General features: G+C 40.7%; 1 protein-coding gene, 1 long non-coding RNA gene and 3 other non-coding genes across 6 annotated transcripts; 3 read left to right on the forward strand and 2 right to left on the reverse strand.

Annotated features, from left to right (window-relative positions):
- Window positions 1-2311: 2311 nt before the first annotated feature.
- SLC28A2 (solute carrier family 28 member 2) lies at window positions 2312-37753 on the reverse strand. Of its 2 annotated transcripts, none has more exons than XM_033107165.1 (18): window positions 37624-37753; window positions 36687-36783; window positions 36466-36554; window positions 25028-25119; window positions 23748-23931; window positions 22218-22359; window positions 21502-21615; window positions 21095-21172; window positions 19934-20014; window positions 19412-19492; window positions 18126-18251; window positions 17914-18044; window positions 17278-17446; window positions 16874-17071; window positions 16184-16265; window positions 14719-14817; window positions 14394-14505; window positions 2312-3849 (listed from the first exon to the last, which is right to left on the reverse strand). In XM_033107165.1, the coding sequence occupies exons 2-18, from the start codon at window positions 36765-36767 to the stop codon at window positions 3729-3731; spliced, it is 1980 nt and encodes a 659-aa protein (XP_032963056.1). In that variant the 5' UTR covers window positions 36768-36783; window positions 37624-37753; the 3' UTR covers window positions 2312-3728. The 2 variants fall into 2 exon arrangements, with proteins under 2 accessions (XP_032963056.1, XP_032963057.1); XM_033107166.1 differs by having other exon boundaries at window positions 37701-37751.
- Window positions 8819-48970, forward strand: LOC117022929 (uncharacterized). The gene is made up of 6 exons (XR_004423146.1): window positions 8819-8969; window positions 9490-9606; window positions 19885-20007; window positions 25004-25122; window positions 25519-25615; window positions 48827-48970. It is a non-coding gene; the product is annotated as an uncharacterized LOC117022929 (long non-coding RNA).
- A 5851-nt stretch (window positions 48971-54821) lies between these two features.
- On the reverse strand, window positions 54822-54893 carry TRNAH-GUG (transfer RNA histidin (anticodon GUG)). The gene has a single exon. It is a non-coding gene; the product is annotated as a tRNA-His (tRNA).
- Window positions 54894-55554: 661 nt separating this feature from the next.
- On the forward strand, window positions 55555-55626 carry TRNAH-GUG (transfer RNA histidin (anticodon GUG)). Its single transcript has one exon. It is a non-coding gene; the product is annotated as a tRNA-His (tRNA).
- A 1510-nt stretch (window positions 55627-57136) lies between these two features.
- On the forward strand, window positions 57137-57208 carry TRNAH-GUG (transfer RNA histidin (anticodon GUG)). The gene has a single exon. It is a non-coding gene; the product is annotated as a tRNA-His (tRNA).
- The last annotated feature ends 4160 nt before the right edge of the window (window positions 57209-61368 follow it).

A 61368-nucleotide genomic window follows, 5' to 3' on the forward strand; every position in this document is an offset into this window, starting at 1 on the left:
AAGTTCCTTACACTTTAACTACTTGTGAAATGAATATCTTTGGAGCATCTTACCATTTACATAATGTGGTTTTTTTTCATACACATTATTAATTCATATTTTCTAGCAACTTTAAGGTAGATATGGTTATCATCACCATTATGCAGAAGTGGAAATTGAGCTTAAGAGAGATTGAGAATTTTCACATGGCTTGAAAGGAGGCCAGGACTCTGAATACAGAGCTTCTGGCTCTGAATCTTTTTATTTCCGTCTTAAAAGTCAATTACTGACTCTGGGTGGTGAACACACAATGTAATGTATAGATGATGTATTACAGAACTGTACACTTGAAACCTATGTAACTTTACTAACCACTGTCACCCCAATAAACTTTAATTAGAAAAAGAAGAAAAGGGGCGGCTGGATGGCTCAATTGGTTAGAGTGCGAGCTCTTAACAACAGGGTTGCTGGTTCAATACCCACATGGGATGGTGGGCTGCGCCCCTGGCAAGAAAGATTGAAAACAGTGACTAGACTTGGAGTTGAGCTGCACCCTCCACAACTAGATTGAAGGACAACCACTTGGAGCTGATCGGCCCTGGAGAAACACAGTGTTCCCCAATTAAAATAATAATAATAATACGTTTTTTTAAAAGAAAGAAAAAAAATCGCAAAAAAAAAGAAAAAAAACACGTCAATTACTCCCACAGAGGTGATACCCTTTCAAATGCTTGACAGCCAACAGCTTAGCCAAGGACTTTCACCAGGAGTAAATCAGGCATCAAACAATCAGAAGTGGGTATGACTTCTGATTGTGTATGACTACACAAACTTCAGCCTATCTCAGTTAGGCTTCTGCAAAGTACTGGCTAAATATAAGTCAATGTAAATGTCCATTAATAGGGAAACGGATAACTTAGGTACCTTCTTACATGGAACACCATATAGCCACTAAAACGAATGAGATAAACTGATGTGTACTGTTCTAGAAAGCCGTCCACACACCTTAAGCAAAAACGGCAGGCTGTGGAACGATATGCACAAAAGAGACTTTATGGTTAGTGTTTAGGAGAACAGACTTTCCCCCTCAGTGTCTCAGTCGGCCACTCTCCTCATCCCATGGTCCCCTTTCCACACTACTACTCACACAGGCCCCTTTCGAAACTCTCATTTATCTTTGTCCTCCCTGTCTTTTTCCTTACCCACTCTCTTCCTCAGTTTCCTCTTTTCTCTCTACCTGTGATTCCTACACCACAGACCCTGGGAGCACTTGTGCCATAGCCAAGCGCATGCGCCCTGGCGCCTCCTAGACAGCTGAATACACATGTTTGCCCCGCCCCTAGGACGGAGCCGGAGAGTGATTGATACCTGCTGCGCGCCTCCGAGGATTGACTCGCGCTTGGCACCCAAACAGGGCCTGGGCAGACCACTTCAGCCCAGGTCATCTCGGTGCTTGGTGCTCGCCTGGGAGCGCCTCTTGGTCCCAGGAGTCGGCGTTGAGTTTGCTGATGTTGCATTCAGTCCCGGCTTTTCCTGTTCGCTCCTTCCGTTTGTGAGATTCTTCTGCAGGTGATGGTGTTAAACATTGTCATGCTTCCTTCTTTTACAGCGCGGCCCTCTAAGTGCAGGAGTTTAGACCAGATTTGCTTTAAATAGGAAACAGAATTAGAAAGCCAGTCCTTCCCTCTGAAAGGAGATAAGGAGCTCCCTCCGTGCTGCATGCTTTCTTGTGTGAACTGAATTGCATATGTAACTCAATAAATTGATAGTCGTGAACTCAGATCCTTAAATTAAATAGTAATAATAGTAGCTAACCCTTACATTGAGCTTACAATGAGCAGTCAACCTCACAACCTTTACCTATAAGGTAGGTCCCTTCATCCCCAATTTATAGATGAGGAGGCCAAAGCAGAGAGAAGTTAAGAAACTTTTTCAAGGTTACCCAGGGACAAGTGACAGAGCCCGAATCAGAACCCAAGTAACCAGGCCTAGTGTCCAGTACCACCAACCACTGCATTCTGGGCCTCTCAGAAAGAAACCAGGCTAGGGTAAAAATCAGTGTGCATGTCAAAAAACAGTTTATTAAGGCTTTTTTTTTTTTTTTATGTCAACTTTGGAAAATATGAGAGAAGAGATAAGAATGGAGACTGGAATTCTTTGACCAAGAGGTTCTGAGCTCAGATAATTGTGGAGGAAGGTAGATTAGTTAAGGGAACATACAAGTATCTACATCCATTTTATATATATATATATATATATATATATATATATATATATATATATATATATATATATATATATAATTTATTCAGGTGAAATTCACAGAACATAAAATTAATATTTTCAAAGTGAACAAATCAGTGACATTTAGTACATTCACAATGTTGTGCAACCACCTCCTCTATCTAGTTCCAAAACATTCCTATCACCCCAAAGTAAAACCACATACTCATGAAGTAGTCCTCCCGGTTCCCCACTCTCCCCAGCCCTTGGCACCACCGATCTGTATTGCCTCTATGGATTTATCTCATCTGCATATTTCATATAAATGGAAGCATACAAAACAGAATCATGCAATAATTTGTATCTGGCTTTTTTGACTTAGCATAATGTTGTCTAGATTCCTCTTTGTACATAGCATATATCAGTACTTCATGCTTTTTATGGCTGAATAAAATTCCATTATATGTACATAGCACAATTTTTTTTACCCATTCAGCCACTGATGTACAGTTGGACTGTGTCCATGTTTTGACTATTGTGAATAGTGCTGCTGCGAACATGCATGTACATGTATGTGTCTGAGTACCTGTTTTCAGTTCTTTGGGGTAGATACCTAGGAATGGAATTGTGGGGTGATGGTAATTCTGTGTAACTTTTTGAGGAATCCTGTTGAAACTCTTCTTTAAGGCTATAATATTACTGATATTATAAATAATATTAGATATAAGAAATATATTAAACATTTGCAATTAGGGTGTCTCAATCTTAGTAATGTTGACATTTGGGGCCAGAAAATTCTTTGTTGTGGGGGCTAACCTGTGCATTGTAGGATGTTTAGCAGCAATTCTGGCCTTTACCCAGTAGATGTCAGTAGCATACCCAGTTGTGATAACTAATAAGGTCTCAAGACATTGTCAGATACGCCCTGGGAGGCAAAATGCTCCCTTCCCACTGAAAACCACTGTTTTAAAGTATTTCCTGTAATCTTGAAGCAAATCTGGCACTAAAGCAGAATGCTAAAACAGTTTGTACACAGGAAATACTTTTTTGATGTTAAGGAATTTGGAGGTTTACAAATGTGTGATTACGAGAAAAAAATCTTAATAGTCATGTAACTTTGATGTGTACCTTTAGCATCATAAACCCAGCTTGTCCACAGAACTCCAGCTTTTCACTTCAGTACACATTACATACCAAATCACATTTTTAGCAGACTGCATCACATAATTTTTAAAATGGCAAGTAGAAGCAAGATTTGCAAGATATTTTTTAATATGATAATATTTGTTATTTCACATATAAGTTCAGACAAAGCCCATAAGGAATTTCCTATTGGGTTCAGCAAATAATGGAAAGACAAATGCTACTTTTCATTATTGGCATACAGTGAACCAAAATGAAATTTTTACATTTACTGTTATAGATCGTGGTGAGTTAGTTGTAGAGAGGGAACACTTGAGTACATATAAATACATTTACCATCAAAAAGCTGTCAAGATCAAGACTGTTATGGAAATGGGCCAGCCTTAGGCACACACAGCATTGGTATAGAGTTCACAGCAGTTAGCAAGGGCTAATGCAGCACTAAACTCTTTATCTTCCCACGGACCGGAAAAAGAAGGAGGGTTGGTACCATTCAGAGAAGTACTGAAATGAAGAGCCAGAAAGATACATAGTGGGTCAGATAAAAACAATGCAACAAGATGTATCAATAAATTTACTGAGCAGCTGGAAAAAAACAAAAGCATAAACCTGTAAATGGATCCAATCACAATGACCATGTTAAATAGGACAGAATTAGGTGTGTTTTCTCTTTCATATCCAAGATAACGGTAGGAAGCAACCCTGTGTAATGTGTCTGTTTCTGTTCCCTATTCGTAACCATAGTCCTTTTAGGAATTTCCTCTCCAAACATCACTGAGGAAAATGTATGCCTTGTAATGTGATTAAGAATTGAATTTATTCTAAAATGTAAGGTTGTACTCTTGAGAAAGAAGAACAGTTCAAGTGTGCTTATTTGTTTGTTTGTTTGTTTATTCTGCTCTATTGAGGTATAATTGACAAATAAAACTGTAATATATTTAAAGTATACAATGTGATGATTTGATATATGTCTATATTGTGAAAGGATCCCCAGAGTTAACACATCCATCACCTCACATATTTACCTTTTTTTTTTTTTGGTGAGAACACTTAAGTTCTACTCTGTTAGCAAATTTAAATTTTATAATACAGTATTATCAACTATAGTCACCATGTTATACATTAGAGTCTCAGACTGTATTCATCTTATATCTGAAAGTTTGTAACTTTATACCAGCCTTTCCCTATTTCCACCCCCTTCCCCAGTCCTATGCAGCCAAAATTGTACTCTATTTCTATGAATTCGACTGAAAAAAAAGTTTTTTGATTCTACTTGTGAGCAATACCATGCAGTATTTGTCTGTGTCAGGCTTATTTCATTTATCTTAATTATTCATCCATGTTGTTGCAAATACCAGGATTTCCTTCTTTTATAAGGATCAATAACATTTCATCACATATATATGACATTTTTTTAATCCATTCATCCGTCAGTGGACACAAAGGTTGTTTCCATACCGTGACTAGTGTGAAAAATGCTGCAATGAACATGGGAGTACAGTGACTTTGTTTCCTTTAAATATATACCCAGAAGTGGGATTGCTAGATCTTATAGTCGTTCTATTTTTAATTTCTTCAGGGACTTCCATACTCTTTTCCATAGTGCCTGTACCATTTCACATTCCCACCAACAGAGTATAGGGTTTCCTTGTCTTCACATCCTTGCCAGCATTTGTTATCTCTTGTCTTTTTTGTAACAGCCATCCTAACAGGTATAAGGTGATATACCATGTTTCCCCAAAAGTAAGACCTACCCCGAAAATAAGCCCCAGTTAAGATCATCAGCCAGATGGACGCATTTAGTATGTTATGATGATGTTCCAGAAGAAGATGACATGACTGTATTTGAATAAATGTAGATTGTTGTACATGAAAAAATAAGACATCCGCTGAAAATACACCCTAATGCGTCTTTGGAGCAAAAATTAATGTAAAACCCTGTCTTATTTTCGGGGAAATATGGTATCATTGTGGTTTTGATTTGCATTTGCCTGCTAATTAGTGACATTAAGCACCTTTTCATGTATCTGTTGGCATTTAAATGTCTTCTTTGTAAAATTTTTTTTATTTTATATTTTTGCTATTTAGTTGTGTAAGTTCCTATAAGTTCCTTGCATATTTTGGATATTAACCCCTTATCGCATATGTAGTTTGCAAATATTTTCTTCTCTTCTGTAGATTGACTTCTCATTTTGATGGTGGTTTCCTTTGCTCTGCGGAAGCTTTTTAGTTCGATGTTTTCCCACTTGTTTTTGCTTTTGTTGCCTTTGCTTTTGGTGTCAAATCCAAAAAACCATTGCTAAGACTGATGTCAAGGTGCTAACCCTCTATGTTTTCTTCTAGTAATTTTAAGATTTTAGATCTTACATTCACATCTTTAATCCATTGTGAGTTGATTTTTGTGTATGGTGTAAGATGGGGGTCCAGTTTCATTCTTTTGCATGTGGATATACAGTTTTCCCAGCCCCATTTATTGAAGCGACTGTATTTTCCCCATTGCATATTCTTGGCTCCTTTGTCAAAAACCAATTGACTAAATATGCATGGATGTATTTCTGGGCTCTCTTTTATTGCATTGATCTATGTGTTTATTTTTATGCCAATACCTTACTGTTTTGATTACTACAGATTTGTAATATAGTTTGAAATCAGAAGTGTGCTGTTTCTAGCTTTGTTTTTTATTTCTCAAGATTGCTTTGGCTATTCGGGTCTTTTGTGGTTCCACATGAATTTTAGGATTTTTTTTTCTATTTCTATGAAAAATGCCATTGGAATTTTGATAGAGATTGCATGAATCTGTACATCGCTTTGAGTAATTTAGACCTTTTAACAATATTAATTCTTCTAATCCAGAAACATGGAGTATCCGTCCATTTATTTGTGTCCTCTTCAATTTCTTTCATTAGTGTTTTATAGTTTTCACTGTACAGTTCTTTCATATCCTTGGTTAAATTTTTTCCTTCTTATTATTTTTTGATGCTATTATAAATGGGATTGTTTTTTAATTTCTCTTTCCAGTAGTTCATTGTTAATGTATAGAAGCATAACTGATATTTATATATTGCTTTCATATCCTGCAACTTACTGAATTCATTTATTCTAACAGTTTTTTGGTGGCGGCTTCAGGGTTTCATATACGTAAGATCATGTCATCTGCAAACAGACATAAATGTACATTTTCTTTTCTGATTTGGGTGCCTTTTATTTCTTTTTCTTACCTAGTTGTGCTGGCTATGACTTCCAGTACTACGTTGAGCAATAGTGAGAATGGGCATCCTTGTCTTATTCCTGATCTTAGAGGGAAAGTGTTCAGCTTTTCACCTTTGAATATGCTGTTAGCTGTGGGCTTGTCATATATGGCCTTTATTATGTTGAAATACATTCCTTCTATACACAATTTGTTGAGATTTTTTATCATGAAAGGATGTTGAATTTTGTCAAATGCTTTTTTTGCATCTATTGAGATGATCATATGATTTCTATCCTTCATTTTGTTAAAGTGAAATATCACATTTATTGATTTGTGTATGTTGAAACATCCTTGCATTCCCAGGAATAAATCCCACTTGATCATGGTGTAGGATCCTTTTAATGTACTGTTAAATTGGGATTACTAATATTTTGTTGAGGATTTTTGCATCTATATTCATCAGGAATATTGGCCTGTAATTTTCTTTTCTTGTAATGTCATTGTCTGACTTTGGTATCAGGGTAATGCTGGCCTCATAAAGTGAGTTTGAAAGTGTTTACTCTTCTTCTGTTTTTTGGAAAAGTTTGAGAAGATTGGCATTAATTCTTCTTTGAATGTTTGATAGAATTCACCAGTGAACTCATCTGGTCCTGGGCTTTTCTTTTAGGGAGGTGTTTGATTACTGATTCAATCTCCTTATTAGTAATCATTCTTTACGGATTTTCTACTTCATGATTCAGTCAGTATTTGTATGCTTCTAGGAATTTGTCCATTTGTTCTAGGTTATCTAATTTGTTGGGATATAATTGTTCATAGTACAGTTGACCCTTTAGCAATGAAAGAGTTAAGGGTGTCAACCCTCTGAGCAGTCAAAAGTCCACATATAACTACAGTCAGCCCTATGCATACGTGGATTCTCCACCGCAGAATTGACCCTTGAAATCAACTGCATGAGTCAGTACAACTGCAATCAACTGAAAAAAAAATCTGTATATAAGTCAACCCTCACAGTTCAAACAAACAAACCTGTTTGTTCAAGGGTCAACTGTAATTTCCTATGACCCTTAGTATATCTGTGTTCAGTTGTAATATCTTTTCTTTCATTTCTGATTTTATTTATTTGAGTCTTCTCTCTTTTTCTTATCTTAGCTAAAGGCTTGTTTTTTGTTTATCTTTTTTTTAATAAAAAAGCTCTTAGTTTCATTGATCTTTTCTATTGTCTTTTTTGGTCTCTATTTCATTTATTTCTGCTCTGATTTTTGTTATTTCCATCCTCCTACTAACTTTAGGCTTAGTTTTTTTCCTAGTTCCTTGAGGTGTTAAATTGTTTATCTGAGAGCTTTGTTTTTTCTTAATGTAGGTGTTGATTGCTATGAACTTCTTTAATAGAACTACTTTCGCTGAGTCTCACAAGTTTTTGGTATGTTGTGTTTCCATTTTCATTAGCCTCAAGAATTTTTTTGAGGTTTTTTCTAGTTGTAGTGCAATATAATTGACATATAACATTGTATAAATATATGGTGTGCAACATAATGATTTTGTACATATGTATATTGTGAAGTGATTACCACAATAAGTTTAGTTAACATCCATCACCTCACATAGTTACAATTTTTTCCCTTGTGATGAGTCAAGATCAAGATTTTTAAATATCTCTTTTGATTTCTTTTTTGACCCATTGTTCAGGAGCATGTTGTTTAATCTCCACATATTCGTGAATTTATCAGTTTTTTCTTCTAATTGATTTCTAGTTTCATACCATTGTGGTTGGAAAAGATGCTTGATATGATTTCAACCTTCTTAAATTTATTAAGACTTGTTTTGTTGCCTAACATGATATATCGGATAATTTTCATGTGTACTTGAGAAGAATGTATATTCTGGGGCATTAGGTGTGTGTACAAGCTCCTTTCAGGGAGATAGTGGTGTTTAATGGACTGTTCCGTAAATATATGTAAGTCCATCCGGTATAACATGTAGTTTAAATCCAATGTTTCCTTTTTGATTTTCTGTGTAGATAATCTATCCATTATTAAAGGGGAATATTGAAGTCTCCTACTATTATTGTATTACTGTCTATTTCTCCATTCAGATCTGTTAAATTTTGCTTTATATATTTAGTTGCTATATAAATATTTACAGTTGCTATATCCTCTTTATTATCATTTATGATGATGTTCTTTGTCTGTTGTTACTGTTTTTGGCTTACAGTCTACTTTGTCTGATATAAGTATAGCTACCGGTGCTTTCTTTTGGTTTCTATTTCCACAGCATATCTTTTCCCATCCCTTCACTTCCAGTTTAGGTATTTGCTTGCAGCTGAAGGGAGTCTCTTGTAGGGCATATAGCTGGGTTTTATTTTTATCCATTCAGCCACTCTATATCTTTTGACTGGAGAATTTCATCTATTTAAATTTAAAGTAACTATTAATAGGTATGGACTTACTATTGCAATTTAGATCATTGTTTTCTAGCTGTTTTATTGTAGTTACTTTGTTTCTTCCTCTTTCTCTCTTTTGTTGTGATCTGATGATTTTTTGTAGTAGTATGCTTTGGTTCCTTTCTTTTTATCTTTTGTGTATCTATTATAGGTATTTGTTTTGTGGTTACCATGAAGCTTACATAAAATATCTTATAGTTACAACAGTCTATTTAACGCAATAACTTAACTTTGAATGCATGTAAATATCTACATTTATATACTCCTCCCACATTTTATATTTTTTCTGTCACAATTTACATCTTTTTATATTGCAAATCTATTAACAAATTATTATAGTTGTAATTATTTTTAATATTTTTGGTTTTTAATCTTTATATTACAGTTATAAGTGATTTATCTGCGACCTTTACAATATTAGAGTAGTCTGATTTTAACTATATATTTACCTTTACCAATGAATTTTATACTTTCATATGTTTTCATGTTACTAATTAGTGTCCTTTTCTTTCAGCTGGAAGAACTAACTTCCTTTAACTTCTCTTGTAAGGCTGGTCTAGTGGTGATGAACTCCTTCAGCTTTTGCTTGTCTGGAAAACTATCTTTCCACTTCTGAAGGACAACTCTACAGGTAAAATATTCTTGGCTGGCAGTTTTTTCTTTTGACTCTATCATCCCACTCTCTTCTGATCTGCAAGGTTTCTGCTGAAAAATCTGCTAAAGATCTTATGGGCATTCCCTTGTACATAACAAGTTACTTTAGTCTTGCTGCTTTTAAGATTCTCTTTGTCTTTAACTTTTGACTGTTTAGTCATTATGTGTCTCGGTGTAAGTCTCATTAGTGTCCCAAAGGGGAGGATTGCAGTCAACACCTGGATACAGGCTGATTAGAAGCTGGACCCTCAGATACCAGCTAGGAAAATATGCAGTCAAACCCCTTTCAGGGGAAAAACTGGGAGATGGGCATTTTTGTCTCTTCTCTCTGTGCTGAGCCTGGGGGTTGGGGAGTACTCCTGTACTCATTTAAAAACTGCATCTTTGTTTGCTATAGTCCTGTTGGCCTCATGGTTGCAAGTTCAGTTTACTGTCAGAGCTAGGTTATTTGGGGGCCTGTCCTTTGTGTGGCAGCCATAAAAGTTGGGCATTAGGTGTGTGTACAAGCTTCTTTCAGGAAGATAGTGGCAGCTTGGTTTTATTGTTGGAGTGAGCTAGAGGGAAAAAGTGGGCTCCAAGCAGGATTGCAGTCATCCCCTAGATGCATGCTAATTAGAAGCTGGACCTTCAGGCAATGGCTTGTAAAGTATGCCATCAGTTCCCTTCAAGAGAAAGACTGCATTTGTGCCTACTCTTTCTGCACTAAGCCCTGGGGGGATAGCCACAGGGAGTACTCACATACACACACTCATTAACAACATTTATTTTTTATCTGCTACCATCCTGCGGCACTCATGAATGTGATCTGGGGGCTTGTCCCTTGGGCAGCAGCCACAAGAGCTTTAGCACCAGACATGTGTCTGAGCTCTTTCCAGAGAGATGCTGATTGACCTGGATTTATCCTTGGAGCAAGCCTGAGGGAGAAGGTGGGGGAAGTGCCCACCAGCTTGTTTGGAATCTTGGGAGGATTGCAGTTAGCACTTAGATGTGTCCTACCATGTTTCCCCGAAAATAAGACCTAGCCCTACAATCAGCTCTAATGCCTTTTGGAGCAAAAATTCATATAAGACCCAGTCTTATATTATAGTAAAATAAGATTGTCCGTCTAGGTCTTATTTTCAGGGAAACACGGTAATTAGAAGCAGGACCCTCAAGCAGCAATTTGGAAAGTATGTAATCAAACCCCTTCTAGGAAAAGACTGGGAGATGGGCATTTTTGCCTGTTTCCTCTGCACTGAGCCTTGAGGGACAGCTGCAGTGAGTGCTCACTGCCTGTTAAGAACTGCTTCTTTGTTTGCTTGTAGTTCTGTGGGACTTGGGAACCAAAGCCCAATATGCTGTCAGAGCTAAGTGTTTAGGGAGCCTGTTCCTCGGAGGGGGGTGCTTAAAAATTGGGACACTAAATGTGCAGTCCAAACCCTTCACTCCTCTGAGAGAATGTGCGAGAGAGTTGGGAGTTCCCTTCAATTGTATGGTGCTGTGCCAGGGGTGGGGTTTATGGTGAGACTGTGTCTTAGTCTTTCCTACCCAATTCAGTGTGGATATTTTCTCAGTTTCTTAACGTGTAGGAGTCATTCAGCTAGTTTCTGGTTCTCTCAGAGGGAATTACTCCAGGCATAGCTAGCTGTACCTTCAGTGCAGCTGGGGGGAGGGAAATTCAGGAATCTCCTACGTATGTTGCCATCTTGGTCTGGAGTCACTTTAGACTTGTTTAGTATAAATAAATTTGACAGTAACGCATCTTTCAGATTCTAGATGCTAATGACACTCAGTAAATGACTATTGACAAAAGGTCTGTTGCAGCTTTGGAGGCAGAAATGAGCAGGAAAGAGTATTCTATTAATTTTTTAGTGAAGTTCAGTGATGAAAAGACATCTCATCACTAAACAAAACTTAACAATTTTCACTTTTATTCATTTACTTTAGATTATGCTTACAGTGACATCCACTGAACTGCCATGAGAACATAGGAATCAAAACTATGCCAATCTATCCAGTTTATAATTCATGTTTAATAGTACACTACAAGGATTATTTTTTTCAGAGGATATTGATTACCGACTCTGATGATAACCACCAAACACAAGAGGGTACCATCTGTTAACTTGGCATAGTAACCTATTAATCAGCTAGCACCCAAACATCTGCCTATATAGTGAACAGATCACTTACTTAATGATAACTTCCAAATATATCTCCAGCTCTGATTTCTCTCCTGAACTACAGACCCCAGGTGGCTTGTGAGTACCTTCCATGGTGGTCCCATATGTACCTCCACGTCAACATAGCCACCTGAATTAAGCTAAGCCATAATCTCTCCCCTTTGTTCCCATTCCTGGAACCAATTGCTTTCTCAGTAACTTAATGGCATCCTTGGACCCACTTGCCCAACCCAGACAAGAGACCGATATTTGAAACTCCTTTCCCTTCCTCGCTCCACCCTTGCCTCCTATCTAGCAGTGACCAATCCTATTAATTCTCCGTGGTCTATGCATCGCCATCCTCACCATCACCTGTCACCATTTCTCGCTTGGACTATTACAGCAGTGTGTTTATTGGTCTCACTGACATCCAAAGGGCTATGAGAATGGTCTTTTAGAAAAACATCTTTTCGTGCCCTGTGTTCAGAATTCTGTAAGTCAAAATCTAAGTTCCTTAGCATTTCATATAAGACCCATTGCAGCCCCATCTCCCATATCTCTCTTCATTGTCTTTAGAACTCTCTTCATTCACCCATATATCGCAACGACACGTACCTTTTGCTTTGGGAGAACCAATCATTCCAGTTTCTCAAATCTTTCCTTTTGTGTGTCCTATAACTAGTTCTTTCAGCTTAATAATATATACTTTATTTTTGTCTACTGGCTTCTTTCAATATTTTTTTCTTTATCTCTGATTGTCTATCATTTGAAAATTATATGCCTGGCACTTATCCTGCTTGGCATTCTCTGAGGTTCCTGGATCTGTGGTTTGGTGTCGCCCATTAATTTGGGGAAATTCTCAGTATTAATGTTTCAAATATTTTTTCTATTCCTTTCTTCTCCTTCTGGTATTCCCATTATGCATATGTTACACCTTTTGTAGTTATCCCACAGTCCTTGGATGTTCTGTTCTGTTTTTTTGTGTGTGTTTGTTTTTTCCACTCTGTTCTCTTTGCTTTTCAGTTTTGATGGTTTCTATTGATAAATCTTCCAGCTCAAAGATTCTTTCCTCAGCTGTGGCCAGTGTACTAATAAGCCCATCAAAGGCATGCTTCATTTCTGTTGCATTGTTTTTTGATCTATAGAATTTCTTTTTGGTAATTTGGATTCTTATACTCTGCTTACATTGTCCATCTGTTCATACATGTTGTCTACTTTATTCATTACAGCCCTTAGCATATTAATCACAGTTGTTGAAAACTCCCAATCTGATTAATTTCAACACCCTTTTCATGCGTGGTTCTGATGCTTGCTCTGTCTCTATTGTGTTTTTTGCCTTTTAATGTGTCTTGTAATTTCTTCTTATTAGCCAGACATGATGTACACATAAAAGAATCTGCTGTAAATAGGCTTTTAGTAATGTGATGGTGGTAAGATGGGGTGGAGGGGGAAGTATGCTACAGTACTCTGACTAGGTCTCATTCTTTTAGTAAACCTGTGCCCTGGACTATGAACTTCACAAGTATTTCTCAGTATTTTTTTTCCCTCCTTAGGTGGGACAGGATTGGCTAGAGTGGGCTGAAGTTGGGTGTTTCCCTTCTCTCAGGTCAGTTAGGCTCTGATGATACCCCAGCAGATTAGGCTGTGGTTAACTAGTTTCCCTTGAGGGCAGTTCTTGATAAAAAACAAAAAACCAAGAGTCTCTGGTGTATTTCAAAAGGGTTCATTTTCTCCCTTCCCCTACTGGAAGCATGAGGGCATTTTTGCCAGTTATTTACTGTGAGAACTGGGTCTAGCTCCTGGAGATAAAACTCACAAAATTGTGTGGGTGCCCCCTATGACTGCCCCACTCCAGAGTTTTTAATATTCAGACTTGTCCTCACTACGCCTTTAGCAGTTAAAGTTTCAGACTGTGCTGCCCCTGCCTAGGTTTCTGCAGCAGTTTCTACTCATGTGTCTCTGCTCCAGTAACGGTGACTTCCTATATTCACCTGTCTCTCCAATCATGGGGGCAGTGGTTTGCCCTGTGTCCTCACCTCCCTTATAAATCCAAGAGGAATTATTGATTTTTCAGATTTAGTTTTTTTACTTGTTTTTAGAATGGAGTGGTGATTTCCAAGCTCCATACTTAAGGAACCAGAAAACTACTATAATACCCCAGAAATTGGTTCATTTTCACACTATCTGAATGCATCATGATTTTATCATATCAACTTTATCCTTTCTCAGTTGTCATTTCGGTCTGAAGAAGCCCATAATTTTTTAGCTACTTAAGCTCATTGCCAAGTCTTCACCTATAACCCATCTATATTCCAGTCATGGTAAATACAGTAACTTCTTATCAGGGAAACCACACTTCCGTACTTCTTCCCCAGCTCCTCTACTTCTCAGTTCCTCACCAATACAGGTAAAATCTGTCACTTGTCCATACTAAACATAATACTGAGGATGCATCTACTAAGAGAAAAGAACACAGATCTAGACCACCGCAAATACCCACCTTCCTTCTTAAACACTATTCAGCATCCACACGATCACTCTCAAGACTTTATTTCTCTCCACTCCCAGATGACTCCTGAGTGGAGGGTAGCATATAAGAAGCAGGGATCTTGGGCTCACTTACCTCTGAAAGAGACTTCCACAGCACACATAGGTCTCATAGGTTCTATTGGTGAAACTTGTATTTAGGAAGGAGACACAGTCAGTTTCGGCTCCCCTGGGGACATAGAGGATTCCTGGATAACGGAGACAGAGATACTAAGGGGAATATTTTGCACATGTTCCTGAAGGCTTTTAATGTTAATCATTTGGGTGTGAATTCAGAATGTTGCAGATTAGGTGCTTTTCTATGCATCTGTGAGATGGATGGTTTAATCCATATTCTGAAAGAGACCTTGTCAGGATCTAGGTAAGTGATTTCTGCCAAGAGACTAAGCTGAGGTACATACCTGCCATGCAGGCACTGATGAAGGATACACAGGCCCCTGTGAAGAGGGCACTGATCACAATCTTGGATAAATCACTCTTCCGGTGGGGAACCATTGAGGCTGCCGACAACAAAACAAAATAACTTGATCTCTTTCCCACCAGGCAACGAGTATATCCCATGAACCCCCATTTAGAAGAATGCAGAGGAACAAAGCACAGCAGAAGAATAGCATTTTTACCACTGACCACCAGAGGCCGGCCAGCGGTACCCTAAGAAGTGTGTATATACGTTAGTCCTGGGGGGTCATTAACTCAGACATTCCCAGGTCAAGGACTGTGTCTGACTCTAACTTCAGTGTTTCAGTGGTTTTGATACAACATTCCCAAGTTGGATCTAGATCAAACAGAGCTCTGGGTTGCTCCAGATAGGCTCAAATGCCTGGGTGTACACTTGTTGATCCCTGCGCTCTTAAGCTGGGACCAAAATTAGATGGACTGTTTTGAGCCAGAGGGATAAGGAAGCCAACATTCACCTAAGCCTTAGTCACATGACGCCTTAGTCACATGATGCACGTCCCATTGCTCAACGGCAATCTCACAATCAGACAGTAAATCAGGTATCAGAATTAGAACAGCACAGACAAATGTTTAACAGATGGCGGGGAATAAACCGAAAGGAAATTGTTTCACCTTTAAATTGTTCAAATCAGCTACCAAACAAATCAACTTAATTATTCTACCCCAGAATATGAGTGCCATAAAAATGGATACACTGAGTTGTATTTCTTCTTATACTCTGTTTCTAACTTGGATCTTCCAAACTCTTAAAGTCCGCTAGTCATTCACCGTGTCCCTGCCCTCAAGGACAACTCCACCTTCCTCAAATTATTTCCTCCAACCATCACCCACATTCAGCAATATATTCAGCAGTATAAATGTATCTGTGTCTTCTTCAAATACACACTCCTCCCACACCTGGTGATTTGTAGCTTTTAACCCAACACTTCACACCACTCGCTCTGTTTCTGTTCCTTAGGTGTCTGATACTTTTATTTGTCTTTTGATTCCGTATGCAAGTCCTACTTTTGTGAAGACAACTGGTGAGCAGTCTAATTGCAGAAAGTACCTTCGCTACTGAATTAAAAATATATATATATATTTACTTATATATGTACTATGCCCATTGAATGGCAAAATAATATTGTAATCTTCCTCAAAGGGAAAATAAAAGTAAAACTGGTCTTTTGGGCCTCCAATTGAAAGGAAAAAAAGTAACAGAAGTTGAGATTATAAACCTGGCCTGGGCCCCACGCATAGCCAGATAGCATGGTTGCCTTAACTCCAAATCAACTACCTCCTGAGAGGCCCCATTTCATATCAGCTTCTCTGTCTGGTCTCAACTTGTACTGAAACACCAAGGCTGCCTTCTACAGAAGCTGGGATCTGGCTGGCGGTTTGGGTAGTTGGGAAAATGAATGAACTCACTCAAGCCTCCCAGTGTGATTCCTATGGAACTTAAATTGGCAAATCCACAAAGTGAAAATGTTGTAATGGTTTCAGCTCTTGCCTAGGGAACACAAAAATAAATAAGTGAATAAAATCAGTCCCAGGTGTGCAGTCACATCATCATGATAGAAATTCCAGAGATCTTAGAACCCCCAATCTTGTCCGCACTACCCTGAGGAATATGGAAAATATGCTCAGAAAATAATCACTTCCTGAGTTATTACAGGAATAAAGATATGGAAGCCACCGTGGGCCTCTTTGCCCAACACTCTTCCTGTTGAAGCCTATGAATAAGGAGAAGGCCTAGGAATGAAGATAATTGAGAGGGCAGAGATAGAGAGAGAAAAGAGGATCTATTTGTAGCAATTTAAACTTATAAATGAAGAAGGGAATCTTAGACCATCAAAAATAGTGTGCACCCTAGACTGGTCCAACTGTAAAGTCTCAACAATTACCTCATAGAGAGAGAAGTTGGGTCAGAATGTGAAGGAAGAATAACACACAGACCTCAGGGCAGCTATGGCACTGCAGCTAAGAAGCATACTGTTGTGCTTTCTTTGTGGTTAGGCCTAGGACACTGCAAAGGGATCCATGGGTGTGAAATAATCTTTTGTGTTACACTTTCTGTCTGCCCACAGACGATTTATGCTTTTCTGGATTGTCACTTACAGAAATCCATTGTTTCTCACCGCCGATCCACTCTTCTACTCCAGAGAGACGTTTGTCCTTGTATTGAGACAGTTGCTGATAGGCCACAAACTCATTTATGAAGAATTTGATCCCCACCATCTCAGCCACCATCGGACAGTCTGCCCACTCTACACCCATCATGAAAACCACAGGCCTTAGGACATAGGAGCAGATCAACTAGGTGAAAAGAAAGAGATATCCCAGGAAAACAAAGAATAAATAACACAGGTCAGGACCCAAGGACTTTCCCTGGAGTTTAACTCAGTCTCCTCTCCCCTTCTATCCAGGCTCTTTGAGCTCACTGTGAGTCAAGAGGGCTTGCACAGTTCAAGGACAACTTAAACACTCCCTAGAGGGGCAGCCCAACCAATGTAATTTTTCACCTGGAAAGTGAGCCCTTGTATGTCTACCAACTCCCCTAGCCAGGAGAGGGCAGCATTGATGAAGGCTAACACAGCCAAAAAGCCAATCAGGTTGGCTGCTACATTAGCAACAAGGCCTACAGCATCTGTGGCTCCATTGCTGGCAGCTTCCAGAACATTCTTCTCCTTCCTGCAGTTATTGGGCAGAGGAGAAGAATATGGTCTCTGGATTACTTTCAGCCCCTCAAAAAACAGAAATCCCACTTTCCCTGTGGCGCAGGCATGCAGGAAGAGGGTGCAAGAGCAGCTTGAGAGGTGATAGGGGTTCCTTAGGGACTCTTTTGGTGGAAATTACTCTGAAGCAATATCATATTTAATTCCCATATAATTGCAGTGACACCAAGGACAGAGTATACTGGCATGCAGAAGATAGAGGCAGGTGGGAAGGTTAAACAATTGAAGAAAATCAACATGATTAGCTAGAAGCAGAGGTAGTAGACAAGAGGGGATATAGAATTATATTATTCCTTCTCCAGGAGAGAGACTTAAAGTCTCTGCCACCAAAAGCACCACTCTTTTTTTTTTTTTCCACAAGCACCACTCTTGACTCTGCCCTGACCTTACCATCTCCCAAATTATATACCTCATTGGACTCACCCACGGGGCAATTTTACCCCCTCCTTATTCTTGAACTTGGATTCCTCCACTTCTGGATATACCAGCTTTGACAAGGCAAGAGCAGAAGGAGCAGCCATCACAGAGGCAGAAATCAAGGATGATGGGTCAATCTGTAAGGCCAGAGTTAGAATCAGTGTCTGCAGAACCCAGACTCGGGCTTACCCGGTGGTAATTGAACAGACTATGCCTACCCCGAAAGATATGAAGGCTCCCATCACAGTGCCCGAAATGGTGGCAAATCCTCCAGTCATCACTGCATGGATTTCAGAGAGCGTCATGTCTGCGAGGTATGGACGGATGAGCAGAGGTGCCTCTGTCTATAAAGGAGGAGAAGTGAGTCAGATTCAAGAGGGTCCCCACCCCAGAGCCCACCCCAGCCCCAGGGACACATCCCTCTAGTGTGGGGACGCTTCCAGCATTGAGATCTGTTCTTAGGTCTTCCTAGCATCTGCCTCACCCTCTCTCTGGCACCTAATTATATCCTGGCTGGCCTTGTTCTCATCTGTTCTCATACATGTTTGTTTCATCTATTTAAATTTTATAATGAATAGAAGAGAAATGGTATGCCTCTTTTGTACTCAATGTCTAAAACCATACGTATGTCAACTGTATCTGGCATTGACCTAAGACAATGTTATTTATCATTTAATGAGTGATCAGTATGTGCCTAGTACTGTACTAGATGCTAGGGATATTAATGTCAGCACAGCAAAGTTCCTACTCTTAGGAGCTTATAGTCTAGCAGAGGAAACTAAGGTGATTATGGATAATTTCAGCAACTGTGGAGTGCTATGTTAGAAGTATTAGGTTGGTGCAAAAGTAATTGCGGTTTTTGCAATTATTTTTAAACTTTTAAACCGCAATTACTTTCACACCAACCTAATATGAAAAAGTACTCTGGGAACATTTCAGAAACAGTTAATCAGGCTAGGGCCTTTGAAGAGAAAGACCTCAACATTAACTTCTTGTTAATTTGATAAGCCATTGTCGCTAACGTTGAGCTAGTCAGCCAATAGCATATATTGAGCACCTACTCTATAAATATGTTAAACCAGTATTATGGGGAAGAGCCTTGGTGTTAGCCCTGAACAAGGCCAGCTGTTGCCTCCTTTGAGACCCTGGAAAACGAGGATCACAGGGAGAAACCAGAACATAGAGCAAACATCCTTCATAGCTCCTGAAAGGAGATGAGATTTAGAGCTGGATGTTTCCCTAAATTCCTGTGTAAGAAGTTGGATTGGTGGTTAAGGATGTCCCCAGTAAGTACACCCGGGTAAGTATTATTACACATGAAGGGTAAAAGCAATGAGCTGTGTTTCCTTTGAGATTCTGAGTTTTCTTTCATCAGCGATTGCCTGCCCATATCGTCTTCATTTATTTGCCTTTTCAAAAGAAAACCATAATTTTCTCCACCTGTTTTCTGCCATACTCTTTGTTCTCCAGAAAGAAGAAGATCAGAAGGCCTCAGGGTACTTACCATACCCACAAAGATGTTTCCTGCCACAGCCAGGGTCTCTGTGGCTGTGGTGCCCATGGTGGTTTGCAAAAACCAAGCAATCTAAAGGGATACAGAGACCTAAACCATTAACATTAGCAAGAATCTTGGAGAGTATCCATCCAGCAATACCCCCTGCTCCATTTTACTAGTAAGGAAACAAAGGCCTAGAGAAGTATAGTGACAAACCTAAGGCCACGAAACAAGTTACAAACAGAAGTTGGACCAGACCTTGGGACTCTTGGATTCCAGAACTAGTAGATTAAAACTCAGTATGAAATGGCAGTCCAGCAAGTTTTCTCTTCCTGCTCTGCCCCTAAGCCCAACTAGAGCCTGGGCCTGACCACCTGATATCAGGCATTCTTGAAAGAGTTTGCCTTTTTATATTAGTTCTAGCACTCTACATCCTATGTCTGAGCATTTTTCCAAAGTGTCATTTTCATGCTTCTTGACAGATCACAAGATGAAAGTCCACCTTCTGACTGGTGAAGGAGAACGGCTCACCTTCTGCACGACCCACTGCACAAGGCCCAGGTAGTAGAGAATGGACATCACACATCCAAAGTAAATGATGACTGGTAAGGCCTATAATGAGAATGATGGGCATCTAGAAAGATATTACCGTCATCCCCACCTTATCCACGGTTTCATTTTCTGTGGTTTCACTTACCCACGGTTAACCACAGTCTGAAAATATTAAATGGACAATTGCACAAGTAAACAATTCATAAGTTTTAAATTGTGTGCCATTCTGAGTAGTGTGATGGAATCTTGTGCTGTCCTGCTATGTCCTCCCTGGGACATGACTCATCGCTTTGACCAGTATGTACATGCTGGATATACTACCTGCCTGCTCGTGAGTCACTTAGTAGCTGTTCAGGTTATCAAATCATATCAACTGTTGCAGTACTTAGTGCATGTATTCAAGTAACCCTTATTTTACTTAATGGCCCCAAAGTACAAGAATAGTGATGCTGGCAATTTGGATATGCCAAGGGGAAGCCATAAAGTGCTTCCTTTAAGTGAAAAGGTAAAAGTTCTCAATAAGAAAAAAAAATCGTATGCTGAGGTTGGTAAGATCTATGGTAAGAATGCATCTTCTATTTGTGAAATTGCCTAATTTATAAATGAAACTTTATCATAGATATGTATGTGGACGAAAAAACAGTATATATAGGGTTCGGTACTATCTGCGGTTTCAGGCATCCACTAGGGGTCTTGGAACGTATCCCCCACGGGTAAGGGGGGGCTACTGTGCATTCAATGTGCACGTGTATGCCATAATGGACTGTGCTTCGGGCCTCTAAATTAAGCTCTCAGGCTTCCAAGAGCAGCTGAAACAGTGTAGATACTAGTGGCTATTTAAACACAAGCTAGGTTAGGAATAAATTTTAAATGTGTCACAAATCTATTATGCCATCAGTATGAAGCCACAAGGAGATGTTTTCTGAGCCTCCCTCCCCCACTCCTGTTTTATTCCAATTTCAGTATGATAATGATCAAAAGGTGAGAGATTAATGCTCTTTCCTCTACTAATGGGATCAAATCCTCTTCTTAGGGTCAAATAGGTATAGAGACTGGCTGATCACTTGGAGACACATTTTCATCCAGTTTTATACCTCCTCCCACACTGGCCCTCATTCCTGCCTACAAAACAGATATGACCTGAAAAGCAAAGATATTCTTGACCAACGTATCTCCAAACAGAAAACTGGAGCCAGCCACAGTGTAGTTCAGGAAAATCTGAAAGAAAAGAGAGAGAGTGAATGAGAGTGAAGCCAGGTAGGACACAGAGGAAGATGGGCTCAGCTTCATGCATGACAGGCTGGGCTCCCTGTGACAGCACGGGGGCAGGCGATGTCCCCATGAGCTGCTCATTGAATGGCAGAGGACTCAGCAGTTTAGTTCCCTTTATTCATGTGATTAGTTGTACCCCAGTATACTCTTTCTTTCCCACCAGATCTTCTACCACAGTCGTTAATAAGACACAGATCAATCTCCACATGCTTTCCCCATATCTCCTTTCTCTAGGGTTCTAAAAAAGCAGAGCCCTAGCTTTCAGTTTCTCATACCTGAATCTGGTCTCCCAGCCATTGAAATGCATTAAATCCAGGATCGGTTCTGATGACCAAGATCCCAAAGACAAACTGAAGACACAGACCCCAAAACACTGCCCTCCAGGACACCTGAAACCCAGAAAAACATTATTCCAATGTGAGTTCTACACCTACCTGTTCATTACCTGGTTGGCATTTTAAACTTGGGAACATGTACTCTGCGTGGAACCAACCTAGGATATTAACAATAAATCTGGGGTAAAATGGAGTAAGGAGCAGGAGACACAGGGCAGTAATATGTAAAGAGCCACATAGGTCGATACGGTTTTAAAACTGTGTCTACAGGTTAGATGACACACATGCATACATGTGAATAAAAGCACCAGAAACCAATACTTTAATATCGCTATGTGCAATGCAAGCTGATTCTCTCTTGTATTCTATTTCTTTCTTTCCATTTTTTTTTTTTATTTTGTTCTTTCTTTAACACTGGCCTAGATCCACAAAATTGATATCAAGGCTCACTAATAGACCACAGTCTACAGTTTAAAAATAAGTGGTATCTGAGTTAAACTTCACTTTAAAACTTCTCTTAGGAGCAAAATTGTCACAGGCAAATTCCAGAGATTGTTAAGAACTTAGGTCTCTGCCTTTGTAATCAATACTTGACACATGCACTTTGCAATTAGTAACACATGGCCCTCGGCCCACCCTGCATACCCCAAACTCACTGCTCTGTGGTGTTTGGAGCAGGCAAAGAGGATGAGGATGAACATGCAGACTCCTGCAAAGGGGATCAACTGCTCAGGCCTTTGGGCTGTGTCTAGAGCCAACCACAGGATAAGGCCAATCAAGAAGACTCCTGCGAACACCCTGAAGAGGGAATGCCAAGACCATGTCATCAGCTCAGTGAATGAATGACAAATAATTAAACTTACCTCTAAAAAGTAGAAGTTCATCCCGAGCAAAAGTGAAATAACTCAGTAGATTGGACAAGAGATATAGCTTGAGAATCATTCATATGGTGATTTCCTAAGTACCACCTCTCCCAACTCTTTGACTCACAGAATGAAGTTGAAAGAGTCGAATCTGAGAACACAAATCACATGACCTCCTTTCCTCAAGTTTCCATATCAGTAAGATGTGATATAAGACTCATTCTCTAAGACTGCTCTAATGAATAACCAAAATATTTTTTTTAAAGGAGGAAAAGTATGGAAAAGTATGCATGGTCTCCCGTGGATCACCCAATTTCCAACAACTCCAAGGGCAAGAGTAAAGGCTAAGCCACAAATCAACTACTTGTGGTCTATGGTCCCTTGATGTACCAAACATGCTTGGCAATATACAGACTGGTTACCTCATGTCTGAATGTTGGAGTCAATTCAATTCAAGGGAAAAATATTAGAAGGGAGCTCATATATCAAAACAAAACAAAAAGAGCATGCTGTCCATTGGGATCAGGAACAACAGCAACAATAAAAAGCATTACAAGTCAGGGTAGAATTTTGGAATTATTCTCACTGTGAACTCATCTCACTTAAAGTCAATAAAATGTGGTTTCCAGAATCTACCCAGCTAACGATTAGAGTCCTTTTAGCTTTGTCTCCTCAGTGTCAAATACATTAGTGATCCAAAATTTTGGTTGTAGTTTGGAATGTTTCTCCAAATTATTGCTGCTGCAGATATTCTTGACACAGATTTTCTGCACGTCCATTGGAAAATAGGCAAAAAAGAGGAACTTTATAGAGAGTCTGGAAGTTATTCTGTCATTCCACGCCTGTGAGCAAAGAACGCGTGGCTGCCATAGTCAATGAGATGAGCGGTGGCTGCTGTTGAATCCAGTCCTGAATATACTGCACAGTAAGTTTGCTCATTAAACTCTAAGGAATTGTAAAAGACACCAGTGGGTGCAGGAAGTTTGGAGGACTAGACGGAAAAAAGCATAAAAAGAATCAGGGAACTAAGGGAAACACATATGACCACCAAATCAATTTGATAGCTTAATGAAACAGACTGGTTCTTCTCTGAGACGTAACCCCTTCCGCCCCTAGCACTGTTGAGACACGAAGCTACAAGAAACTGGACGGAAGTCCAGTGCTCAGAGACCTGTTGCCATTTGCTGTCTGAGCCTTGGTTTTGAAACTATAGGTGAGGGTCTGAGAGACAGCTCAGGAACTGCCACAGGAGAAAAGGGGAAGCAGGCTGGGATTTGGGACAAGTTTTGGGACTAGGTATATTGAGATCCTTATCTCACTCACCATTTGATCCAAACCTTTAGGCAGAACTTTTGAAAGGGTTTCAGACATCTTGTTAATTTTTCACCAAAGAATCTTTTTAGAAAGTGGTGAACTGGGACCAAGAGCACCAAACAGGTGAGGACGAACAAGGCCAGTGCCCTCTGGAAATCCAAAATGCAGGCTGCCAAGAAGTAGGCAGCATAAGCTGAAAGGAGAAGATGCAGAGTAAAGATCAGCAAGTCCGAGCTACCCAGGGGCAAATGAAGCGCGAGTCATGAATGTCTGGGACTTCAAGCAAGAAAAACCCTCCAGCGACCTTGCCAACCAGCCCCAGTTGTCAGACTGAGCCTGCAGTTCTCAAGGCCAAGCTAGATGGCTGTTTTCTTCTTGAGGATTCCCAAGGAATAGTTTGAATGCGGCATATTTCCACTTGTCTTTAATGAAATATCTTCTACTTTATCTGATATCCTTTTCTGTCCTTGGGAGTAGATTTGATCAGACCCAACACTAGACTCTTCAAAAGTCATCTTTTCTTAAAACTTTATAACCCCAGTCATTTTAGCCTTTCCTCTTGAGCAAAATCCCATAAACAAGGCTACTACTAGGAAATATAACAGGTCCTCAAATAACGTCATTTCATTCAATATTGGTTATATCATCGAAGAGATTCCTAGGAACTTAACATGATGTTTACATCAGCGAGCCGATGGTAAAATTGGTTTCATTATATGTTGTTTCACTTCAAGTGTCAGAGCCTATCGAGGATGTTCAGTGAGGACTCACTGTACAGTCATATGGTCCTTACCCCATGGCTCTTTGACTCACCCCAAAATATAATTGTCTTCTCGTTATCCCAGCCGCCTCTAATATTGACGTCAAAGTCCTATACATCACTGACAATGTAATTTAAATAGTGGTTTGCTGATTTAAAAAAAAATTTATATCTTTAATCTTACTAGTAAGCCAGCAAATAAGGAAAGTATACCACAAGCTTCTCTTATAAAGACTACAAGAACCATGCCCTGCAAAGCAAGACACTAAACTAGAGACAAGCCCAGATTCCCTGAAATACGTAAGTCCGTCAAATAGTACAGTTTTGAAAAATACTTTATTCTCAGATTTTACTGATTCTGAGAAGTGCAACTCAATAAATTACAGTTCAACTACCAGTAATTACGATCTATATATCCCTTTAGATTGGTTTGTGAATAAATTTGCTTTTTGTCTAGAAGGTGTCTTGCCACAAGGTCATATTCCTAAAACAATGTGTCTCTCAGTTCCAGGACTTCCCAGGACCTCACCCAAACACAACAGGCCCAGCAGGATCTTCTTGAACAAGCCGGCATGTGTTTTGCAGAAACTTCGTGCCCTGGTGAAAGGTTGTAGGCTCCTCCTGGTAAGAACCCAAAAATTAAGATACAAAAGTTACTCCCTCCCATTTGTATCAATGCCCACAACTTAGATTACTTGGCCAGAGGGAGAACGTTCTCTTAATCAATGAGGAAAATTATTCATCAGAGGGACATTAGGTCATGTTCCAGCAATGCCAAAAAGGCCAGATCGAAACTTACCAATGGGCAGCAGGTCAGAATAACCCTACACAACTTGGACTAGCAATGTCCTCAGTAATCTCCTACTGCATAGGTGGATACTGGTCACATCAGGGAGAGGCTCCTGGGACCTACTACTTCCCTGCTCCCCAGGGACAAGGGATTAATCAGCTTCCAGATTCAGAAAAGGGCCTTTTCTTCTGAGATGCAGCTTTGACCATTCCTCCCTGAAACCCACACAGACCCATAACTCTGAACAATCAGATGTGCATTGACAGATTGTGAAGAAAACACCAAGACTCCCTGGATGGGCAGCGCTTGAGAGAAAATGCATAGCAGGTAGGACTATTCAAGTTTGATTTAACATTTATATAGTGCTTTCTAAGTGCTTGGCTCCTTCAAAGAACATTAAAATAATAACTCCTAAGAATTCTTGAGGTGGTTACTATTATAATTCCCATTTTACAGATGTGGAAACTAGAAAATAGAAGTAAGTAACTTTCCCAAGGTCATGGAAGCTGTAAGGAGAAAAGACAGAATGTAAACTCAGGCAGTCTGGCTTCAGAATCTGAGCTCTTCACCATCATCCAATGCTGTACCTCACCTACACTCCAGGCTCACTCCTCTTTGCCAGTCCCGAGGACCCTCAGCACACTGTAGTCATATGAGCAAAAAGCTCTAATTTTCAAACTCTTAAAGTTCTAAAAGTGAGCCCCACAAAAAGGTCCTAGTAGGTCATCTTGCTGAGGCAGGACAGCTTAGCCAGGGCTGGGACCAGCCACTAACTCCAAACGCCTTGGGGTCTTGACTCACAGTTTTCCTGGCTCTTTCTCCATTGCTGCGTCTCCCATCTAACATGCTCCCTCTGTTCCTTATATATAGCCTTCCTTTTCTCCTTTTCCTCTTTCTCTTCATTCTCCTCCTCCTCCTCATTTCCCTTTCTGCAGGGAGCCCAGCCCTGTGTTAGGAGAGTAGACTGTGTATTATCAGATATAGGTAATCTGAGAGAGGAGAAAACAGTCTATCACCACCCAACTGAATCAATTCAAGAGGATACCTTAGGATCCTAAGGACTCTGCTACCTTTCCATACTTAATAGAAAACATAGTGAGTAAAAAGGGTTGCTTAGAGGTGTCAGCATACCTGAAGGGCATACTTATCATTGGAACATCATTCACAAAGCATAGCCAGGAACTAATTTACTTTGAATCCTAGACTTCTTGCATACCAGATAGCTTTGATTGGCTCCTCCAGACCTACTCTCTGTGCCCAGGCAATCTAGCCCTCTGGACTCTACCAAAGGGCCTCCATGCCCTCTGGCTTATCTGGTTGGATTCTGCCAGGGGGACCCAGAAGGAGATCAGAGTGTATGAAAAGACTGAGGTTGGTATTGAGGAGGTCTTCTTTAAATGACTCTCTTTCTGGGTTCTCTCAGGTCTTGTCCCTTTGGGCCTAGACACAGTAAAGGTTCAATGCCTCTAGCCTCACGTTCTTGTACCATCCTTTCTTGTGCTTCCACCACATCTTGCCCACGTCTTTGTGATGGTCTCCTCTAATTATCCTAATTTAAGCATGCTATCTATCTCCTGTTAGGACCCAAACTGATACACTAGGTGAAGCTGATATAAAATTATACCCAGTCAAATGCCAGTTCCACAAGGCCACCACAAAATAAGAGGGGCATACACTAGACCAAGAGTAAATATAAATCACTTTTGGAAAAGGAAAAGATTTCTGCCATCACCTGTAACCAGATTTGACCACATCCTGGGAACTGAAGACCAGTGGGTACAACCAAAAATCAGTTAACACTCATTTCTGCAAAACCCATTAACAACCTGATCCTAGAAATATCAAGTTGGAACTGGACCTCTGGTTTACAGAAAGTCATTTAGGTGCATTCCAAATGAAAAGAGAAAAAAGCTTTCTCATCCTTTAAACCAATTGAGAAGCAGTGCATAGAGGCCTGTGAACAAGTGTTCATGATCCTTGTATCCTACTTGACCCAGGATCTTGCTAACACTACCAAGCTCTTTATTTTACATAATAGCACTGTTTGAGAGTTAGTATTATATCCTATCAGGAAGCTGAATTGAGAAGAAATCTATCTGATAGATGGTAAAACTCAATACTGGCCCATAACTTGTTGTGAAGTATGTACCCACTGTTAAGTTCTCCCAGTATGTACATGGGAGGCTTTCCAGATATACACTAACAATAACCCTCTCACATGCCTTACTGCCTGCAGCTGTAGGCAGTAAGCTGATAGGACAAAACAGAGAAGGGTAAGGGGTGGTAGGTCATGCTAGCTAAACATACATTAGAGGGCACTGTAGGCCAGGCCTAGCAGCAAGAGAGTACATGCATTTTCTCAGTGACCCTATCTACAAGATATGGAAATTCTCCCAACTAAAGGAGGCAGCTATGGAAAATTCCAGAGACTGGGGTGCTATCGTTGAGCATTAGAATAGAAAGCTTAGGACAGCTTTCAGAAAATCCATCTCTAGTGACTGTTGACATTGTGGCTCTGGGTGAATCTTTGCTGCTCTAGCTTGAAGTAAGAACTGAAAGAAACGAAATGAGTCAACCCAGAAATAAATGATGGTCTGAGTAAAGGGTGAGGGCCTCCAGGCAGAATTGACCAGGATCTGTTCAAGGAGTCAAAGGTTTTATGTTAATGATGGCATAAAAAGAACTGGTCAGTGGTACTGTACTGGCTACCACTTTACCAGATTCAAAGCTGTGTATACAACTGGTTTCAAACTGGAGGGACAAGGAGAGCTGGGTGGTTGTTAGGGACTCGAGAACAGTTACCAAAATTGTCCGAGAGAAATGGAGTCTGAGAAGCACAAAGGTTGTCAATAAGCCAAAGTGGGAAGCCAAATAGGAGTTGGAAAACCAGAGGACGCAAGAGAAAGGTCTATCAGATGGAACCCAGAAAACTTACATTGGAGGTACAGACTCTGAGCACCTGGGGATGACTATTCTGAGAGCCATGAGCCTAGCTAGAGTGAGAAGGGAACCTAAACCAGAACACAGCCAGGTTTGCTGACTTGTATTGGATGTACTGTCTTTGAAAGAACTCTCCCTCCACTTTGTACCCAAATCTCCGCTTGCTGTATCCATTTCAGATAACAGAAAACGTCAGATCTTTTTCACACTAACAGTGTAGACCCAATGCCAAAGGTCCACAAAGACAAGAAGGACCTATGTGATGGGATTTCTAACTAGTCCTTCAACTTACCCTCAACTTCTTCCATTGAGAACTCTGTTCTCCCATGTTAGTGATTCTGACAGACAGTGGAGTCTTCCCAGATAAGGTGCTCTCCGTCACTCATCAGGGAGAGTCATGACTCTACCTTCAACGGCCTTTTTGAGCCAAACCCTTTAGTTCTGTTAGCAAAGATTTCTCAAATATGGTTAATGCCCATCATGGACTTCCTCTGCTGATACAATTTACCCCTATTTATACATTTTTAAAAATGATTTCAGTAGGAATTTGAGGACAAATGGGATCTAGCTCATCCAGCTATTGGTATCAGGCTCAGGCCCTAATAATAAACAAAATGAAAGGGGGTGAGGAAGAGCTCCCAGCAAAGAAGGGCTGCCTAAAATTCTTCACATGGGACTTGCATTGACATGCCACAGAGGCCTGAGGTGCCCTTCCAGACCTCCTTGCTGGTAACTTGTACAGCACACACCCATCCGCCTGTCTTGCCATCTCCACCCATCCCTACCAGGCTTACCACCATCCTCCCAGAAAGTCAGAACATGCTGATAAGGCAGCCAGATGAGAGAGCAGACCTAGTTGAAGCAGTTGGGGAGCTAGGAGGAAAAGTGAGAAATAAAAATGATCTTTAAGAAGGAGAGGTCAGTGATACTCAATGATGTATAAAATTAGGCATCATGGCAAATGAGAAGAGGCTAGATTTGGCAGTGAAGAGGTGGCTGATTCTGTTTGAGAGAGCTGTTTACAGGAGAGCCTCTGAGTAAAAGCAGAATTGCAGGGGACTGTGAGCATATATGGACTACTTTTTTCTTTAAGTTTGTGAAGAAAAGAAAAATCAGATACTATTTATTATGCACCTTTTACCAGGCACTGCAAGACCTCATCAGTCATCCTCCCCCAAAACAGAAAGTTCATATTGTAAATTTATGAGCAAGGAAACTGAGCCGGCCAGCAAGTGGCAGAGTTAGGATTTAACGCCCAGATCTTTCCATTACTCCAAGTAGCTTCTAATTAGAGATGTAAGACTAGAATTCCAGAGGGATCCTTCCAGAATTCTAAACTTAGGATTGCTAAGAGAGTAGAAAAGAAGGAGCATGTAAGTATGCTTGCGAATGTCGATGGTGCTTTCACAAAGGAGAGGACAGATGAACTGATATGAAAGGTAAGGGGAAGAAATTTGTTAAGTGGAAGTTTGCAGGGAGTTAGAAGAGAAGGTTGGGATATCTCTAGAAGAGTAAACGCATACTTGAATGAGCCTAGCATTTTGAAAGAACAGTAGGACTTGCTGTCACTGGGAAACAGGGAGCATATAGAAGGATAGTGGGAGGAAAGCTTGTAAAGGAGAGAAGCCAGGTCATGCAGATTATATGCCATGGTTAGGAATTAGATATGATCTTGTAGGAAGTGGAGAGCCATTGAAGAATTTAAGCAAAGTAATAACGCAAGCAGATATGTGTTTTAGATAGACTTCTCTGGTGGCAGTGGGGTGGGAGATGGGCTGAGGGCCTTTAGGAAGTCGCTGAAGGTGCAGAAGAGGACTGATAATAGGAGTGAATGGCAAAGGTGTTTAGAAGAATCAACATTAAGTGGAGTGAAGTTGGGATGACAGTGAGGTTCTTGCCATGTGTGACTCAGTCAGGGTGAAAACATTCACCAAAATAGAGAATATAGGAGGATGTCCAGAGCTGAGGAAAAACAGACGTGAGGAGGAAATGTGAGTTTATTCATCTTTATATGCCTAGAGCCCAGCCCCAATCCAGGCATAGCAGGCAAGCCTCAAACCTATGCTGATAGGAGTTTGGTTTCAATGTTTAATTTGAAGTATATATGTGACATCTAGGTACAGATGTTTGGTGAATGGTTAGATATATAAGGCTGAAGCTTAGAACAAAGATGCAGGCTTCAGATGTAGCTTTATGAATCAAGACATTAAGTGTAGAAGTGAGAAGAGAAGACAAATGACAGACCCTGAAAAGCAACATACAACGAAGAACATACAGAGAGGTAGAAGAATTAGGAGGGTGTAGTGTTATTAAAATTTTTTAAATTAGTTTCAAGAAAGAAAGGGTCAAAAGGATCATGTTGCAGAGATTCCCAATGAAAGTGCATACAATAGACTTGATAAGTAGGTTTCCATTGCTTACCTGGGTAAGAGAATGTCAGCTGACCACTGATGGTGAAAACTAGATTGCACTGGACTGAAAAGTGAATGGGGAGGTGAGAAAATGTTGTTGCAAGTAAATCCCACTTTTCCAAGAAACTTAGCCATGAAGGAAAACTATATCACAAGATTGAGGTAAGGTTGATTTGTTTGTTTGTTTACTGTAAAAGAATGAAACTTGAGTATACTTATAGATTGGGGAAGGGTCTAATGGAGAAGGAGTAACTGAACATGTAGGGGAAGGAGAGTCCTATAGAAGGGGATAGAAAAGGATGGGATTAAGAAGATGGGTAATGATTATCAAAAACATTTTTTAAAAAGGAACTTACAAGATATTTTTAAGTGATCATGGAGTATGGTATGATTAAGCTAGAATATCTGATGTGATAAGTTATATACAACAGATTCTAGGACAGAATATTTACATACAACCTAAGTAGAAGTATGTGTAATACTCTATATCCACACAGAAAGATGTACAAAATGAGGATTTCAGGTAATATTTACTTGATTCTTTATATTTTTCCCCGTACTCTTTGAATTTCTTATGAGGAGCATGTATCATTTTGATAATGAAAATAAAATAAAGCTATCTTCATTTCAAAAAAAAAAGAAGATGGGTAATGAAGTTGGCTTCAGACTGAGGGAAAGTAGGCCTTCTGATAAAGGAGGGTAAAGATAAGGATTCATGCAGGTGCGGGTACATTTAAGTTGGAGCATATAGTAAGATAATTTACTGTTTAAACAAAAATAATGACAGTGTAATATGGGGTTTATAACATGTAGAAGTAAAATATATAAACATAAACAACAGTAGTATAAAGACTGGAAGGGGAAATATAGAAGTATACTATTGTAAGATTCTAATACTGTATGTGAAAGGGTATAATATCACTTGAAGGTAGACTTGCTACATTGAAGATGTACACTATAAACACAAAGCAAGCACTAATATAATAAAACGAAGAGTTACAGCTAATAAGCCCACAAAGGAGATAAAATAATCATTTTAAAATATTCAATTAATCTGAAGGAAGGCATAAAAAGAGGAAAGGGCATACAAAGAGAAAGTCATTAAAAAAGAATATGGAAAGACATCCCATGTTCATGGATCAGAAGAAATAATATTGTTAAAATGTCCATACTACCCAAAGCCATCTATAGATTCAACGCAATTCCCATCAAAATAGTTCACAAAAATAGAAAAAACAATCCTAAAATTTGTATGGAACCACAAAAAAACCCAAATAGCTAAAGCAATCCTGAGAACACAGAACAAAGCTGGAGGTATCACACTTTTTTTATTTCAAACTGTACCACAGAGTTATAATAATAAAAACAGTATGGTACTGGCATAAAAATACACATAGACCAATGGAACAGAACAGAGAGCTCAGAATTAAACTCCCACATATACAGTCAACTAATATTTGACAAGGGATCCAAGAACACCCAATCAGGGAAGGATTGTCTCTATGACAAATAGTGTTGGAAAAACTGGATAAACACATGCAGAACAATGAAATTGGACTCCTATCTTACACCATTCATAAAAGTTAACTTGAAATGGGTCAAAGACTTACATGTAAGACCCGATACCATAAAACTCCTAGAAGAAAACGTGGGGAAGAAGCTCCTCAGCATTGGCCTTGGCAATGATTTTTTTTGATATGACACCAAAAGCACAAACAACAAAAGCAAAAATCAACAAGTGGGACTACATCAAACTTAAAAAGTTTCTGCACAGCAAAAGAAACAATTAACAAAATGAAAAGGCAACCTACAGAATGAGAGAAAATTTTTTTCAAACCATGTATCAGATAAGTGGCTAATATCCAAAATATAGAAGTCATACAACTCAATAACAACAACAAAAACCAAACAATCCGATTCAAAAATGGGCAGAGGAACTCAACAGACATTTTTCCAAAAAAGATACCCAAATTCCAACAGGTACATAAAAAGATGCTCAACATCAGTAATCATCAGGGAAATGCAACTCAAAACCACAATAACCTATCACCTCACACCTGTTAGGATGGCTGTGATCAAGAAGACGAAAGATAGCAAGTGTTGGTGAGGATGTGGAGAAAAGGAAACCATTGTACCCTATTGGTGAGAATGTAAATTGGTTCAACCACTATGAGAAACAATATGGAGGTTCTTCAAAAAAATTTAAAATAAATCTACCACATGATTCAGCAATTCCACTTCTGGGTACATATACCCAAAGGATATGAAACAGAATATTGAAGAGATGTATGCACTCCCATATTTATTGCAGCATTATTCACAATAGCCAAGATATGGAAACAATCTAAGTGTCCATCAGTGGATGAATGGATAAAGAAAATGTGATGTGATACACACACACACACACACACACACACACACACACACACACAAAATGGAATATTATTTAGCTATGAGAAAAAATATACTGCCATTTGCAACAACATGGAAGGACTTGAGCAAATTATACTAAGTGAGATAAGTCAGATAGAGAAAGATAAGTACTATATATCACTTATATGTGGAATATAAAAAATCCAAAATCGTAAAAACAGACAGTAAAATGGTGGTTACTAGGTCATGGGAGGATAGGGCAGATGTTGTTTAAGGGTACAAATTTACAACGAGTAGTAAATAAGCCCGAGAAATTAATGTACGGTATAGTGAATATAGGTGATAATACTGTATAATAATTATCAAATTTGCTAAGAGACTAGAACTTAATGATTCCAACCACTATAAAGAAACGAACTTTATGTAATGTGATGGAGGTGCTAATTATCGCCACAATGGCAATTGTATTTATTGCAATATACAAATATATTAAATTAACATGTGTACACCTTAAATTTGCTTAATGTTATATGTCAAATATATTTCAGTTAAAAAAATATGTTTACTTGCAATGCAGAAATTAGAGGAAGGATCTGGGTAAACATTTGAGCTCATTAATTATGAACTGGGCCTTTACTTTTTATTTGTCTGGTTTCACTTTGTGGAGTCAAGAGTAATAAATAAAATAACAAATGTTCTTCAAATCCTAAATATTATTGTTAAGAAAATTTTCATAAAATCAGAGAAATGGTGTAATTATAGTTAATGGAAGGAATGTAATATTGGGTAACCACTGAAAAGACAATCTGTTCTTAATGGATAACTGGGAAAAATAAACTAAAAATGGGAGAAATAAATTTGATATATTGAAAAAAAGAACAATTAAGACAAATAGAAACAAGTAAATAGCAAGATGGTATTTTTAAATCATTAAATGCCAATGACCTAAACACCTTAATTAAAAAGCAAACTGGCAGACTGGCAAAAAAAAAAAGAGAGAGAGACTTCTCTTTTTCGCAGAGAAAGAAAAGAAGAAAGGACAAAGACAAATTGTAAGGTAATATTATAAGTGTTATTACCGTGATGCATGAGGGAATTAGTGACAAAAGTATTGAAGCTCTTGAAAAGGAATGATATTGGATTATATAGCAATTAGCAGTGGAGATGGGGATAGGCAGAATAAGTGGGGCTGAGAATTTGAGAAGAATAGGAGTTTTAGAACAACTGCTAAAGAGAAATAAGCAGGTAGTCCACATGTAATAAAGTGAAGTGCCAACCCGGGAAGAAGGCTCAGGCAGTCCAGTTAGGGGCCAAAGTTCCACTTAATTATTTTCAACTGGGCTCCACATGAAGTCTAGGCATATCAGAACAGAAATTAGAGCTGAAATTAACAAGATTTATGGCATGATCATTATCTTTTCCTAGTAATTAGCCTGAATGAAAAAACATTCATGTAAATGAAAAGTTTAATATGATCCAACTCTTCATTTCTGGAGTTAAGAACTAGAAGAAGTGGTAGTTAGAAAACAAGCTAGAAAAAAGTGACCCTTCCTCCAGGGCAGAAGAGCCCCCTCTCAGGTGTGCTGCCCGTTCCCCAGCCATACCCGAATTTAGGAAGGATGTCTCCCTGCCAAGCTAGCTCCAGGACCCTAACACCACTCAGCACTACCCCTGAGGGTCTGCAGGGCTAAGGGGAAAGGGATGCTGTCGTCTAACCTAGTCTCTTTTGCTCTCAGCATATACATCCCCTACTTTACAGAAAGTTAGGCTCTCTGGCCTTGCACCCCTTATTTTCACCTCAGTGCAGCTCTGATCCAACAGCTTCTCAGATTCCTTTTTAACATCTTAGGAAAAACTGGTCTTCCCATTTAGCAAGGCAAATTTCCAGCTCTTAATCTCAGTTCCACCTCCTGACAACTTCTAAGGGCCTTGTTCTGACAATTGCTTTTCTCACTATCAACATACCCTTCCATTGTCCATTCCTTCTCTTTCTGACTCTCCTGGCTCCTTTTTTCAACCATCAGATGTGCTCAAGTTTACTACTTCTTAAAAACAAATACCTCTCACCACCACCAAACTTTTTTGAATGTATAACAACAGAAAGAACCCTCCCTAAAATATTTATGTTTTGCTGAATTGCTTTATAGAAATGGATAAATTCAGAAAGAATAATGAAAAGAAAGACAAGCTAAAGTCAGTTTGTGTTGAAGGATAAGATGAAGGATTTCCTGAGGAACCAAGAAGAGGAGTAAGAGAGGGTAAGGACAGGGGTCTGAGTGTGTGTCCTGAGAATAGCTGGTTTTAATTAATCACGAAATCTTGCCAATTCTACTACAAAAGTGTCTCTGGGATTTAACTCCTCTAATCTATTCCCACATGTCCACATTGAGATATATATATATATATATATATATATATATATATATATATATACACACACACACACACACACACACACACACATATGTACACACACATATATATACACATATATATAAATTTGTATATATATATATATAAATTTGTATATATAAGTGAATTTCTGGAGAAGAAAGTAGAATTTAAAATTTTATTTTCTCTATGAAGTCACTAAGTTAACTCTTAAAAATAAAGAAAAGAAAACAAATTAAAAAAACCTTTTGTTTGGGAGCTGCTCTGGATCATATCCATATATTCCTTAGAAACTATTTAATATCCTCTTTTAAGCTTCACAGTGTATGAGTTGTGAACCTTTTCCAAGCTATTGAACATGGCTTCCATCTGATCTCTTTTACCCAAACAACTTTCTGGGACCAAATCCATGATCAAAATCAAGGATTTTTCTCACACTTCCTTCCTTGATTCCTGTTGCACATAACACTGTGGACTGTGCTTTCATTCTTCCTTCTCTTTTGACATCCAAGACTGTGCTTTTTTACTTCCACTATTATCCCTCATAGTGGGTCCTTTTCTCTCTCTCTTCTTTTTTTCTGATTTTTCTTTCTCCCCACCCGAAATCTGAGTATTCCAGAAGAGCTTTTTCTTTTTTTAAATGATATGGTTAAGTTAATTTCTAAGCCTCAATATTCTAATTGAAAAAAAGGGATTAAAATTAGTATCTACCTGTTCCTGTGAAAATTAAGTAAATTAATTACATAAAGCATTCTGCACAATAGTAAGTACTCAATAAATGTTAGTTGTTATTATTCTCATTGTTGTTATTTTTATTGTCAGTCCAACCAACACCAATATTGCTGAACTCCCATTATTTACAGCACAGGTTTATATAACAATTAATTACATACAAATATAGAATGCATATGATAACATAAGGTGGCTGTGAGTCTTATCTCCACAATAAGACCACAAGTTCCCTGAGAACGGGGTCATTTTGATCTCTTTGAGTCCTCTGGTCACACGTAGCCCACCCTAGTTCCTCACATCCTAACTGAACCAATTCTAGAACACCCGTACCTCTGGTGAGTGGAAGGCCTAAGCCCATCCCCAAGGCTTTGTCTTTGCTCTTCAGTCCTCCTGCTTCTCTCAGGATTTTCTCCTCCTTTCTGTAAGCACAGGTAAAGTTGAGGTCAGTCGTAGGGCCCTGCAGGGGAGGTGGGTTTGAGAATAGTCAAAGACCCTACAGGAGGCCGTGCAGCAGATCACAAGGCTGTGCAGAAATTGAAGTGGTGAATTACCGTGAGCTCCAGCCCCATGTTCTTTACACCAGTCTCCACTGTGGACAGATCAGTGGCCTCTCTTTCATTTGTTTTCTTCATCTCCTGTTCTCTTTAACTGAAAAACAAATTCAGGGCCAAGGCTGAAAGATTGACCATTCTATAATATGGGACTGGGGAGAATTTTTAGATCGTCTTGCCCCCAGGAAAAAAAAAGCAAAAATCTGTAGATGTTTAGTTGATTTCTTTAAGAACTGAGAATTGGGGAAATTGGAAGCATAATTTTAATATAATAAATAATGAAATATAGACTTCTATTTCTGTGAATAGGTAATAAAAGGGGTAATAAGATAGGGGTAAATAAAGGGGTAAAAAGAGAAATGAAGAGCAGGGTTCATTTAAATGAATCAGTGATTTGTTCACCCAAGGTCCCAGGACCTGGACTAAAAAGGACCCTGTTAGGTCCTTAGAAGGAAAAGTCAGAGGGTAACTACTCCTGTTACTCTGGGGTAAGAAGAAAGCAGAAAGGGAGGCAGAGACCTGGGAAGGCCCCAGACCCTAACATATTGCTTAGAAAACAAAGGTTTTCAAGTTCCTGATTATATTGTAGCACAAGAATGGTTTTTGGAGTATCTAAGAACATCCTCATTAGTAAAATAAATCTACACTTAGAATAATCAGCATCACTGTTAATTATCCTAAAGAAAGTTTTAAAACAAAATGAGAGAATCAAGAAACTAAAGCAAACATTTGAGCCTCACCATAAGCAACCCTCATAGACAAACATTCAAATTTATAAGTTCATTCTGAGATGTTTCTTTGCAGAAAATTTCCTTCCCCATGGAATTATATTTTTTAATGTGCTCTCTTCAAACATTTAAAATACAATTTCATTAAACACACATAAACAGACTTTTGTTGTATAAACTAGTGCCTTTCTGTATAGGCAGAGACCTACCTGAATTTGGTCTAAACGTGATCAGTTAAGAAATTTGGCAAATCAGGTTCCCGCCCTCCCCAAACACGCTTTCTTACGCCAGCTTGTAGGATTCCTTCTGTCTCCTCAGTAAAGGACTGAAAGAAAAACTCAGCTCCAAGAGATCCTGACTCTGAAGGGAGGGAGGGGGACTGGCTTTCCTGTGATTGGCTCATTTTGTCTTTGGCACTCCTTAAACTGTGCCTGTCATCCCTGTAGGGGAATTAGACATTTATACATGTTCTCAAGACTATTTTGCAGGGAATTCTGCAGAAACTTCTAACAGGCACATCAACAGAAGCACTGCCCAGCACTGAGCTAGGCACTGAAGAGCGTGTAAAAGAAAAGAGAAAGGTCTCCGCACTCAGAACATTTATCATCATTCTGTACTGGAATGACAGCTACTAGAAAACAACAGAAAGCAGGACTATACAGAAAGCAGGATTCAATGCCAAATAATCTCTAGGAAGTCTTTTATTAATCCATCCAACAAATATTTGTTGAGTGCTCACTATCACCCAGGCACTGTTTTGGATGCTGAAGACACAAAAATGAATGAGACATTTGTCTCTGACATGAATGAACTTACAAATCAGTAAGGAAAGACACATGTGTCAGAAAGGCTTCACGGAGTTGGTAACAGTTGCCCTGAGTCTGGAAAGTCTTGAACGGTAAGTGGAGGATCGATGATGGAGAAAGGGAAAGATATACCAGCAGAGAGAGAAACCTGACCAAAAGTACAGAGGTGTGGCCTTCCCTGACATGGTAAGGAGACTGCAAAAATTCGCTAAAGAATGGAGAGAAATGTTTGAGGAATTAATTAAGGAAGAACACAGAATAAAGTAAGAAATTATTTAAGGAATTGAGGGTGGAAATGTGAGTAATCTATATCAAGAAATAAGTCTGGAGATGCTGGTAAGTACCAGATAGAGGTGGGCTCTCTGTAAGCCAAGTGAAAAGTTTGGACTTATTCTGAACCAATTTGGAAGGCAAGGGGAGGATGGATTGGAGGATGAACATTGAGGACAGGGAGACAGGCCAGAAAACAAAAGTAATAGTCCAAGTCATACATGGTGAGGCTCTAACCAAAGAAGTAGAAGAGGATGGATAGAAGGTAACAAGTCTATAAGACTTGATGATTGATTGAGCATGGGTAAAAATGTATGACAGGGGAAAGGTAATTCTTCAAAATGATCTAATTTCTACCTATTCCTACCTTCCAGTAATACTTTCCTGCATATTGTTCCATAACATACAATGTTCTGAACTACAGAAGACATAGTACTCTAAATGTTACTTTTCTCCCATTAGACTGTTATCTCCTCAAGCACAGGCTTTCTATCTTGTTCACCACTGTATCCCCAGGCTCAAGGTCTGCCATATATCAGACAATCAATAAATGTAAGATGAGTGAAATAAACAAACATAGGATTCTGGTTTATATTATTGGGTATGTAGATGATGATAACAATCACCAAAATAGGAACATGTATTTCTATTTCCCTAGCTCCATGAGTGCATAAAAGCCCTAGCAGAGTAAATGAGTGTTATATTCTGCAACCTTGAGAAATTCATTTCGCCTCCCTGGGTCCCTTCGTTATTCCTTCCTGCCTAATTGCTTAATGCTATCTCGCAAGATTATTATGATAATTAAATAATTTCATATAGAAAAAGAATTTGGAAAAGAGTAGATGACCTTACAACTATAGGCTACTATTGTAAGGTCTTATAGTAATTCAGGAAAATGATGGATATTTTCAATCTGATGTTATCCCAATGTGATTGTGATGTCTCTCTTACTCATCCTGACTCATACTTTATCTCTGTTTTTCATTTTTATCTTACTGTGTTTCCCCGAAAATAAGACCTAGCCAGACAATCAGCTCTAATGCGTCTTTTGGAGCAAAAATTAATATAAGATCCTGTATTATATTATGTTATGTTATGGTACGTTACGTTACCTTACGTTATATTATAAAGACCCGGTCTTACAGTAAAATAAGACTGGGTCTTATATTAATTTTTGCTCCAAAAGACGCATCAGAGCTGATTGTCCAACTAGGTCTTATTTTCAGGGAAACATGGTAGATAATTGCCAGTTCTGGGGCCAGCCACAAGCGTAATGATTGGCACAGGTCCTAGCATTCAGTCCAGGTGAAATGATGCCAGTTATCACATCTCTCTCTTCTCTCACTCTCCCTCTTCCCACTTTCTTTTCCTGTAGAAGGTGTAAAAATCCATATTCATCTTCTACAGTACTAATCTCACTTTTCAAGGGCACCAAGATTCCTTTCAATGCAGGTATTATTGACATAACCCAACTGCCAAAAAGAAATTAATCTGATGGCTACCTCCCCTCAATTAACTACTGGCTCACGAACAAACTTGGGTTTCATTTCCCGCTCCCCCTTCTTCCACGTCCCCTCTCCTCCCGTTCAAGCCTTTGTTACTCAGTCTAGTTGTGTGGGACACAGCTCCCCGGTCCATGCTGGTGTTATGAGCCTTGCGCTTCCCACCCCCACCTCCCTACTGAGGCAGTCAGTCACCAGTCGTTGGTCGTCCGCTCACGGCAGCTCTCGCCAGCTGCCGGCCACTCGTGGCAGCACACGGTAGCCCACAGCAGCTCACGATGGCCGCCAGCCACTCATGCTGGCCACCAGCCGCTCACACTGGCCCACGGGACACGGTAGCCCACGGCAGCACTCAGCAGCTCATGGCAGCTCTCACCAGCCAGCTGCTCATGCTGGCTGCCCGCCACTCACCTGGCTACCAGCCACTCACAGCAGCACACAGCAGCCCACAGCCGCTCACGCTGGCTACCGGCCACAGACGCTGGCCACTGGCCGCTCCTGGCAGCACATGGTAGCCCATGGCAGCACAGCACCCCTTGGCGGCACACAGGAGCCCATGGCAGCTCACCAACGACCGGCTGCTCACGGCAGCCTAGCTCTAGGGAGAGCTGTTGTTCACAATCTTAGCTGTAGAGGGCGCAGCTCACTGGCCCATGTGGGAATCAAACCTGCGACCTCAGCGCGGTGCTCCAACCACCCGAGCCACCAGGCCAGTCCTGGGTTTCATTTTATAATTGTTTTCTTTTTGCCTTATTATTTATAGTTTGATAAACTCTCTCAATTTACACATCAGGAAGAAAGAATTGATTTACCCAGAGTCAGCAGCTAGATAGTGACTAAGCCAAATCCAAATCCTGGGATCCTTATTCCCAGTTTTGTGCTATTTCTAGGCTGTTGGATGAAAAGTAATAGACAACCTCTGTTTCTGCAGCCTTTCATAGTCTTTCAAAAGATTTTTCTATCCTTTCACTGTTTATCCTCATAACATTCCTGTAAGCAAGTCAGCTACTAATCCTATTTTAGGTACAAAGAAAAATGGATTCAAAAAAGATGAACAATTTGTCTGAAGTCATACAGCTAATTAGGGTGGAGCCAAGATTAGAGGCTGGCTCTGGTCATTTCCATGGAAGCTGGGCCTTAACTCTCCTAAAGCCTAGGAGTTACTCCGGAAAATTAGGTGGCCTACCACAAACCCATCTGGGAAATTAGTAGGGAATAAATAATATATGATTTTATTCTCCCTGCTTTTACGTCTCTCTTGATTACTGGAAGAAGCAGGCAGAACTAGAACTTCCTCAGGAACTTCCAATGTTGGTCTTAATGGAGTAGTTTGTCTTTAAAGAATGATAGATGTATCCTGAGGGATCACATCTGAATTGGTATTTAGAATTAATACCAGTCTTCTCAAACGCTTCCAAACCTTCCTCCTGAAGACAACAAAAAAAAGCTAGATAAAATATATAAAACAGCAGTTTCCAAGTATTGCAGAGTGACCAATGGAGACAGGACTTGAGGGTCTACGATCCTGAAGAAAAGGGAAGCATAGGAGTTGAATTCCACATTTGTGCTAGCTCTTTTTCTGAGGGCATTTTATTTTCCAAATCACAATGCAGCGAAATAATACCCAAGCAGTCTATAAGGTTGAAGAGAGCTAGAGTTTGGAGTTTGGGGCAGCCAAAATGGCTGCAATTTGAGGGGAAAATCATCAAAAGAAGGAAAAAACCTGCAACCAAGTTTTCAAGTCATGGTCAACTTATAAGTTGTATATGTTCAAAACAAGACACCAAGAAACAGCAAAAAACAGTAGCTGGCGTGCTAAAGACCTGAGAAGAGATTTCAGCAGCTGTGTGGTGCTGATGAGGTAAGTGTTAGTTTCAAGCCCCACTGGATGTGGACCTTGATAAACACATCAGTCTTTCTACTGAGACCCTAAAAGGGCCATAGCCTAATAATAAGAAACACCTTCGGAATAAAAGCTATGCCCTAGGGGAAAGGCAAAGCTGAAATAACAAGCATAAAACAAAGCCTTAACAGGATCAGGTCAATCCATTTCTACCCTATACACCTGACGAGAGAAATACTAACACTCTTCAAGTATATATAACATCATCCAGAGCCTCCATAAATTTACAATTATAATGTCCAGCATCTACTTTAAAATTATAAGAGATATTCTAAAAAAAAATAGGACCAATTGACCAAAACCAAGAGAGAAAAAAAAAAACACATATAATAGAAACAAATTCATAAGTGACTTAGATATTGGAGATATCAGACTGCAAAGCAAATTCAACAGTACATGAAAAGGATCATCTACCATGGTCAATTGTGATTTATTCCAGGGATGCAAGGATGGTTCAATATCTGAAAATCATTCAAACAATGCGAGGGAGGAATTGGGAGTATATTGACTTTAGGTGCATACAGAACATTTACCAGGATAGTCCATATTCTGAGCCCTTAGAACATTTAAAAGAATTGATATCATACAAAATATGCCCTAAGACAAAAAGGTATTAATTAGGAATCATTAACAAAAAGATATCTTGACAGTCCCTAAATATTTGGAAATTAAACGTGATACTTGTAAATAACCTGAGTCAAAGAAGTCACAAGGGAAATTAGAAAATAATTAAATGGAAATGAAAATATATCAAAATCTACGAAATACAACTGAAGCAGTACTTATATTACAAAAGAAAAAAAGGTCTAAAATCAATTATCTAAGAAGACATCATGCACTAAAGAAAGGAGCTAGCATCCTTCTGGCACCCCTGAAGTCTTCCCACGTGGGTGACCCCTTCTTGAGCTTTAAGAAGTTCTTTATACTGCTTCAGTCTGCCAGTGTTAATGTAGTACTAATGTCATTTAGCCACCTCTGGAGAAAATGTGAAAATTTGTTAAAACGAGGTATAGAGCTTATAATTTGAGTTAGAGCCTTTGTTCTCTATTACCAGAGGGGAAGTTCCTTGAGAGGAAAGGCAGAGAGCCAACAAACTGAAAATTCTAACTTTCTCATCATTGGCTTTTGAGTGGATATATTACATTATCTTGTTATCTGTTAAGCACGAGGAGAGATTTGAAAATTATACTACTTCCAAGAAGATGGTTGAATGTATCAAAGTACCAAGGAGGAGACCTTGGAGTCCCTCCTGTTCCTTCCTTGCTCAATTCCTTCTGGCCTTGGCACCAGCCAGGATCATAAAATGTTGTTATCTGGGGGGTGTGGAACAGCAAATTATAGCGTTATATAAATTTTTTTAGCAAAATTGACCTTTAACATCTTCCTGCTGCACATAACTGCAAGTCAGCAGGTATTGTAAGTCATCAAGCCATAGGCAGTGCCTGGTGGGCACGGCATAAGGACTCAGTGTTCTGCTGATTGTGCATTCAGGCCCTCAGTGAACCCAACAGCCTATCACTCACCTCCCATTCTATGGAAATGACATCCAGTTTCTCTCTCTAACCCTGACCTTGAGAAGTCTCCTTCCACAGTTCTGTCTTCCCAGAAGCCTGAAAGTCATTTGCACTTAAATGACCCACTGGTGTCTCAGTGCCAATATGTTCTAAACAAGAACTTACTATTATCTTCTCAGATACCACCTCATCCCAAATCCCTCCATTATCCCCTAAGTAAAGCATTCCTTATAACTTCTCTCTGTGTGTCACCCCACCTCCACCCTCATTGGCACTTTCCCTCACTTGGCCTTGTGTTGAAGTTATGTATGTGTTAGAACTAGGTATAGAGTTTGTGTTAGAGCTAAGGCCCTGTCACCATGGGGGATATTCCTTGAGGGAAGAGCTTGTGAAGGAGAAAAAGAGACATGGAGTAGAATGCAAAGGAAAGCATTTAAAGATACATTTCTTCCATGTCACAAATTGGATAGGGTTGACCCTGAATCCCAAAGCCATTTGAATTACTGGGGGCAGTTAAAATGGCAGGTTTTAAGTGATGGTGATAACAAGTGTTTTCCAAGGACTCCATTATTTTCATAATGTCTTATATATCTAATTATGGTTTATTACTTGAAATGTTTGCCATTTCTCATGGAATCCTGATGCTTTTTGAATTTTGCCTGCAAGAAACTTAAGGTCCTTTTCTTTCTAGCTTTGTCCCATATTTGGGTTCCTTTCAGAGTGATAAGACACTGAATGTGTGAAAGGTGTGGAAATAGAGGACGGAGATGATAAATGCCCCTTCATACTGTGACACTGGGCTTGGCCAATTCAATAACCATGTGCTGGACAACCTGTTTTTTCAGCAGAGATTTTTAAAATACCTAATTGAAAGATCAAGCAAATGTTATCTGACCACTGAAAGCAGAGGGAGAATATGGAATAAGGAGTTATAACTTGTCTGCCCTGGTATTAGGGATTTCTGTCTTCTTTCCTGTCCTCTGCTTTTACTTGCCGTTGGTAATTTATCTTACCTCTCTGACTCTATCTTCCTCCCTCTCTCTTCTCTGTCTCTCCCTCAAACCCCTTCCTTTCTGTTTCCCATCTTTCTATTTAACTTTGCAGTGTTCCACCTGAGAAAGCTGTGATAGAGAGAGCTCTGGGAAAATAGGTTCCAGAACACCTGTGGGGGCTGCCTCAGTCCTTGCAGAGCAGAACTGGTGTCCCAGGCAAACAGTGCTAAGGGCATGTGTGTCAGGGAACAGGTGGGTAAGCAGTCTCAGCTGTGTAATGGGAATGGACGAGGCTTGTGAAGAACCCAGTGAGGCCCTACAGGCACGCTCACGTCTTCTAGAGACTCAGCGTCAACAACCACCTTCCACAGTTAATCATACTGTGGATGAGAATCTTTGATCTCTATTTGTTGAACTCCTTGGGAGACTTTTGGCTTGGATTCTGATTAGAAAAGCCTGACCTCTAGTATTCCTTATTGATTTACAGTTGACTGATTTCCGTGGCTAAACTGTGAGGTGACAAAGTCTAAGAAAATTAATGTTGGTGTCCTACTCCTGACCTTTCTCCTAGATACTCTAACTGTATCCCATTTGTGGGGACAGAGTCAAGAGTGCAGTTTCCAGGCTCTCGGCCTCACGTGGAAAGGTGCTGGCTCAGGTAGTAAATGGCCATCAACTGTGATTGGATGGCCATCAGCTGTGGCTACTTGGCCATCAGCTGTAACCAGTGAGCCGTTGGCCACTAATATATCTGCTGTGGCTACGCTAGCAGAAAATGGGGGCTAGCAAGAAGATGGTGGCTGAGCCTGCAAGCGCGGATTGCAGAGAGGCGGATGCCACCAGCGAGACTATAGTAGTATGACTCCCCCATCTGTGGCTCCGTGGGTGTTTCTTTTTGGCCTCACCATGTCCTGCGTTCTTATGTGGGGAGCGGGATCAGAGACCCTGCAGGCCACCCCGCATGACACCTGGCGTGACAAATTGTGCAGGGAGCAGTGTACGGTGCCGGCCAAAGCTCTCCAAAGGGCAGTGGAGTGGTTTGTGCATATGAACACTCAATCTCAGGAAGACCAGGAGGAGCAGCTGCCGTACAGCTGGACCCCTGTGGAGGGGTGGAAGGAACTGGATGGTTTCCCAACCAGCATAAGACGGAGAAAGCCAGGGTCTATGCGGTCCTGTGGGCTGGGAAGTGCTTGCTGAGGCAACCGGGATTCAGGACTTGTAGTCCCAGGAAGGAAAGCTTGCTGAGCCCTCTGTGGGAACTGAGGGTGAGGTCAAGGTCGTCCCTCACTGCAGGACAGCCCTGGCGAATGACTATGGACTATGGATGTCACACGGGGTGGCCTGCGGGGTCTCTGGTCCCGCTCCCCACATAAGAACGCAGGACATGGTGAGGCCAAAAAGGAACATCCACGGAGCCATAGATGGGGGAGTCATACCACTATAGTCTCGCTGGTGGCATCCGCGTCTCTGCAATCCGCACTTGCTAGCTCAGCCACCATCTTCTTGCCAGCCCCCATTTTTTGTTAGCGTAGCCACAGCAGTTATATTAGTGCCCAATGGCTCACTGGTTACAGCTGATGGCCAAGTAGCCACAACTGATGGCCATCCAATCACAGTTGATGGCCATTTACTACCTGAGCCAGCACCTTTCTATGTGAGGTGGATAGCCTGGAAACTGCTCTCTGGGGCTCTGTCCCCACAATGGAGAATTGCCTTCTATCCCTAATTTAATGGACCGCTTTAACATACAACCATGTAGTGGAACTGGCGGATGTTTGCTTTTGTGTCTTGACCGGCCGCCATCGAGAATATGTAAGTACCTTGACTGTGAGCCGCTGTGTTCCAGCACGGTACCCTGAGAGGCCCAGAGAAAGTGGCAGTCCCCTGAGAGCCCTGGCTGAATCCAGGAAGTCTGGCTGAGCCCAGAGAGAGTGGCAGTGCCCTGAGAGCCCTGGCTGAGCCCAGGAAGTCTGGCTGTGCCCAGAGAGAGTGGCAGTGCCCTGAGAAATCCTGGCTGTGTCCGGGGAATCTGGGGGTACCCTAAGAAGCCCAGGAAGTCTGGCTGTGCCCAGAAGGACTGGTGGTGCCCTGAGAAACACTGGCTGTGTCCAGGATATTGCATTCACCTCCAGGCTTCTCGCACAGGGCCCCTCGCAGAAGATGCTTGTCACGTAGATAGTGAGGCGAGACTCTGTAGGAGTGGAGTGTGGGGACAGAGACAGGCGTGCAGTTTCCAGGCTCTCGGCCTCACATAGAAAAGTGCTGGCTCAGGTAGTAAATGGCCATCAACTGTGATCGGATGGCCATCAGTTGTGGCTACTTGGCCGTCAGCTGTAACCAGTGAGCCAGTGGCCACTAATATAACTGCTGTGGCTATGCTAGCAAAAAATGGGGGCTAGCAAGGAGATGGTGGCTGAGCTAGCAAGCGCGGATTGCAGAGACGCGGATGCCACCAGCAAGACTATAGTGGTATGACTCCCCCATCTATGGCTCCATGGATGTTCCTTTTTGGCCTCACCATGTCCTGCGTTCTTATGTGGGGAGCGGGACCAGAGATCCCGCATGACACCATTGGTGAAAATCTACCCTTGTTTCGAAAACAAGTGATAATAATTAATCCTATTGGTTATGAAGCATTTCGGGGTTTATCTCTCTTGGGGATTTTTACTTGCAAGACATGATTGGAACAATTTGTAGTCAGAGGCTCCATGGGTACAGTGACCTCATGACTTTGGAAAAAGTATTTAACTTCCTTGAGCCTTAATTAACATTTCTGCAAAATGAAAGTGATGATAAGCACATCTGCCTACAAAATTGGGCATGATTGAATTAGAAAAAAGTGAAAGGAAAAAACTATTTGTATAAATGGTAAGGTGCTCCGAAAAATTTAATAGCTAAAGTGTAAAGATCCCAATATAGATCCTTTACCTTTTTTTTAAAGCTATATTGTTCACTTATCATATTTCAGGCAATGTTCCATACCTGAAATGCATTTCACACATTTTCTTATCTAATCCTGACCACACACCTTTGAGAAAAATTGCTATCCCTGTTTTCCAGATGAGGAAACTGAAGCTTAGAGAGATGAAACAATTTGCCAAAGTACCAAAGTGAGCAAATAATAGAGCTAAGTTTGAGCCCAAAGTCCTTGCTCTTACACAACTCTCTACTCATCCTGCCCCAGCCTCCCATGCCTCCGTCATCTCTTCCTATTCTCATACACTCGTCCTTTAAGATCTAATTCAGATGACTCCCCTTTTCCTGAAAGCCTTTGGACTCTATTTCAGGCCCTAGTGAACTCAAAATCCTCTTTTATTGCCTGAGCTACTCATGTGTCAATAATATGACATCTTTTATAGTTTTGTCTAATATTGCTGTTTGTCATAATGTTTTATATTGTAGTCTGGAAGGGAAACTGGCAGTAGAATTCCTCATTGCAAATTGTGGGTGTTGTTTTTTTTTAAATTATCTTGATTGACTCTTTGTCTCTGAAGTTCCATTAGAGCAAAGACCCCAGAACCTAGCACACACAAGCTGTGTAAAAATTATTTGTTGAAAAACAGAAACTCCTAGAATATGTGCCTAGATTGTCTGGAGCAAAGGAAAGTGAGAATGTCTGTTATTTGAAAAGTATACAGCACTTAGCATAGTGCCTGCCTGGTACAAAGTAAGCATTCACTGGGTGATGGCTATCTTGTCCTAAATAAGTAATACAGCAGGAATTATTAGGGTATCTTAGGAGGAGCAAGGAGAAGAGGAGAGGAAGAAGTGGAACAATATGGTGGTTGCTGGGGCTCTAGGTAGAGAGAAGGGCATGCTTGTTGAATTTTGCCTGCAAGGAACTTAAGGTCTTTTTCTCTCTAGCTTTGTCCCATATGCAGGTTCCTTTTACAGTGATAAGTCACTGAATGTGTGAAGGGTGTGCTGGGCTTGCCCAATTCAATGACCATGAGCTGGACAACCTGCTTTTTCAGCAGAGTTTTTTAAAATACCTAATTGAAAGATCAAGCAAATGTTATCTGACCACAGAAAGCAGAGTGAGAGTATGGTTAAGTCCTAAGGATTTATAACCTGTCTGCCCTGTCGTTTGGGATTTCTGTCTTCTTTCCTGTCCTCTGCTTTTACTTGCTGTTGGTAATTTCTCTTATCTCTCTGACTCTACCTTCCTCCCTCTCTCTTCTCTGTCTCTCCCTCAAACCCTTACCTCTGTATTTCCCATCTCTCCTTCTATTTAACTTTGCAGTGCTCCACTCTGGTCTGGAAAGTTTACGGGTGTATTAGTCTGCTTGGGCTGCCATAACAAAATACCATAGAGGAGCTTAAACACCAGAAATTTCTTGCTCACAGTTCTGGAGGCTGGAAGTCTAAGAACAGGGTGCAGCATGCCTGGATTCTGATAAGAGCTCTCTTCCTGTTTTGCAGATGGCCTCATTCTTGCTGTGGCCACACATGACAGAGAGAGTGGGTGAGCTCTCTGGTTTTTCTTCTTCTAAGGGCATTAATCCCACCAGGGGGGCCCTACTCTCATGACCTTATCTAACTTAATTATGTCCCAAAGGCCACATTTCCACATACCGTAACAGTGGGGGTTAGGGCTTCAACACTCAAGTGGTGGTGGGTAGGGGGGATACAAACATGCAGACCATAACAATATACAACTACCACCGTACAGCTTTTGTTTTACTTTAGTCTGTATAATTTTGACCATTAAAAAGAGATCTTTCAGAAACTTGACTTTGTTTCCAACCACGTGAAATGCATACTTTTGAAAGCACAAAGTTCATTTTTTAACTGACACAAGGCTCAAAGATACTTCACTCATCAGTTTACAGATTTCCTTATGAATGTGACTACAAATATCTTCCCATATATTTGATGCAGGAATTGAAACAGAACATTAAGTCTGCTTTTTAACAAATTTAGAGCAGCAGGATCTTTGCTGAAACCATATTTCTTCCTGTCAAGCAAGAGCTATTGTTCCCTTAAGGGAAGTGGACATTATGTCTGTAACATTGACTGTCTTAAAAAGAGAAATTAGGGGGAGCTCCTTTTCCCATGTTACGAGTCCTAGGTTTGAATTCTTTGTCAAAAGATCTTTTGTGATTTAGAAAATGCACAGGATGATAATGTGCATTTCCTTAAGAAAATAGCTGTTCAGATCTATTGCATATAATAAATTATATATGAGGTCTGACAGTTAAGTTCGCGAAATGGTTGCGATGATGTTGCTAACCTTTTTTGATATCAGAGGGATTATTCATTATGAATTTGTACCAACTGGAAAAACAGTTAACTAAGTTTACTATTTGGAAGTGCTGAAAAGGCTGCATGAAAAACTTAGACGACCTGAACTTTTCACCAACAATTCATGGCTCTTGCATTACAACAACACACCAGCTCACACGGCATTATCTGGGAGGGAGGTTTTAGCCAGCATGGGAAACCCTCCCTATTCACCTGATCAGTCCCCCAATGGCTTCTTTCTTTATCCAAAGATAAAAGAAATATTGAAAAGAAGACATTTTGATGACATTCAGGACATCAAGGGTAATACGACGACAGCTCTGATGGCCATTCCAAAAAAAGAGTTCCAAAATTGCTTTGAAGGGTGGACTAGGAACTGGCGTCAATGCATAGCTTCCCAAGTGGAGTACTTCAAAGGTGACCGTAGTGATATTCAGAATGAAGTATGTAGCACTTGTTCTAGGATGAGTTCGTGAACTTAATTGTCTGACCATAATTGTGTGTGTGTGTGTGTATGTGTGTGTGTGTTTATGTGTGTGTGTTTATTACATAATGAATTATTGGGGGATTAGAAGCAAATAAATGTATTGAACATAAACAGTCAAATAATCTTTTTTAAAATTTTTATTAAAAAACATAGCTAACATACAACATTATATCAGTTTTAGGTATACACCATAGTTGTTCTACATTTATGTACCTAAAGAAGTGATCACCCTAAGTCCAGCAACCATCTGACACCGTACCACGCTATCACAATATTATTAACTACATTTTCCATGTTGTACGTTACATCCCATGACTTATTCCAGATTTTACACCTGGAAACTTGGACCACTTATTGCCCTTCACCTTTCCCCCACTTTTAAAAATTTTTCAGTTACAGTTGACATTCAACATTATATTAATTTCAGGTGTGCAGCATAGTGATTAGACATTTGTATAATTTAAGAAGCAACCCCCCCTGACTAGTCTAGTACCCACCTGGCACTATACATAGTTATTATATGACTACATTCCCTATGTTTTACTTGACATCCCCATGACTATTTTGTAACTACCAATTTGTACTTCTTAATCCCTTTGCCTTTTTCACCATCCCCCAACTCCCCTCCCGTCTATCACCCCAATAAATCTAGTATCCATCTGACACCATACATAGTTATTACAGTATCAAATAATCCTTTTGCCACATGACTACAACATTCAGACCAAAAAATATATCTGTTATTCCTTAATAATTATATAGCCAAATTAAATGCTATACTTTCTCATTTAAGGTAACTAAGCTTTTTAAAAAATTAATCTTCCAAATATCCCTGACCTTTAAAAAGGGCTGCAATACATCGTAGGTCTGAAAAAGCGTTAGTTTTTTTATTTTTTTAATTATTTTAGGAACACTGCAGGATATGAAAATAAAAGCACTCTGAGGAGTCTTATTTTTATAAAAGAAAAACACTCCATGCCATGGCAAGTGAATGCCGCCTGCCTCGGAGGCCCGCTTGAGCTTGGCACCCAGGCACCATGGGCCCAGCCCAGACACTGGTGAGGTTTTTGTCAAGTACTGTCTATGTCAGAACATTAGAATTTGACAAAGTCCTATGGGGAAGGAGAAAATGCTCACAGAGTCCATGACCTAGCATAATCATCAATAAATTCAATTATTAATTATCACAGTTAACCTTTATGGAGAGCTTACGTGGTGCCAAACTCTGAGCCAAGGGTCTTTCATACATTATTTCACTGAGTCCTCCCAACCCCTTATGAGGTAATTACTGCTTTTTTAAGCCCCTGTTTTACAAATGCTGGAGCTTAGAGAAGTTACGCAACTTGCCCAACTGCTGTTAAGTGGAAATCTTAGAAATGAATCCAGACAGTTGGGTATTTTCTCAAATAGAATTACAAACCTCCAGTTGGTAGGTACCACACTTGCCCCCTGGCTCCCCTGAAGTCCCAGAGGGCATTGATTGAGCATTGCACGGTGAGGGGACTGATTCAGCCCCTCGGTTCACATCTTCTCAGGAAGTTGCTCCAGTTCCTGAAAAAGCATTCTGCAAACAGTGTTACAACAAAGATAAGTGTAATCCAGCATTCTGCTAAAATGAATTAAGATAACTAATTAATAATAGGAAAGGACCACCAGTCTGGCACCAGGTTTGAAGTCTACAAACTCCACCTATAATTCAGGCCACAGGCTGAGTTCTCAAGAACTATTCTAGGTGGAGGGTCTGCACTCTGGGGTGTAAAAGAGTGGAACTGTGCCTGCGAGAAAGTTGTAATGGAATGGTGGCTACCATCTTCTCTCTTCACTCCTCTCCCACCTCCGCAAGCAGTCCCAATCCAATTCTGCCCAAGGAAATCACTGTCCATATCATCTTTTTGAGAAAAGGAGAGGGAAATGGAGTCCAACCTTCATCAGACTGGGGCATGGAGAGGAGGGGCCATACTTGAGACATGTACTGATGAAGGACAGCACAGATAAACAGGAAGCCAACAGTCTTTAGAGCTAATGCCCCCTTTCTCTTTTCCCTTTTCTCCATCCTCTGTCTTCCTCTTTCCAGCCTGATCAAAATCTGTCCTCAAGAAAGGATCTGAGATCTGCTTCCTCACTGGGAACAAAGTCAGGAAGTACCCACGTGGTTTCTGTGCCCTGTTAAAGAGCTTTTAAGAATCAATGAGCAAGTCAGGGAGGTAGTCTTTGTCTTGTTCAGGATTAATTCCCTAGTGCCTAGATCAGTTCCTGGATCCTTCAACTTTTGGAGGCCAGGGATTCCTTCTTGGGACCCTAAAATCGCACCCCTCTGGCCTCTGGGCTGTGGGCCACAAGTGCGGGATAGAGCTTCCAGCCTTAGCACTCGACACCCACTTCCTGGGATGCAGCGCCTCCTAGTGGAAGTCCTGAGCTGCTGCCTGCTCCCTAGATTCCCCCACACATGGGCCTTTCCGCGACTCCCCCTAGATATCCATCTTCTCATCCTCAAAACCTCAGTGTCACCCTCATCAATGAGGCCCGGTAGACTCGTGCAGGTCCCTTCTAGTAGACCCAAGTACTCACAAGATGAACGACGATAAAGGGCTGTAGAAGTGCCAGGTAGTTGCTCTAGACGAGAGCAGCACTTCTCAAACTTTAAAGTGCAGATGAATAATGTAGGGAAGTTTATAAATCACAGTTAGCATCTTCAGGGTTTGCCCCTTGAAGGTTTGCCTGCCTCTTGCCCAGTGCTGAGACCTAAAGAACAGATTGAAAGGACCACATTGCCAGAATCAAAAACTACAAAACGTGGGTTTAAAGTAAGAGGTCAAGGGATGGAAAGTGCTGACTGCTCAGAGAGGGTGTCTTAAAGCAGCAGATGAGGTCGTCCAAGGTCAGGGTCTCTAATTCTCATCTTTGCCAGCCTAGAAACTCCATTTTGTCAGTGTACTCAGAGATAAGAAGACTCCAGGGAAATGAATTATACCAACCAGATTCTTAAGAATCCAAATCAAGAACCAACAGTAAGAGCAGCTAAGCTTGTTCAGAGCAATGCTCTGCCCTACAGGAACGTCTACATGGGCAGTCAAATCATTATCAAAAGTCTATTTTGTGGGCCTGAAATCAGAGCAAGGGGAATCAAGTGAGTGACCTTAGAAAAGGGTATAATGAAATTTTGAGAGCTAGATGCAGCCATCTGCAGGATAATTGTTGTACCTGCCAAGAAGATTAGCAGTTGGAAGTACAGAAGAACACCTTCCCCATCTATTACTCTTCCTGCAACCAGGAACTTTCTGTTTAGCTCTCTTTTGAGCATTCCTGCCCTGAGAATACACTTCAATCACCTTGGATGGATGTGAAAGGCTAGAGTGGGTTACCTCAGATAGAGTGTTTGTGGTTTATATTTTCTTGGTTGACTGTTTTTACTGATAATACTATTAGAGAGTGACTATTCCAGATTTTCTCTCCAGATTCTGGGGGCAGCTCATTGCCCAGTACCCAGGCAGCTGCAGGAAAGTAGGGAGATGGGGGCAGGGTCATCAGGGTGAAAAACAGAGTCTGTCCTTGCTTCCCAACCTGACACCTTATTCCAGCCTGCAGATTTAAAAGCCTTCAGTGTAGTTATTTGATAAGTGATCAGAGGAATGAGTTGTCACATTTCTGTTGGCTGGTTCTTTTTTTGTTGGTGATGTTGATTTCCTATATAAAAAAACCCTTAAATCAGTCATCCAAAGTCTGGCAATTTCTCAGTCTCACCTTCCCCATTCTGTTCTCTCTTGATCTGAGCTGTCCTGTTGTGTGTCTTTAAATTCATTAAATTTAGGAAACTGTCAGTGGGGAGATCTGGGAATATTACAGCCCTCAACAGTATTTTCCTCTTACAAGCTATTCAGTAAGTCTTTGCTGATAGTGTGGGTAAAGGGGTCACAACCCCACTGCAATGTCCATCTCTCCAAGGAATGCTTCCTGACTTGCTTTGCCACCTCCCAGGTCCCCTGGGAGCAGCTAGAGAGACTCATTCCTCACTACCTCATTCCCTCCTTGACATTGATACAGATACTGCCAGCTTGAGAGCCATATCCAAAACTTCCATTTTGCCTAATGCCAGATGATAGACCTAAATTTGTTGAGTTTGGATTTTTTTTTAAGTGCTCATAAGCCAACTAACAAATAAAATTCGCTTTAAACCTGAGGTAGATTAGGAAAAATATCCTCAAGGGGAAAATACTATCTCACCTAGGAAGTTGTGGAGATGGAGGCCACAATCTCATTAGCATTCCTCATAGTGGCTATGGAAACCAGCCCCTCCGGTGCGGTCATATTTTGCACTTGTCACAGTGTATTGTGTACTCTGAACTCTTCTAACCCTTACTAAGTGTTTGTACATTGTTCCTATAACCCCTACACTCCAAAATATTGACGTGTAGAGAACGCAATGTATGATTTGACCCTTGATAGGGGCCAAATGAGAAAAGAGAAAAAGCACACAGAATAATGTCCTAAAACAAGCACACCACGAAGAAGGTTGGCTGATTCACTGGCAGATAAAGAACTAGAATGAGAAACTAAAGCCCCATAGTTCATTTTTTGCCGCATTTTAATTTAGGTTCTGACTAAAGTCGAATTCAGATAGGACATAACAGAAGAAATGTGGTACACCTGATCTAAAAGGGCGCCCTTGCCGTGCCATTGTTGCCACAATGCCGTGACTCGGATTCGAACCGAGGTTGCTGCGGCCACAACGCAGAGTACTAACCACTATACGATCACGGCGAGCTACCGGAACGCCACGAAGATCGGCGTGCCGAATGCTGTACTCGTCCACAAGACTGCCATTCTAGTGTTCTGAGACTGACCGTTGTTAACTAGGTCCTTCCAGCCCCAAAGTCGAGTAGGGGCGCCGTGAACTCCAAGGCCCAAGTCTCTGCTGGTCTCCGCACGGAGACCGTAAAAGAAAGGACCTAAAAGTGCTTTGCAAACGAAAGTACTACTCTGATGCCAGGCCTATGATCGGACTCTCACGGAGCTGGTACGGATGTGGGGCCTCGGGGTCGCCCAAATGGTGGCCCCGGGTCCCTTTCACACCCACCGTGTCCTGGTGCTCACATTATCTGAACGGACTCTGGTTGGGAATGGGGCTGTCTCTTAAATTCTACAAGTAGGAAGATCAGCTCCGACCCACCGCCCAACTTCCTTCGAGATGCGGGGGGAGGGAAGGGAAACCTCCAGAACAGCTTCCCGGGAGATGAAGCTGTGAGATCCGGACTGCGGGCGAGTGGAGACTGAAATCAAGAAAGCAAGGAGACTAATGCGCCTGCGTACACGCGGGGAGCAGTGATGTGAAATGGGCGGAAACAATGACATGTCGAGGGGCGGGGCTTCCAACACAGAAGATGTCAGACGAGGGAGGAAGAGCTTGGAACCCCGGTAGCTCGCCGTGATCGTATAGTGGTTAGTACTCTGCGTTGTGGCCGCAGCAACCTCGGTTCGAATCCGAGTCACGGCATTGGAAAAGCAATGACACGGCAAGGGGTGCACCTTTTACCGTTCCACTCCGTTTTTTTAATCTCGAGTTTTTAACAACATCCTGGGAAATGGATCCTGATCATTTTGTGACCGTGGGAAATGACGTTTTCGCCAGCTCTGTCTGTGGACTTTCGACAAATAAAGGCTACCGGTTACTCTGGGGCTACGAGCGTTACCATTCTTGATGACAAAGCACAGAGAACTCACAAGGCTGTGTGGTGACAGATATGTACAAATTTCCCTGGCAGCACTGGAAACGGACTCCCAATTCCTAGGAAGAGAACGCTTCGCAGAGATGGTGACCTTTATAGTAGCTCCTACAGGCAGAAAGGGTCAAGCAGCCAGGATAATCTCTTGTGCAAAGGCTTAAAGAACTATCCTAATTTCTCTTTGTAAATCTCTCTTGCCCACCCCCACGACGCCCAAAGGCCCTGGCCTGACAGGTAGTAGACGGTTCTCAAGGACCTGTTGAGTGGAAGGAAGGGAGGGAGGAAGGAAGGAAGGAAGGAAGGAAGGAAGGAAGGAAGGAAGGAAGGAGAAACGACACTGAGTTAGGGCCAGGAAATGAGCTGGGAAAGGTAGACGAATTTCCTGCAGTCTGGGGGATGGGAGTGAGGGATGGGTAAAAGGATCGCAAGATCCCTCTGGCGATTCTGTACGGTGGGGGGGGGGGGGGGGGGAGGGGGGAGGCTGATTAGAGCAGATGACTTTGGAGGGATGCGTGGTCACTGTGGATTTACTTGTTAAAACCGGTGGCACGTTCTGTTTAGCAAAATGCCACTGCCTACTGTGAACTCGGCCTAGTTATTAAGAGTCCCGGGGGCACTAATGTACAGAAAGTAAAACCCGGCCCTGGCCCTGACCCCGCTGATGCGCAGGGGTACAGCAGAGGTGGGCACCGGGTCCAGTGGGAGCACTGCGGAGGGAAGATTTGGATCCGTTGGGGGAGTAAGAAAAGCAGTAAAGAAGTGGGAGTTGAGCGGGAGGGGAACGGCAAGGTGAGATGCGTTCGAGTCCTTGCTACGGGGCCAGCCGGGTTCTGGAGGCGTCCACCTCCTCCGCAGAGGCGGCCTTGGGTCACTCCTGGGGGAATCAGCAGGGAAGAGAACCCCTGAGAAGCTTCCCCTGCAGGCCCAAGGGTCTCCTGGGTCGTCCTCCAAGGAATGGGAATTACACAGCTTATGAACACTGTTAGCTCCGGCGAGTCCGGCCCCTGGGTGGCCAAGTAATTCCCCTTAAACTTCCACTTCATTCACAAGGAACCTGCCCTTCCCCCACTGCACCATCACCATCTGCTTTGGCTAATAAACCAAAACAAGAAAGAACCCGAGCAACTGGCGAGGGCGCAGTGCGTCTGCACATTTTCAGACTCGGCCTTAGGCTGGAACTCCGCCCCATAGGCGGGCCTTTTGGTGACGCGCAGACTACGAAGTCCTATAATTATTGAAGAGGATACTCAGAAAGCCGTGCTTCCACAGCCCCGGTAGCTCGCCGTGATCGTATAGTGGTTAGTACTCTGCGTTGTGGCCGCAGCAACCTCGGTTCGAATCCGAGTCACGGCATTGTGGGAACAATGGCACGGCAAGGGGCTTAGCTTTTTAAATTCCTTTTTTTTAATCCTGGCCGGTAATATTTTGTGTATATTATAACTCGCTTCACTTTTCTTGACATAAACCACCGCATCTCTCTACTTTGAAAATTGAGCCACCTCTAAGGTAGCCCACCTCCAGTAATTCTCGTTTAACACTCTGAATACAGCTTCAGATCACAGTCAAAAATCGGAGTCTAACTCATTCTACACAAGTTAAACAGCGCTCCCGTGACCTTGCAATTGTTTTTCTTTTCATGCATTTTTTAAAAATTAGGTTGTTCATTTTTAAATAGAGAATACATGCGCACGAGTCCAGCGAAAATAAGTCTTCCTTTCACTTTTCACCCCACCCAATTAGTGCCAGTTTCCAGTAAATCTTTCCATGACAGTCCTTGTATAAACAAATACTTAAATGTATATGCAAATATATTCTCCCTTGCTTTTTCCCTTCTTTCCCCTCTCCTCTTCCCTTCTTTCCCCTCTCCAGAAGTCAGACAGAACTTGAGGTAATAGATTTGTACTGGTAAGCAATCTCCCTTTACAGAAAAGAGTACACATACCTGGAGGGAATCTCCACCCATCCTGATCCTGTCCTTTTTCTCTCCGGGCCCTGGCTTCCTGCTGGAGAGGGTGGGAGAAGTTTGGGTAGGTAAACTAGGGGAAAGGGATTCCTTCCTGTGCCCATAAAAACCTTTGGATGGGAGCTTGGGCTCTACAGGGAAGCAGCCCTATTTTGATTTCAGGCTGAAAGAGCTGGGAAGCATCCCTGGTTTGGCATTGGGAAGAGGGACTTGACTTGGTAATCCATTTGGAGACCCTCTACTTCCATCTCTTCCCCAATCTTATTGTCAAGATCCAACTGAAGTCATAAAGCAATGAAGTTAGAAAATTCAAGTTCATTGAAGGCAGAATTGAATCTTACTATGTCTGTGTTCCAAGCATGCAGCCTCTCCCCAAATATTTGAACAGAGGTTTCTTATGGAGTCCATAAATGAGTGAAGTGGCCGGGTTTGCTTTAAATTATATTCTTTCAACATGGAACCATGTCATTTTCATATAAGACAAATAGCGAAAACTTTGCCCAAATGAAGCTCCATCTACATCCAGAATCTCTAAGAACAGAGTGCATATGTAAGTGTACTAGGATATGTTTATTCTCCCAACATTGTGGACAGAGATGGGCCCAAGGCAAGGCAAGGACCAGACTTAGAAGAAGGCAAAACCTAGAAGGAATCAGAGCTCAGGACAGGACTGGACATCCAAAGTTAGGCAAACAGAAGTGAGGACACCCTAATCAGTAACCAGTAAGAAAAGTGAGGGCTAAGGATTAGGCCTTGGGCATGCACAAATTGAAAAGGTTAAGGGAGGAAGAGAGGATGTGGCCTGAGAGAAAGTAGGAGAAGGAAAAGAGTGTCATTTTACAGAAAGTTTGGGAGAAGGTGGTTTCAAACACAGAGGAGGTCAGCAGACGCAAATGCCACAAAGGAGAAAGAGGATTGGGACAAAATCATTGGGTTTGACGCTTAGAAGTCATTCTTGACTTTTAAAACCTTCCATGAGAGCAACTGAAAAGTATCAAGAATCAGAAAAAAATGTATACTCTTTGCCCCAATAATTCCACTTTTGGGAATCTCGCCAAAGGAATCCTAAATTTGGAAAAGTTATCTGCATAAATGTTTATTACAAGTTATTTAAAAAGAAGGAGAATGGAAATAGACCAAAGGCTCAAAAAAAAAATGCTGAAGTAAACTAAGGTATGTTCATTTGATGATCTATTAAACAGTCATTTTTAAAGTATAAAGTCAACTTTTAAATATCATTTCCAACTAAAAAGAGTAAGATTCTCTTAAAGAAATGACTGATTACAAGTCTGCAGCAGGGGAAGTACAAGTTGAGTCTGGAATATCTTGTGTGAGAATGCGAGTAAGTACTTAAAGATTGATGGAACCAAGTCAAAAGGACACAGAAGCCTTCTGAAAGAGCTTCTATTGGACAAATTTGGGACAATTTGATCATCAAAAAGAATATTGAATAGTAATGAATTACATCACATTGAATAAAAAAAAGGAATTTTTGAGACCATGGGAGGTAGGGAGGGAAGGGGGGAGAGAGGGAGGGAGACAGAGGCAGAGAAGAAAGGGGTGGGGGGGGACTGTTCTTTACAGAAAAATTTCAGATAATAAACACAGAAGAAATGACAGAACTAGAGAGTCACCATTTTACAATCCCAGTATAATAACAAATGTAAGCATAGATCATCATGGAAGCTAAAACCACTGGGTAAAACATTGTTGGGAGCACATAGTTAAAAGGTCTTAAGACATCATCACACCAGAACTCACTTTAATTTGTAAGTTGATGAACTCCAACTTAACCAAGGGATCAAACCTAGCATCACCAATAAAGGGACAAATATGCACTATTGGCTTGCCAGTCTGACACACTGGGAAGTCCACAACATCCCCTATGTAGTCGTCTTTTCAAAACTAAAAAGTTTTTTCAAAAATATTTAACCTGAATCTAATCATGAGGAAACTATGGGAAAATCCAGAATGTGGGACATTCTACATGACAACTGCCCTGGGCACTGCAAAACAATCAATGTCATGTAAAACAAATTAGCAACAATAAAATGGAGAACTGTTCGAGATTAAAAGAGACTAAAGAAAGTTAAACAAATGCAATGGGGTAATCTTGACGTTCTAGATATATATATGTATATATATATGTATATCTATATATACATACATATATATATCTATATCTGTGTGTATATATATGATATTTTGGGAGGCAAATAGAAAAAAATTAATATAGACTGTATAATAGAAAATGCTATGGTGATAATGGTCTTATGGCCCTAAAAAAGAATTTCTTATTCTTAGGAAATGACTGCCGAAGTATTTAGAGCTGAAGTGTCATGATAGTTGCAACTTGAAATCAAATGGTTAAGGAAAAAAAGAAAAATGGATAGAGCAAATATGAATCTAGGTGAAGTGTAGACAGATTTCCACCGTACTTTCTTTCAACTCTTCTGTAGGTTTAAAATTTTTTGAAAAAGTTGGAAGAAAATAAAAATTACATAACAAAAATGGGGAAATTATTCAATGTTAAGTAAACAAATAAGGACATAAAATTGTACATACTACAATTATAGCTATATAAAATAAGAACGAGAAATTATCCATTTCAGCATTGTAAAGCTCCTGCCACATGATAGGCTCTGCACTACATGAGGAGAACACCCTGTTCCACTTCAGAAGCCTGATTCTATGGCGTAATGATTGACATGCTTAACATTAACATGCAACCCTTTGGATCTGGCCAATTCCACCCAAATCTCAGAGGAGCTTTGCTATGACCGCCTCACCTCTGTATCCCTGGTTCCTAGCAAGCTGCCTGGCCCCATGAAGTGCTCAACAATGCCTGCTTCCAGGAGCCCACACTCTGGTGGGGCAGGAAAATGCATTAACAGATAATTTAAAACAAGATTAAGTACATGATGCATATAGGTATTACGAGTATAGATTTTTAATTATCATTTAAACTCGACCTTTATGATATCTTTCCCCTCTCCATCTAACTTTATTTTCTACTCTTCCCCACTATGAATCCTCTCCTTCTTTGTGGCATTCTGGTTCCCATCTCAATGCCTTCGCTCAGTTAATGCTGACCTCCTAGTTTGGAATGACCTTTCACTCCTTTGCTTTACCTGTCTAAATGCTACCCAGTTCAGTTCTACCTCCTCCATGAAGTCTGTCTTCTTTTGTGCAGACTTCATTGATTCTAGTCCTCTGAACTGTCAGCTGTACTTCTTAAACATATGTGGCTTCATTTGACACCTACCACTGAAAGCATTTTACAATTTTCAAAGCCTGTTCACATCCATCACTTCCCCTAATCGTCACACAACAGTCATCATGCCCTTTGCAGATATAAGGAAAGTAAGGTTCAATGGTACTGAGTATCTTGCCCAGAGATCTGACTCCGGCCTACAACTCTTTGACTCAGGAGTCAGACACCTGGTAATTGAGACCCTCCAATATGGATTAACTGGACCATTCTTCTGGTATTTATTATCACTGTCAATTTTTAAAGCTGCCTATTTTTACAATGTGCATATGTTATTTT

Source organism: Rhinolophus ferrumequinum, chromosome 6 (assembly GCF_004115265.2).
Source record: "Rhinolophus ferrumequinum isolate MPI-CBG mRhiFer1 chromosome 6, mRhiFer1_v1.p, whole genome shotgun sequence".
In the NCBI taxonomy this organism is placed as follows: Eukaryota; Metazoa; Chordata; class Mammalia; order Chiroptera; family Rhinolophidae; genus Rhinolophus; species Rhinolophus ferrumequinum.

What these genes read in the sequence shown, in the direction of transcription:
- SLC28A2 (XM_033107165.1), bottom strand. Translation starts at nt 36,767, where the DNA reads ATGAAGAAAACAAATGAAAGAGAGGCCACTGATCTGTCCACAGTGGAG. An exon ending in TGCAGTGGGTCGTGCAGAAG is followed by an intron (nt 19,493 to 19,933) that starts GTGAGCCGTTCT and finishes GTATCCCTTTAG; the next exon opens with ATTGCTTGGTTTTTGCAAAC. An exon ending in TGTGGAAGTCTCTTTCAGAG is followed by an intron (nt 3,850 to 14,393) that starts GTAAGTGAGCCC and finishes TCTTCATTTCAG; the next exon opens with TACTTCTCTGAATGGTACCA.